Genomic DNA, 64,322 nt, shown 5'->3' on the forward strand with positions numbered 1-64,322 from the left:
AAACCTAGGGGCACTTTATCTCCAAGCTACATCCCTTCCCCTTATTCTTTATTTTTATCTTTTATGGTACTGAGGATGGAATCCAGGGGCCTTCTACCTCCAGGCTATACCCCTAGCCCTATTTTTTTTTTTTAAACAGGATCTGCTAAATAGCTAAGAGCCTTCACTAAATTGCCAAAGCTGGCCAAAGCTGGGCGTGGTGGTGAATCCTTGGCTGAGACAGGAGGATCAACAGATCGCAGACAGACTCAGCTACTTAGCGAGGCCCTTTGCAACTCAGTGAGACCCTGTTTCAAAATAAAGAATAAAAATGGGGCTGGGGGTGTCACTCAGAGATAGAATGCCCCTGGGTTCCATCCCCAATACTGCAAAATAAATAAATTAATAAAACAAATAAATGAATAAGTCGCCGAGGCTGGCTGCAAACCTGCGCTCCTCCTATCCCAGCCTCCCAAGACCTGGGATGGCGGCCCTGCACGCCATGCCCAGCGGTGCCAAGTTCGTTCATCTCCGTCTCCCGCATCTCTGTGGAATGCGCAGGCTGGCCCTGGCCTTCCTTCCCTTGGTGCTCCAGCGAGCCTCTCCGTAGCCTCCGACCTTCAGAATCTTCCGATTTCAGCCTTTCTGCAGCATCTCTGCCACACAACCTTGAAATAATATTTTTATCTTATCTGGCAGGGTTGATGATTTAGTGTGGCCAGGGGCTGGAGCCGAGTGAGGCTGCGGCCTGCATGGGGTCAGCCTGCCTCCCCCAGCTCTCTTCCCACAGTGCCCATCAGGTTGATTTGCATGCGTGTGTCTCAGGTAGAGTCCTCCCTCCTCTGGGAACTGACTTTCCCGCATCCGTTCCTCTGCTCCAGAAACCTCCAGGCCTCCGCAGTACCCTCTGAATTTCACAAGAATTAGAAGAATGTATTTGGCAGATTTCCTGGTCTCTTCAAGAGGGCTTTTAAATTCAAGGAGAAGAGAGAAAAATAGCAAATAAAATTATATAAGTAGATTCCACGAAGAATGCAATGCACCTGAGATGGAGCCATTAGCATGGTATGGGTTTTTAATTAATTAATTTATTTGTGTGGGAGGCTGGAGGGTATTGGGGATGGATCCAAGGGGCATTCTACCACTGGGCTATATTCCCAGCTTTATTTTATCTATTATTTATTTATTTTACGGTACTGGGGATGGAACCCAGGGGCATTCTACCTCCAAATGACATCCCCAGCCCAATTTTTTATTCTTTATTTTGAAACAACCACTGAGTTGCAAAGGGCCTCACTAAGTAGTAGCTCAGAGGCAGAATGTCCTAGATTCAACCCCCAGTACCACAGGGGTTAAAAAAAAAAAAAAATTCCAGTACTTGGGAGGTTGAGACAGGAGGATTGAAGGTTAAAGGCCAGCCTTAGCAAGCTGGTGAGGCCCTCTGCAACTTGGTGTGACACCATTTCACAGTAAAAGAGTAAGCCCAGCGTGGTGGCACACACTTGTAACCCCAGCATTTGGGAGGCGGAGACAGGAGGACCGCCGTTCACAGACAGTCTCAGCTACTTAGCCGCTTTGCAACTCAGTGAGACCCTGCTTCTAAATAATGAATAAAAAATAAGGCTGGGGGTGTTGCTCAGAGGTAGAATGCCCCTGGGTTTCATCCCCAGTGCCGAAAAAGGAAGGAAGGAAGGAAGGAAGGAAGGAAGGAAGGAGGCTGAGGGTGCAGCGCAGAGGACGAATACTCCTGGGCGCCATCCGCAGTATGGCACTCAGGCATGGCTGCACACACACACAAAACCAACAACAAAACGGCTAGAAGACGCGATTCTCCGCTTACTCAGGATGGGAGGTGTGCAAATCAGAGCCAAACTGCGCAGCCAGGCGGGCGCACAATTGGAATCCCAGCATTTGGGGAGCTGAGAAGCAGGATTGCGGTTTCATTGAGTGAGGCCCCTTGCAACTCAGGGAATACAGTGCTCCTGGGTTCCATGCCCAGTACTGCAAAACAAACAAACACAAACACAAACAAAAAACAACAAACAGATGTCAGTTTGACCTTATCAGGTCAGCAACAAATTTAAAGGTTCGAGAAAGGGATCTTCTGGCTCCTGGGGGAAAAAGGCTGGACCATGATTTATGCAAATACAAACTGACACGGCCCCTGGAGAGCAGCGCCTGTATCAGGGGTGCGTATCACCTAGTATACACTTCCCTGGGGCTTCTGCCTTCCCATTTCTGGAGATTAAGCCTACAAAAGAGCTACAGCCACCAGTGGGAAGGGAATTGACATCTTATGTGCTTATTCCCTACACTGTATTCATGAGAAATCAGAAGTCTTTTGGAGCCGGGCATGGTGGCACAACTTGGTGGCGCAGCTAGTAATCCCAGCATTCCGGAGGCTGAAACAGGAGGATCTCGGTTTGAGGACAGTTTCAGCTACTACTTAGTGAGGCCCTTTGCAACTCTGTGAGGCCCTGTTTCAAAATAAAGAATAAAAAATAGGGCTGGAAGTATAGCTCAGAGGTAGAATGCCCCCCTGGGTTCCATTCCTAGTACTGCAAAAAAGAAAAGAAAAAATTAATTTGGCGCGGAGTGCTGGGGCACGCCTGCAACCCCTGTACTTGGGAGGCTCAGCAAGGAGGGTGGTAAAGTTGAGAAGGGCCTCTGCAACAGGCGAGACTCTTAGCAATTTAGACAGAGCCTGTTTTCAAAGGAGAAAGCAAAATAGGAATGGGGCTAAGGCTCAGGGGTAGGATCAGGTTCAATCCCCAGTAACACACACACACACACACACACACACACACACACACACACACGCACACACCAAGTGTCAATAAATGAAAGCTGGTTAAATAAACCAGCATTCAAGCATACAGTAGAGTATTATGTGGCTCAAGGAATGAGGAAGCTTTTGGTATATCATGAAAGATCTCCAGGATGTTCTGTTAGGTGCAAAACAGCACACTACACTATATTTGTTTTTTTTTTTTTTAAATAAGATAACACAAATAGGTGCTTATAATTGTTTACCTGTTTACCTTAGGATCACAGGTTCAAGACCAGCCTCAGCAAACCCAGTGAGACCCAGTTTCAGGGAAAACATTTTAAAAAGGGGCTGGGCCTGGGTTCCATTCCCAGTATCTCTCTCTCTCTCTCTCTCTCTCTCTCTCTCTCTCTCTCTCTCTCACACACACACACACACACACACACACACACACACACACACGTGGGGGAAGGCTGGGGATGCAGATCAGAGGTAGAATGCATCCACATTTATCCCTAGTACCACCAAAAATTACAAAGTAAATGTTTAGCTTAGTAATAAAAATGCCTGAAAGGAGGGAATTAATAAGTCATTTTCATCTGGGGTGGAGGCACGTGCCTATAATCCCAGTACCTGGGAGGCTAAGGCAGGAAGATCAAAGGTTTGAGGACAAGGGCCAGGGCTGTCGCTCAGAGGTAGAATGGTCCTGGATTCTACCCACATTCCAAAGAAAAAGGAAAGAAAGAAAAACAGAAGCTAGTTGTACATAAAAGAGAATGATGGGTACTTGGGAGGCTATGACAGGAGGATTGCAGGTTCCACAGTCTCCACAACCTAGTGAGACAATGTTTCCAAATAATAGCAAAGCCTGTGGTTGTACCTTGGAGGTAGAATGTACTTGGGTTTTATTCCCAGTACCACAAAAGATAAATACATTCACACTACTACTACTACTGATTGTAGAAGGCAGAACAGGCTGCCTTGGGAATTTTTAGTTTTTTTTTTTTTTTTTTTTTTTTTGTGGGTCTGGGGATAGAACCCAGGGACATTTGACTCCTGAACTACACCCCCTGCCCTGTTCTTTGTTCTTTATTTTGAAACAGGGTCTCACTAAGTTGCAGAGGGCCTCACTAAGTAGCTGAGGCTGTCCACGAACCGTGATCCTCCTGTCTCAGCCTCCCAAATGCTGGGATTACAAGTTTATGCTGAATGTGTACAAACTATCAGTGGGTATATGGCCTTCCTCTGTGGGATGAAAAGTTGTCCTAAATAACTCGGTGTGTGTGTGTGTGTGTGTGTGTGTGTGTGTGTGTGTGTGTGTTACTGGGAATGGAACCCAGGGGCACTCTACCTCCGAGCTACACCCCCAGCCCCTATTTTTTTCTTCTTTCTTTCTTTTCTTCTTTCTATTTATTTATTTTTACGGTACTGGGGATGGAACCCAGGGACATTCTACCTCCAAGCTACACCCACAGCCCTATTTTTTTATTCTTTATTTTGAAACAAGGTCTCACTGAGTTACAAAGAGCCTCACCAAGTTGCAGAGGCTGGTTTTATTTTTTTATTTTTTATTTTTTTTAACTTCTTTATTTTTTTTATTGGTGCAATGTATTCATACATCATAATGGTATAAAGAAAATACTTTTGTAGACATACATGCACACATCGCCCAGTTAGCCCCTACCCGATCCCCACCCCGTTCCCTCCCCATTCCTCCTTCCCATGCTTGACTTAGTGGTTGACATCTAGTTTTATAGCAATTTATCCAATATTAAAGATGATAATCTCACATAACAGTTTCATTTGTCTGATACCAAGCTTTTTTTTTTTAATTAATTTATTTTTTAAATTGGTGCATTATAGTCATATATCAATCACATTGGAGTACAAGACTTGAGAGGATATACAAGCACACATCATCCAATTAGCCCTCCTCCAGCCCCCGTCCCATTCCCTCCCCCTCCCTCCATCCCACACTTCTTTGGTGATTTACTTTGATACATTTGTTTATGTACCTCCTGCATTTTAAAGAGGCTCCGTCCTCCAGTATTACATACCCTCTGATTGGTCACATTAGTTGCTTCACTATAGGGCCCTTTCTATAGCTCAACCTCTTCCTGTTGCCCTTTTCCTCCTAGTTATTGCTGATTAAGAGAAGCGTCTGATTTATATTTTCTGCGATATTTCTCTGTGCATGCTGCGTTGCAAGTACCAATCCCACTCTTGATGGTCCCAGTAGTGGCCTGGCTACTCAGTGGACTGATCCAGACCTCGCTGGCTCACGCAGCGGCCTTGCCTCATGGGAGGACCCAGTTCTGGTCTCGCTGGCCCCTGAACCGGTCAAACCCCTAAGCTGGCTTTGGTCCCGACCTTGGAGGCCGCAGGAGTGAACTTGCCTCACGCCAGGCTCCGATGCTGGCCATTGGCCCCTGCACCGGTCTAACCCCTTGGCAGGATTCCAATCCCGGCCTCGGAGGCCCCAACACTGGTAATGCCTCAAGGCAGGCTCCGATGCCGGCCTTGCTGGCCCCAGCACCGGCCTAACCCCTCGGCAGGCTCTTATCCTGGCCTCGGAGGCCCCAGTACCAGCCTTGCCTCACGGCAGGCTCCGATGCCGGCCTCGCTGGCCCCAGCACCGGCCTAACCCCTCGGCAGGCTCCGATCCCGGCCTCGGAGGCCCCAGCACTGGTCATGCCTCACGGCAGGCTCCGCTGCAAGCCTCGTTGGCCCCAGCACCGGCCTAACCTCTCGGCAAGCTCTTATCCTGGCCTCGGAGGCCCCAGTACCGGCCTTGCCTCACGGTAGGCTCCGATGCCGGCCTCGCTGGCCCCAGCACCGGCCTAACCCCTCGGCACGCTCTTATCCTGACCTCGAGGCCCCAGTACCGGCCTTGCCTCAAGGCAGGCTCCGATGCCGGCCTCGCTGGCCCCAGCACCGGCCTAACCCCTCAGCAGGCTCTTATCCTGGCCTCGGAGGCCCCAGTACCGGCCTTGCCTCACGGCAGGCTCCGATGCCGGCCTCACTGGCCCCAGCAGTGGCCTAACACCTCGGCAGGCTCTGATCCCGGCCTCAGAGGCCCCAGTACCGGCCTTGCCTCAAGGCAGGCTCCGATGCCGGCCTCGCTGGCCCCAGCACCGGCCTAACCCCTCGGCAGGCTCTTGTCCTGGCCTCGGAGGCCCCAGTACCGGCCTTGCCTCACGGCAGGCTCCGATGCCGGCCTCGCTGGCCCCAGCACCGGCCTAACCCCTCGGCAGGCTCTGATCCCGGCCTCGGAGGCCCCAGCACTGGTCATGCCTCAAGGCAGGCTCCGATGCCGGCCTCGCTGGCCCCAGCACCGGCCTAACCCCTTGGCAGGCTCTTATCCTGGCCTCGGAGGCCCCAGTACTGGCCTTGCCTCACGGCAGGCTCCGATGCCGGCCTCGCTGGCCCCAGCACCGGCCTAACCCCTCGGCATGCTCCGATCCCGGCCTCGGAGGCCCCAGCACTGGTCATGCCTCACGGCAGGCTCCACTGCCGGCCTTGTTGGCCCCAGCACCGGCCTAACCCCTCGGCAAGCTCTTATCCTGGCCTCGGAGGCCCCAGTACCGGCCTTGCCTCATGGCAGGCTCCGATGCCGGCCTCGCTGGCCCCAGCACCGGCCTAACCCCTCGGCAGGCTCTTATTCTGGCCTAGAGGCCCCAGTACCGGCCTTGCCTCAAGGCAGGCTCCGATGCCGGCCTCACTGGCCCCAGCACTGGCCTAACCCCTCGGCAGGCTCTTATCCTGGCCTCGGAGGCCCCAGTACCGGCCTTGCCTCACGGCAGGCTCCGATGCCGGCCTCGCTGGCCCCAGCACCGGCCTAACCCCTCGGCAGGCTCCGATCCCGGCCTCGGAGGCCCCAGCACTGGTCATGCCTCAAGGCAGGCTCTGATGCCGGCCTCGCTGGCCCCAGCACCGGCCTAGCCCCTTGGCAGGCTCTTATCCTGGCCTCGGAGGCCCCAGTACCGGCCTTGCCTCACGGCAGGCTCCGATGCCGGCCTCGCTGGCCCCAGCACCAGCCTAACCCCTCGTCATGCTCCGATCCCGGCCTCGGAGGCCCCAGCACTGGTCATGCCTCACGTTTGGCTCCGCTGCCGGCCTCGTTGGCCCCAGCACCGGCCTAACCCCTCGGCAAGCTCTTATCCTGGCCTCGGAGGCCCCAGTACCGGCCTTGCCTCACGGCAGGCTCCGATGCCGGCCTCGCTGGCCCCAGCACCGGCCTAACCCCTCGGCAGGCTCTTATCCTGGCCTCGAGGCCCCAGTACCGGCCTTGCCTCAAGGCAGGCTCCGATGCCGGCCTCGCTGGCCCCAGCACCGGCCTAACCCCTCGGCAGGCTCTTATCCTGGCCTCGAGGCCCCAGTACCGGCCTTGCCTCAAGGCAGGCTCTGATGCCGGCCTCGCTGGCCCCAGCACCGGCCTAACCCCTCGGCACGCTCTTATCCTGGCCTCGAGGCCCCAGTACCGGCCTTGCCTCAAGGCAGGCTCCGATGCCGGCCTCGCTGGCCCCAGCACCGGCCTAACCCCTCAGCAGGCTCTTATCCTGGCCTCGGAGGCCCCAGTACCGGCCTTGCCTCACGGCAGGCTCCGATGCTGGCCTCACTGGCCCCAGCAGCGGCCTAACCCCTCGGCAGGCTCCGATCCCGGCCTCAGAGGCCCCAGCACTGGTCATGCCTCACGGCAGGCTCCGATGCCGGCCTCGTTGGCCCCAGCACCGGCCTAACCCCTCGGCAGGCTCTTATCCTGGCCTCGGAGACCCCAGTACCGGCCTTGCCTCACGGCAGGCTCCGATGCCGGCCTCGCTGGCCCCAGCGCCTGCCTAACCCCTCGGCAGGCTCTTATCCTGGCCTAGAGGCCCCAGTACCGGCCTTGCCTCAAGGCAGGCTCCGATGCCGGCCTCACTGGCCCCAGCACTGGCCTAACCCCTCGGCAGGCTCTTATCCTGGCCTCGGAGGCCCCAGTACCGGCCTTGCCTCACGGCAGGCTCCGATGCCGGCCTCGCTGGCCCCAGCAGCGGCCTAACCCCTCGGCAGGCTCCGATCCCGGCCTCGGAGGCCCCAGCACTGGTCATGCCTCAAGGCAGGCTCCGATGCCGGCCTCGCTGGCCCCAGCACCGGCCTAGCCCCTTGGCAGGCTCTTATCCTGGCCTCGGAGGCCCCAGTACCGGCCTTGCCTCGCGGCAGGCTCCGATGCCGGCCTCGCTGGCCCCAGCACCGGCCGAACCCCTCGGCATGCTCCAATCCCGGCCTCGGAGGCCCCAGCACTGGTCATGCAGAGGCTGGTTTTAAACTGGCGACCCTCCTGTCTCAGCCATGGAGTACTGGAACTCCCAGGTGTGGTCCACCATGCCCAGCACCTGAAGTTTCTCTTGTCACAGACCCAAGTACCCAGTCCCTCCCTAAGCACCTCTCTCCTTGGCTCTTCAATCTGATACTTTGTGTATAACTCCCTCCCCAAGACTTAAATTCCTTTGAGAGTAAAGGACATAACTGCATTTGGCAGGCACCCAAATGTTTGTTTCAATACACCGATATCAGGTTTCTTTTGTGTTACAGATTGTCTTGCTTTCTGCACTAGTCTTGGAAGTAAATTGTAAACCATTAAGCTGGAAATTGTGATGATGTGCATTCTCTTAAGGCACCCAGCAGTTGCTTGTGTGATGGTGCCTACTGGTAATCTCAGTACTTGGGAGGCTGAGACAGGAGGATCACAGGTTCCAGGTCAGCCTCAGCAACTTACTGAGGAAGCCTGTTTCAAAACAAAAAATGAAAAGGGCTGGGGGTGTAGCTTGTTGATAGAACACCTGTGGGTTCAATTCCCAGTAAGGCCCCCACCCCACACCAATAAGCATCACCAAAGGCTTGTGGCCCACCCCAGCAACTTGTGAGGCCCTCGGCAACTTAGTGAGGCCCTGTTTCAAAATAAGGAATAAAATGGGGCTGGGGGTGTAGCTCGGAGGTAGAATGCCCCTGGGTTCCATCCCCAGTACTGCAAATAAATAAATAAATTAATTAATTAAATGAAATAAAAGGGAGGACTTTAGTCACAGCGAGCAGACAAATAGTTCTGGAACTTAAAGCTTTGCCAACAGATCAAAAATATGTCAAGGACCTCTCCGCGGTTACGCAGAAAAGTTGGGAGACAGGCGAGGCGGGTTTCTGTTCTCTGGGTGCGCTGAGCGCCCGCTGTCTAAAGTTCTCCCTGAGATAATGTTGTTTTCCCACGGCGGACTTCAGCCCTCGCTTCTCTTTTCTTTCGTGTTTTCCTTTTTCGGTTCTGGGGACTGAATCTAGGTCCGCCTCTCCTGCCCTCTTTGTTTTGGAACCAGGGTCTCAGTAAACCTCGACCCCGCGGCGCCAAGCCCCCGCAGTCCTTCTTCCTCTTCTCCGACAGCTCACCTCGCAAAGCTACTAGTGGGGTGAACAGACGAACCCGATTTGGGGGCGGTGTCAAGGCATCTTCCCATTTCGCTTTCAGCCTCCCCCTCCCACCCCATAAAGATGGAAGCTGGGCGCAGTCTACCTCTGAACTACACCCCCAGCCCTCGTGCATTTTTAAAAAAAAATTGTAATCAGGGCCTTCAACCTGCGATCCTCCAGTCTCAGCCTCCCAAGTAATTACAGAGGTGCTTCAGCGCGCCGCATATTACTACTGTGTTTTTCGCTTGCCAAGCGACGGGACGAAGGCTTCTTGCAGCTCCTGGAGACTTGCAGCCAAGCCAACCCCGAAACATCCCGACCCAAAGGCCAGCCCCCTTAGTGACCCTCCTTAGAGGCAAAGCTCAGTCTCGGCTCCAGCCAGTCAGAAAGTGCCTACGTCCGGAGCTCGTCCAATCGGCTGTCCTTACCTGCCCAGGTGAGGCCCTGGCTCCCAACCGGACGGTCTCCGCGGCCAATCAGGGGCTGCGGCGCCGGGGCCGGCGCCCGTCTCCCTGGCGCTGGGCTGGGCGTCTGCACCTGGCTGCGGTGAGTCACGCGGCGGAGTGGCGGCGGCGTCCTCCAATCAGAGCGCGCGGGCCCGGGCCGCCGACCAATCGGGCGTGGCGGGCGGGGCTCCACCTGGTGGCTGGGTTCTCCGGGCCGCGCAGTTGGCGCTGCTGACCGTCCGTCCCCGGGCGCTGGCGTCGGGATCGCGGGGACCATGGGGGCCGAGGCGCAAGTCGGGAGGACGCAGCTGCTCCTCTGGACCTCAGCGGTCCTGGGTGAGTTCCCGGGGCGTCGGGAGGAGTGGACGGGCGCGTCCAGGGGGGAGGCAGGCGCTCCCCAAAGCCGCCCTCGCCCGCGGCGCGGGTGGAGCCGAGACACCTGCCCGGCTCGCGCTCCTCGCCCTCGCCCTCCCCGGCCTGCGCCCGGGCTCCCCTCCCCCGCACCGGGAGCGTGGCCGGCTCCCCTCCCCCGCGCTGGCCACTGCTGACCCCCTCCCCCGGCTCCTGGCGGGAGGGAGCAGCCATTTCCGCACCCCCCCTAAGAAAGTAACTGGGAGGGCTGTGGCTTTATCCGAGCCCCCACGTCCATCTGGACCTCACCCTGCCCTCCAGGGGCCGCCAGCCCCTCGCCTGCCTCCTGATTCCTGGCTCTTTAGGGCCCCCGGAGGGAACCTAAGCTAGCGGGGTGGGGTGCAGACCGACCCCGTCCCCCGGGGCCTTGAGCGGCGGGGGTCTCAAGCTCTTGCCCAGTTTTTGTGGCCATAGTGGCCTTGCGCAAAGTGGGCGCAGAGTCTGCCCAAGAAATCAAGATCTGATATTTCCCAGTGCCCAGAGTGCCAGGTCCTTTTCTGGAGTAACTACCCAGGAGTCCTTGGTTTAAAAAAAAAAATGTTGGCCAAGTGGCTGTTCCTTCCCAAGGGGGAAGATGTCTGGCGGTTGGCTGGGCCCTGGTGGAGCCTGCCCTCCTCTGCCCGGGTCTGAGGCCCGGTTTCCTTTAGGAACTCCCTGTCCCGAGGAACAATGGGCTCGCTTGCTGGGACAGGCCCCCGTATCTGGGTGTGTTTATTGTGCACTTGTGGGCTTGTGACTTAGTCAACCCGTGTCAGCACCTGCGTGTTTATCTTTTCTTCTTTCCTTTTCTTTTCATTTAACTGCGGTCTGGGGAATCCACCCAGGGCCTTCCGCGTGCTGCGCCTGACTTAGGTGGAGCCGGTAGTGTGTCAGGATGCGCGCTGGTCGGGGTGAGCCTCTTCTCAAGACTCACGATTTAGGAAGTTTAGTAAAGAAGCCTCTGTTGCTCACGTTTTTGAAGAGCGGGACAGGGTTCCCGGGCTCTTATCACAAAAACATCAATCCTTGGGCTGGACTAGAGCTTAGGCGATTCTGTTCTCTTGGTTGTGCGGATGAGGAAACCTCAGGTCCGAGGGAGGAAATGGCTTCCAGGCTGGCCAGAGGGTGGGACCTGGGAGGGACCCAGGCGTCTGCTCCTGATTTCTCTCATGGAAACGGCAATTCCGTCTCCTGTTGGCACAAGAACTGTTTGGGATACTTCTACAGAGCTGGTTCACTGTGTGTGTGTGTGTGTGTGTGTGTGTGTGTGTGTGTGTGTGTGTGTGTCGGCACTGAGGATTGAGCTCAGGGGCCTTCTACCTCTGAGCTACACCCCTCACCCTGTTGTTTTTTTTTTTTTTTTTTCGTACTGGTGATGGAACCCAGGGGCATTCGACCTCCAAGCTACACCCCCTGCCCTATTTTTATTCTTTACTTTGAAACAAGGTCTCACTGAGTTGCAGAGGGCCTCACTAAGTAGCTGAGGCTGTGGGTGAACTTGAATCCTTCTGTCTCAGCCTCCCAAGTGCTGGGATGACAAGCGTGTGCCACCACCCCGGCTTCTTTTTATTTTGAAACAGGGTCTTCTTACTAGGTTGATGAGCTCTCCCTACTTGCTGAGGCTGCCCTTGGTCCTGCAGTCCTTCTGTCTCAGCCTCCCAAGTGCTGGGGTTACAGGTGGGCGCCTCCATGCCCGACTATTGGTGAATTATTATGATCTTAATAGTAGTGGGATTCCTTGTGACAAGCACACAATACAGTTTGGTCAATTTCATTCTCCAGTCCCTACCTTTTCCATCTTCCTCCCCCAACCCCTTCCTCTATTCCTCTGACCTGCCTTCTATTCCTATGAGATCGTCTTCCCGAAGAAAACATGCGAGCCTTGACTGTCTGAGTCTGATTTTGCTTAACATGAGTTCTCCTGATGGCTGAGAAAAACCCACTTGTGTGTATAGACCCCACATTTCCTTATTCACTCATCTGTTGATGGAGACCTAGGCTGGCTCCCTAGCTTAGCTCTTGGGAATCATACTGCTGTAAAGATGGGCGTGTATGTGTTTCCGAAGGATGCCCTTCATCATTTTTTTTTTTTTTTTTGGTAGCTCTTATACTGTGCAAATATGTCACCCTCCAAACCCAGATGTTTGCGGGTGTGGTGGCGCAAGCTTGTCATCCCAGCATTTGGGAAGCTGAGATGGGAGGATGGCGATTTGCGGCCAGCCTCAGCTGCTCAGTGAGGCCCTCTGCAACTCAGTGAGACCCTGTTTCAAAATAAAGAATAAAAAATAGGGCTGGGGGTGTAGTTTGGAGGTAGAATGGTCCTGGGTTTCATCCCCAGTACCACACAAAAACAAAACAAAAACAAAAACCCAAAAAGTTCTTCTGGGTCAGACACTTTTCGCGACAGGGTTGGTCAGTGATAGTATCAATATAGTGACCGCAGCTGTGAGGTTTATAAGCTTCCTTGAACATCATTTCTTTTCTCTTTCCCTAATTTTCTCCATGAAAAATCCATAACACATTGCTGGCACTGACAGGGTGGTGCTGGCACAATTTTGATTGTGTGTGTGTGACAGAGAGAGAGAGAGAGAGAGAGAGAGAGAGAGAGAGAGAGAGAGAGATGGGGGATGGAACCCAGGCATTCTACCTCCAAGCTCCCACCCCCAGCCCTATTTCTTTTTATTCTTTATTTAGAAATAGGGTCTTATTAAATAGCTGAGGCTAGATGGGAACCTGCGATCCTCCTGTCTCAGCCTCCCAAGTCCTGGGATTACAGCGTGTGCCACCATGCCTGGCCCTTAGATTGTCTTCTGAGAGCCAAGCAGCGGTGATCTGGAGCCTGTGGGATTAGCTTGGCAGGACAGCCGGCCTGGGAAGGGACGTGCCCACAGTATGGAGCACTGCGCCTTGCAACTCCAAGCTGACCTGGGTGAGGGAAGTGATTTTTTTTTAATTAATTAAGTAATTATTTTTGCAGTATTGGGGGTGGAACCCAGGGGCATTCTATCTCTGAGCTCCATCCCCAGTCCTATTTTTTATTCTTTATTTTTGAAACAGGGTCTCACTGAGTTGCAGAGGGCCTCACTAAGTAGCTGAGGCTGTCTGCAAACCAAGATCCTCCTGTCTCAGCCTCCCAAATGCTGGGGTCACAGGCGTGTGCCCCCACGCCCGGCAGAGGGGAGTGATTTGATCAGTGCACATGTGGATGGAAACGGAGGCCGGGCAGCCCCACCTGGGTGCTAGCCGGCTGGTCACAATCTCTGCTTTGTGGACGCAGGCCATAGCTCGGTCCTCGCATCTGTCACCGGGAGCACTTGGTCCTCCTGGTTATGAGGCCGCGGGAGTGAGAGCTAACTCCTGCTCCGGAGGTGGTTATTAAGGGGCAGGTCTTATGCCCTTTAGGCTTTGTGGGGATAAGGAATGTTGTCCCAGTAGTATAGGTCACAGGAGGCAGGGAGATTCCAAGGGGCAAAAAAGTAAAGTAGGGTGTATTCATTTTGAGTCACCCCCCCATGCCATTTTGGCATGGGGCTGTATTTCTATTTTCTGTATTTCTATCTTTATAATAAACCTCTTTAAATCTTCACACACAAAAGAAAAAGTAAAGTAGGGCTGCCTGGCACAGCGGCACACACTTGTAATCCCAGTCCTTGGGAGGCTGAGACAGGAGGGTGTAGCTTGGAGGTCGAATGCCCTTGTACCGCCAAAATAAAGAGGCTTGGGGGCTGTGGCTCCCAGGTACAGCACCCCTGGTGTGATCCCATCACCACACACATGCAGCAGGGCTCTTCCTGGGCACCTGTGTACTCTCCCAGGGCATCTGTGTACTCTCCCTGGCTCGCTCTCCTCCCTCTACGACTGCTCCCTGTGTCATCGGGGAAAAGATACGGCAAGCTGCCCAAAGCCAAAGGAAGCCCAGACGCCAGCCGGGGGCCCAGTGCATGGGAAGGTCCTGCTCTGGTGGACACGAGGGAGAGTCGGGCTGGTTCCCACGGAGCCAGCCTCCGTCTCTACAGAGGGCAATGGAGAAAAGGTTTAGCTGTCTCCTTGGTAGGAGAGGAATTCTTGTGGGCATGGTGGTGGTGCCTGTTGGGCTGGACGCAGGGGGGGAGGAAGGTGCGTCTGGGATGGCGCTGCCTCTTCTGGACCCCTTCATTTAGTCCAGCCTGGGGCCCGCGCCCAGCCGCTTCCCGCCGTCAGTGTCAGGGTGAGCCTTGGAGGCCGGGTGTTTCCTGCTGATGTTCTGACTCAAGTCCTATAACACTCGGTCCTCTCTCTGCTCTTGGGGCAGACCTGCCAGTGGATGGGTGAGTCACTTACTTTCCCTCCCAGCCGGCCCAGGAAATGATTGTTTTCTTCAAACCAGAAACTAGTGCGGAGCAAGGTTTGGAAGCAGGAAACAAGAGGATTCTAGCTTAATAGTTTTTGTTGTTGTTGTTTTTGCAGTCCTGGGACTTAAACCCAGGGGCTCTCTACCTCTGAGTTAAAGACTTTACATTCCCATCCTTTTTTTTTTTTGTACTGAGGATAGAACCCAGGGGCATTCTACCTCTGAGCTATACCTCCAGTCCTATTTTTTATTCGTTGTTTGTGTGTGTATGTGTGTGTGTGATACTAGGAGTGGAACCCAGGGTTTTTTTTCTACCTCTGGGTTATACTCTCAGACCTATTTTATAGTTTAATTGAAAACAGGGTTTCACTAAGTTGCTGAGAGCCTCGCTAAGTAGCTGAGGCTGGCTTCAAACCTGCGTGGTCCTACTGTCTCAGCCTCCCAAGCACTGGGATTACAAGTGTCCACCACCACGCCCTGCTTATTTTTTATTTTTAAACAGGGTCTCACTGAATTACAAAGGGCATAAGTAGCTGAGGCTGTCTGTGAACCGCAATCCTCCTGTCTCAGACTCCCAAATGCTGGGATTACAAGCGTGCGTGCACCACCACGCCTGGCTCCTCCCCAGCCCTTTTTATTTTTATTTTTTTGTACTGGGGATGGAACCTAGTGGTATTCTACCTTTGCTTTTGAAATCTGAAAGACCAGGGTGTGATGGTGCAAGCCTGTAACCCCAGTACTTTGGAGGCTGAGACAGAAGGGTCACAGGTTTGAGTATAGTCTCAGCAAGTAGTGAGACTCTCATCAACCTAGTGAGACCCTGTTTCCAAATAAAAAATGTAATTGGGCTGGGGGTGTAGCCCGAAGGTAGAATGGCTGTGTACTCAATCCTAGTACCACACACACACACAAAAAAAAGCAAGGCGGAGGGGGAGGATTGCAAATTCCAGGCCAGCCTCAGCAATTTACCCTGTTTCACAAGAAAAAAAAAAAAATAAAAAGGGCTGGAGGGGGGAGGTGTAGCTCAGAGGTAGAATTCCTGCTTTCTATTTCAAGAAGGAAGGAAGGAAAGGAGGGAGGGAGGTTGGGGGTGGGTTTTAGTAGGTCAGTAGGTTGCTGAGGCTGTCCTCCTGCCTTAGCCTCTTGAGTACTGAGATTAGTTTCTTAGTATTTTTTGTGTTTCTGCTACACATATATAGATGTATCTATCCAGGTTCTACTTGTATTGCTAATTTGTTAATCTAGCAAGCCTCGGTGGTTACTGTTTCATGAGCCCTCTTTTGGAGACTGGAGGGTGGGGTGGTCAATAGCACCCCTGCTGTCAGGAAGCTCAGAGGGGGCTGGAGGCTGCTTAACAATTAGCAGCTAGTGGGTGCCACATTGTAGCGGGGGCTTCCAGAGGCTCCAGCCCCTACCAGCTAGAGGCTCCTCTGCTCAGGTGGGAAATTTGGAGCAATTCTTTCTTACATATTCTTCCAGTGTTTTTGTTATAGAGGAACAAATATATATGAATATATGTAGTTTTTTTAAAAAAATATCTATTACAACTTGCTTATTTTTTGTGGTACCGGGGATGGAACCCAGAAGCATTCTACCTGTAAGGTACAACCCCAGCCTTATTATTATTATTTTTTTAATCCCTATTTTGAAACAGGGTCTCACTGAGTTGCAAAGGGCCTCACTAAGTAGTAGCTGAGGCTGGCTGCGAGCCCTGATCCTCCTGTCTCAGCCTCCCAAATGCTGAGGTTACAAGCGTGCGCCACAAAGCTCCGGCCATCTTGCGTATTTTAATGTGTTCCGAGGTCTGTCTTCCAGATGTTACAGGAATTGTGGCTTTGGCCATTAGTATCCATTCTGTCCCCCTCCCAAAGGTATCCTGAAATGTTGCACAATTTGTATGAGGTAGGTTAGTAATAAGGGAGCTGCTGTTTTGTTGAACTAGGGATTTAACCCAGGGGTGTTTTACCTCTGAGCGGATCTGCAAGCCTCCTGCCTCAGCCTCCCTAGTCCCAGGACTACAGGTGTGCCCCACCACGCCCGCTGTGGGTCTTGTCTTTCTGCATCTGTGGGTTTTGAAAACAGACCCCAGGGCTCCCTCAGCTCAAACCCGCCTTCGATTCCGAGGCTCAAGAGAGACCTGGGTGACCCAGGCACCTGTCATGGAGGAAGAGGAGGTTCCGTGTAGTGAGGAGGTCCTGGGAAGGGCTCAGGCGCAGCAGAGTGGGGTTTTCCAAGCACTGAGTTCATCTGCCTGGAGTTCTTTGATAAGCAGAGTTTCTGTCCAGAGTCCAGCTGGGTCATTTGTTTCTGGCAACATAGGGGCGGAGCCCGAGGAAGCAGCTGGCTTGCAGGAAGTTGGATGCCTGGCCTCTGTCTCCCCTGCACCGGGACCTGGAAAGGCCCCAGAGAGGAGGGAGGTGTGAAACTCCCTGGTCTTTGCCCGCCATTACCTCTTTCTGCCATCCTCAGAGGGCACAGTGGGCCGCAGCTCAGCCGCAGTGGGGGGGACAGCGCCCCAGGCTCAGCCCACCTCGCCTCACCTGCATTTGCTGTCCATCCATAGCTGCAGCCTCCCGACAGAGCCTGCCAGCCAAGGTCCCTGCGCCATTTTTCTCATCTGTAAATGGGATAGCAATAGGACTTGTAGCATTTGTGTGAGAAATGTTTTTTGTACTTGAGATTGAACCCAGGGGCTTCTACCTTTTCTATTCCTTCCTTCCTTCCTTCTTCTCTTTCTTTCTCTCTTTCTTTCTTTCTTTCTTTCTCTCTTTTTATTTTTGCAGTACTGGGGATGGAACACAGGGGCATTCTACCATTGAGCTACCCAGCATATTTTTTATTCTTTATTTAGAAACATGATCTCACTGAGTTGCAAAGGGCCTCACCAAGTAGCTGAGGCTGTCCACGAACTGCAATCCTCTTGTCTCAGCCTCCTGAATGCTGGGATTACAAGAGTGTGCCACCACACCCAGCTTTTTTTTTTTTTTTTTTTTTTTTGGTGGCACTGGGGGTGGAACCCAGAGGCATTTCTATCTCTAGGCTATACTCCCAGACCTATTTTATACTTTATTTGGAAACAGGGTCTCACTAAGCTGAGGCTGGCTTCAAACCTGTGCAATCCTGTCTCACCCTTCCAAGCGCTGGGATTACAAGTGTGTGCCACCATGCCCGGCTCTTCCACCTTTTTCTGCCCCCAGTCCTCTCTTTTTTTTTTTTTTTTTTTTTGAGATAAGGCACCCCGAGTTCCTTATGCTGACCTTGAGCCCCCATCCTGCCTCCACTGCCCATTCCCAAGGTCAAGGCTGCAGTCTTGGGGCTCCACAGGAAACTCCTTCCCTGTCCAGTGCACAGCGTAGGCCATTGTGTCAGTGTGCTGGGAACTGGAACAATACCGCAGAGTGTATTTTCTCATAGTCCTGGAGGCTGGACAGCTATCACTGAGTTACCAGCAGGATTGGTTTCCTCTGGGACCTCTGTCCTTGATTGCGGATGGCCTGTCTCTGGCCGCTGTCCACCTGGTCCTGCCTCTTGGCACCCCTATTGGCTCCCCCTCTGTCCTAACACCTCCTTTTTCCCTTCCTTCCTTCCTTCCTTCCTTTCTTCCTTTTTTCTTTTCCTTTTTTCTTTTTTTTTTTTTTTTTGTGGTACTGGGGATGGAACCCAGGGGCGTTCTACATCCAAGTTGACACCCCCAGCCCTATTTTTTATTCTTTATTTTGAAACAGGGTTTCACTTCATTGTAGAAAGCCTCTCCAAGTACCTGAGGCTGGCCTTTAACCTGTGATTCTCCTGTCTCAGCCTCCCAAGTGCTGGGATTATAAGCATGAGCCACCATGCCCGGCTCCTAGTACATGGAACTCACGTGTGTGTGTGTGTGTGTGTGTGTGTGTGTGTGTGTGTGTGGTGGAGATTGAACCCAGAGGCATTCTACCTCTGAGCTATACCCCCAGCCTAATTTTATTATTCTTTATTTTGAAACAGGGTCTCACTGAGTTGCAGAGGGCTTCACTAAGTATTAGCTGATGCGAACTACAATCCTCCTCTCTCAGCCTCCCATAAATGCTGGGATTACAAGTGTGTGCCACCACGCCCAGCTGTTAATGAACGGAACTTACTTTTTAAATGGTGAAGACATGCACTTGGGATAGGAGGGCAATTCTCATTTGTTTTAAAATCCCAAATTAATGAGCATGAGGAATGAACTGTCCTTGTGGGCACTGGCTTGCCCCAGGTGGCCTCTGCCCTGTCTGACTCCACCCGCCCTCAGTGGTTCCCCAGGCCTCCCCTAGCTCCTCCTGCTCTCTCCAGCCACTTTGGAGGCCCATTGGCTTGGCAGTCGCTGGCTCTTCCAGCCCTCGCTGCTGTGTGCACCTTGCAGGAGGAGGCCTCCTGGCGCCCCTTTCACCTCTGGCTCCACTCCCTTTCCCTGGAGGGTCTGCAGGTGTCTGCTCCCCCAGCCAGTTCAGACGCAGCAAGTGGCCTTTAAGGTGCTCCGCGGGACGCCTGTCCTGGGCGGAAATCAGCCCCACTGCAAACCAGCAAGCGAGAACTGCCCAAGCAGTTCACCTCTTGGTGCTGGGGTGGAGCCCTCCTCCTTTATCACTGAGCTATATACCTGCAGGCCTTTTTATTTTATTTTATTTATTTATTTAGATGGTACTGGGGGTGGAACTCAGGGGTTTTCTACCTCCGGGTTATACTCCCAGACCTATTTTATATTTTATTTGGAAACAGGGTCTCACTAAGTTTCTGAGAGCCTAAGTAGCTGAGACTGGCTTTGAACCTGTGCGTTCTCCTGTCTCTGCCTCCCAAGCATGGGGCTTAGAAGCACCACCATGTCTAGCTAGGCCATTTTATTTTGAGACAGAGTCTTGCTAAGTTGCTCCAGCATTTTGTGTGTGTGTGTGTGTGTGTGTGTGTGTGTGTGTGTGTGTGTGTGATCCTAGGGATGGATCCCAAGGGTATTCTACCTCCAAGCTATACTTTCAGCCCTATTTTTAATTTTCTTTCTTTCTGTCTGTCTGTCTGTCTGTCTCTCTTTTTTTCTTGTGGTACTGGAGGTAGAACACAGGGACATTCTACCTCCAAGCTACACCCCTAGCCCTATTATTTATTTATTTATTTATTTATTTATTTATTTTTGCAGGTCTGGGGATGGAACCCAGGGGCATTCAAACTCTGACCTACAACCCATGTTGCAAGGGGCCTCACTAAGTAGCTGGGGCTGACTGTTAACCACCATCCTCCAGTCTCAGCCTCCTGAATGCTGGGATGACAAGTGTGTACCACTACGCCTGGCCCCAGCCCTAATCTTTATCCTTTATTTTGAAACTTGATCTCACTGAGTTGGAAAGGACCTCACAAAGTCACTGAGGCTGTCTGCAAACCGTGATCCTCCAGTCTTAGCCTCTCGAATGCTGGGATTACAAGCATGCGCCACCATGCCCAGCCTATTTTTAATTTTCAAACAGGGTCTCACTAAGTTGCAGAGAACCTCAGGAGGTTGCTGAGGCTGGCTCTGAATTTGTGATCCTCCTGTCTCAGCCTCCCAAGTACTGGGGTTACAGGCATGTGCCACTGCGCCTGTCTGTGAGACCCTGTTTCAAAGCAAAAAATAAGAAAGGCTGAGGGTGTAGTACTGAGGTGGAATGGCACTGGCTTCAACCCCCAATACCATTAAAACAAACAAACAAACAAACAAAAAAAAGCCGAGTGTGGTGGCGTACTTATAATCCCAGTACTTGGGAAGCTGAGACAGCAGGATTGAAGTTCTTGGCCAGCCTTAGCAATTTATTGAGGCCCTTTGCAACTTAGTGAGACCCTGTTTCAAAATAAAAGAATAAAATAGGGCTGGGGGTGTCGCTCAGAGGTAGAGTGGCCCTGGGTTCCATTTCCAGCAACACACACACACATGCACACACACAGACAGCAATGCTGCCCTGTCTCTGAAGGTTGTCACACAGCCTGAACGAGGTTCGTGTCCTGTGCTTACAGCGGAGCCTGGTATATGCTGCGTGCACAACACCCGATAGTTCTTCACCTGGCCAGGGCCGGGGGCCGGGCTTTCTGCACTTGGACCCCAAACCTGAGCAGGCCAGGAGCCTGCTGATGCCTTTACCTTTGTAACTTTTCTCATTTGGTATTTAAGAGTAAATCAAACTTCTCAATGGAAAGGATGAAAGCTCCTCCTTTTTTTAATTTATTTTTTGGCAGTACTGGGGAGGAAGCCCAGGGGGCATTCTCCCTCCGAGCTACACCCCCAGCACTATTTTTTTTTAATTATTTATTTTGAAACAGGGTCTCACTGAGCTGCAAAGGGCCTCACTAAGTAGCTGAGGCTGTCTGCAAAGCACTATCCTCCTGTCTCAGCCTCCCAAATGTGGGGATTACAAGGTTTAATAGAAGAAGAGAAACCCCGGTTAGGTAATGATAGTCAGGATCAAACAGAAGAGGAATGTGTCGTGCCCAGTGTGTTTGTGCAGGTGTGTGGCGTAACTCCTGAATGTGTCTTGGGTCTGAGGATCCTTGAGGATTCAAAACAGAACACCTCAGCCGGGCGTGGTAGGCATGCTTGTCATCCCAGCGTCTGGGAGGCTGAGACAGGAGGTTTGCGGTTCAAAGACAGCCTCAGCTACTACTTAGTGAGGCCCTTTGCAACTTAGTGAGACACGGTTTCAAAATAAAGAATAAAAAATAGGGCTGCGGGTATAGCTCAGAGGTAGAATGCCCTCGGGTTCCATCCTCAGTACCACAAAACAAAACAAAGAAAACAATACCTAGAATCACATTACTTGGGAGACTGAGACCAGGTTGGAGGCCAGTCTCAGTAACTTAGTGAGACTCTGTTTCAAAATAAAAAAATAAAGCCGGGTGTGGTAGCGTAAGCTTGTAATCTCAGTACTTGGGAGTCTGAGACGGGAGTGTCACAGGTTTGTGGCCAGCCTCAGCTACTTAGTGAGGCCCTCTGCTATTTAGTGAGACCCTGTTTCAAAATAAGGAATAAAAAATAGGGCTAGGGTTGTAGCATGGAGGTAGAATGCCCCTGGGTTCAAGCCGTATTACCGCAAAACAAAACAAAATAAAAAATAAAAAAGCCTACGGGTTTAGCCGGAAAGCAGAATGCTCCTGGGTTCAATCTCCAGTAACACCAAAAAAAAAAAAAAAAAGAAAGAAAGAAAGAAAAAGAAGAACTTCAATCAGAGTTGGAGCATTAGAGGAATAACCAGAAAGTAGCTGAGTGTGATGGTGCAAATCCCAGAGTTTGGGAGGCTGAGACAGGAGAATCGCAGTTCAAGGCCAGCCTCAGCTACTTAGTGAGGTCCTTTGCAACTCAGTGAGACTAAAAGGCAGAAAGCCCCCAGGAATAATCCCTATAACACACACTGGCAAAGAAATGGCTGTGTGTGTGACTTGCTGGCCGGAGTGTGGGCACCTCCCTGCAGAGGTTGGTTTTGATTTGATTGGATGCTGCTGGCTGATTGGGTGGAGTATGGGTTCTTTGGGAGAGGACTTAAGATGTCAATTATCATGCATGGTATTTATTAGGGTGTGGTCTGGGAAGGAGGAGGAGGGCCGGCCGCTGGTGCTGGGGAGGGAGAGCTGCAGTTACACCCGACCGCCCTGCGGGGAGCAAGCGCCCTTGCTCCTGTCCCACATTGGGGAATTGGTAGAGCTTTTCCTCCCACTCTGTCCACACATGGGCTCTGGCTGCCCTGCCCTGGCAGGAGGCAGGTGCTTGGTAACATCTGGCCTGTCTTCCTTGCTGCTTCTCCCAGCAACTAGCCAGACCCTGTTTCAAAGTAAAACAAGATGGGCTGAGGGTTTAGCTCACAGGTAGAATGCCCCTGGGTTCAATTCCCACTGCCATGCATAAGCACAAAAAGAATCTGAAGCTGGGCACACTGGCCCACACCTGTAATCCCAGGATTTGGGAAGCTGAGACCTCAGGTTGAGGCCAGCCTCAGCAGTTTAGCAAGATCCCACCCCCCAGCATATTGGTGAGATCCTGTTTCAAAATAAAATATAAAGCCGGGCGTGGTGGCACATGCTTGTAATCCTAGCATCTGGGAGGTTGAGACAGGAGGGTCACAGTTTGAGGACAGTCTCAGCTACTTAGTGAGGCCCTTTGCAGCTCAGTGAGAACCTGTTTCAAAATAAAGAATAAAAAAGAGGGGTAGGGGTGTAGCTCAGAGGTAGAGTGTCCCTGGGTTCCAGCCCCAGATCAGCAAAAATAAATAAATGAATAAATAAAATAGGACTGGGGACTGGGGGTGTAGCTAAGAGGTAAAATGCCCTTAAGTTCCATTCTCAGTACCACAGAGAGAGAGAGAGACAGAGAGAGAGAGAGAGAGAGAGAGAGAGAGAGAGAGAGAGTCCTGAGGCTGGGTGTGGTGATACATACTTGTACTCCCAGTATTTAAGAGGTTGAGAGATAGGAGGATCTGCATTCCTAATTCCAGTACTTAGGGGGCTGAGATAGGAGGATCTGGGTTCTGGTTAGCCTCAGCTACTTAGTGGGCCTTCTGCAATTTAGTAAAACCCTATTTCAAAATAAAGAATAAAAATGGGCTAGGGGTGGAGCTCAGAGGTAGAAAACTCCTGGGTTCAATCCTTCCCCAGAGGAAGGAAAGCCGGGTGTGGTGGCCTATGCTTGTAATTCCAGCATTTGGGAGGCTGAGACTGGAGGATCATGGTTTGCGACAGCCTCAGCTACTTAGTGAGGCCCTTTGCAAATCAATGAGACCCTGTTTCCAAATAAAGAATAAAAAATAGGGATGGGTGTAGCTCAAAGGTAGAATGCCCCCTGGGTTCCATCCCAGTACTGGAAAAAAAAAAAAAAAAGAAAGAGGAAGGAAGAGATTAAAGGAGGGGAGCGAGGGAGGGAAAGGAAAGCGGCACAGTGGCACAGGCCTGTGCTAGAAGCCAGGCATGCTGCTGTATGCCTGTAATTTCAGTACCTGGGAGACTGAGACAGGAAGCTCTCAGGTTTGAGGCCAGCTTCAGCCATGCCGCCAGACCGTCAGCAATTTAGTGAGTCTCTGTTTCAAAATAAAATAAAATTGGGCTAAGGGTGTAGCTCAGAGGTAGAATGCCTTACGGTTCAATCCCCAGCACCAAAATGAGTCAAAGAAATCGTGTTTGAGAGAGAGTTTGTATCTCCATTGATAGAATGGGTATTGGTCCGCAGTTGTAAACAAACACCCAGGGCCTCAGGTGCTCACCCCACTTATAGATGTGTGGGCTTTTGGGCCAAGTGGGAGGGCCGAGCTGGGAGCTGATGCCACTCTTCCCCAGCCCTGCCGGCTGGGCTGGGTGGTGATTTTTTCTTCACGACCACTTGGTTCATTCCTTCCTTCCTTTTTTCTTTTTTTTGCGGTACTGGGGATGGAACCCAGGGGCATTCGACCTCTGAGATCCACCCCCAGCCCTATTTTTTTATTCTTTTATTTTAAAACAGGGTCTCACTGAGTTGCAGAGAGCCTCACTAAGTAGCTGAGGCTGTCCGCGCAAACCACGATCCACCCTGTCTCAGCCTCCCGAATGCTGGTTTGACAAGCATGCGCCACCGCGCCCGGCTCTCCTCGGGTCCTTCCTGATGGGGCCCCTCTCTTTCCTTCTCAGCCTCCCTGGTGCTGGGCAAGGGCTCCGTCTACACAGCGAACTCTAAGGTGGATGTTCCTGAGAACAGCCGTGAGTGGGGCGGCCGGGCGGGGGGCAGGGTGGCAGGCGCCCGCACCCTCTCACGCTGACCCTCCGCAGGCGCCACGCTGTCCTGCGTCTACTCTGGCTTCTCTTCTCCCCGAGTGGAGTGGAAGTTTGTCCAGGGCGACACCACCAGTCTCGTGTGTCATAACAACAAGATCACGGGTGAGCGGCCCCTGCTTCCTTCCGTGGGGTGAGGGGGCTGCACCCCGCGCTCCTGTGGCCTCGCCGGCCCTCGGGTGCCCAGCGGGCGGCTCCTCTCACTCCTGTTGCTGTCTCTGCCCCGCAGCTTCCTACAAGGACCGCGTCACCTTCTCCACGAGTGGCATCACCTTTCAGTCTGTGACCCGGCAGGACACGGGAACATACACCTGCATGGTCACCGATGAGGAAGGCAGCAACTATGGGGAGGTCAGCATTCAGCTCACCGTGCTCGGTAAGCCCCTTGCCTGCAGTGCCCGGGACCCCTGCCTTGACCTGCCAAGCCTGAGAGCAGAGCGCCCGTGGCCGGTGCAGTCACACACTCCCGTGACCCCAGAACGTGGGGGCTGAGACGGGAGGATCCCAAGTCCTCGGCCAGCCTCAGCAGCTCAGTGAGACCCTGTTCAAAAAAATGAAGAATAAGCCGGGCTTGGTGGCGCATGCTTGTAATCCCAGCACTTGGGAGGCTGAGACAGGAGGATCGCACAGGTTCAAAGTCAGCCTCAGCTACTTAGTGGGGCCCTATTTTCAAAGTAAAAGATAAAAGAATAGGGCCAGGGTGTAGCTCAGAGGTAGAATGCCCCTGGGTTCAATCCCCAGAATCACAAACACGCTATAAATAAATAAATAAAATCCCCAGAATCACAAACATACAATAAATAAATAAATAAATAGCTGGGCAAGGTAGTACACGCTTGTAATTCCAGTACTTGGGAGGCTGAGACAGGAGTATGACAAGTTCGCATTCAGCCTCAGCTACTTAGTGAGGATCTCTGCAATTTAGTAAGCCCCTGCTCCAAAATAAAGAATAAAAAATAGGGCTGGGGGTGTAGCTCAGAGGTTGAATGCCCTAGGTTCAATGCTCAGTACTAAAAACCAAAGCAAAACAAAGGCCGGGCCTGGTGGCACGCGATTGTAATCCCAGCATTTGGAAGGCAAAGATCAGAGGATGGTGGTTTGTAGCCAGCCTCAGCTACTTAGTGAGGCCCTTCACAACTCAGTGAGACCCAGTTTCAAAAAAATAAAGAATAAAAAATAGGTCTGGGACATGTAGCTCGGAGGTACAATACCCCTGGGTTCTATCCCTGGTACCACACACACACAAAAACCCAAAGAACAAAAAAACACTTGTGGCCCAGGTTTGTAATCCCAGCATTCAGGAGGCTGAGACAGGAGGATCACGGTTCGCGGGCAGTGAGACCCTGTTTCAAAATAAAGAATAAAAATATAGGGCTGGGGGCAGAGCTTGGAGGTAGAATGGCCCTGGGTGGGGAGGGAGAGAGGAGAGAGGAGAGAGGGAGAGAGGGAGGGAGGGAGGGAGGATGGGAGGGAGGGAGAGAGAGAGAGAGAGGGAGGGAGGGAGAGGGGCAGGCAGTGTACAGGCCTTTGAGACACATTCTCCCAGAGCAGCGGGGAGCCCTGGCAGGCGGGAACTCTGGACACAGGGCAGCCAGAGCCCGCCCTCCCACTCAGGACATGGGGTGGGGGGCAGCCGGAGCCGCCCTTCCACTCAGGAGCACCTCTTTTCCTTGTCCCTCCCCAGTGCCTCCATCCAAGCCCACCGTCACGGTCCCCTCCTCTGCCACCATCGGCAGCCGCGCCGTGCTGACCTGCTCGGAGCCCGATGGCTCCCCGCCCTCCAAGTACAGTTGGTTCAAGGGAGACACCATGCTGCCTCTGGACCCCAAGAGCAACCGCGCCTTCAGCAACTCCTCCTACACCCTGGATCAGAGTTCAGGGGAGCTGGTATGGATGGGGCGTGGTGGGGGAGGAAGGGTTGCAGCCACGGAACCCCTGGAGTTGGGGGAGGAGCAAGCAGCGTGGTGAACTCAGCTTACTCCCAGAGGCCGTGAAAGACAGGTCTGCTGGGCTTGGTGGCCACCTCTGTGATCCCAGAACTTGGGAGGCTGAGACAGGAGGATCCCAGGTTCGAGACTAGCCTCCGTAACTTGGTGAGCCCCTCGGCAATTTAGCCTGACCATACTTCAAAACAAACAATTAGGAGGATCACGGTTCGAGGTCAGCCTCAGCTACTTAGTAAGGCCTCTGCAACTCAGTGAGACCCTGTTTCAAAATAAAGATTAAAAAATAGGGTGGGTGTAGCTTGGGAGTAGAATGTCTCTGGGTTCTACCCCCAGTATTGCCAAAAGAAAAAAAAAAGCAAACAATTAAGTAAATAATAGTGCTGGGTAGCCGGGAGTGGTGGCACACATTTCTAATCCACCATCTGGGAGGCTGAGACTGGACATGGAGGATCGCCGTTCACGGGGAGTCTCGGCTACTACTTAGTGAGGGCCTTTGCAACTCAGTGAGACCCTGTTTCAAAATAAAGGTAAAACATCAGGCTGGGGGCGTAGCTCAGAGGTAGACCGCCCTGGGTTCCATCCCCAGTAATGCCCAAAAAAAAAAAAATAAGATAGTCCTGGGTAGCCTAAAGGTGGAGCCTCCGGGTTCAGTTCCCAGGTCCTTGGTTTCTCTAGGCCGTGTTCCAGTGTTTCTGCCCTTCCCTGCAGATCTTTGATCCTGTGACAGCCTCCGATACCGGAGACTACAGCTGTGAAGCCGAGAACGGGTACGGAAGCCCCGCCAAGTCTGAGGCTGTGCGCATGGAAGCCGGTGAGCAGCGGGGGCGCAGACTCCGGTGGGGCCGGGGCGGCCTGTGCCCAGGGCCTGACCTGGGCTCTGTGTCTCACAGTGGAGCTGAACGTGGGGGGCATCGTGGCCGCTGTCCTCGTGGTGATTATTCTCCTTGGAGTCTTGGTTTTCGGCCTCTGGTTTGCCTACAGCAGAGGCTACTTTGACAGTAAGTCTGGGCCCCAGGGGCTGTCCTTGGTCTGTCCCCGGGGCCAAGGCCTGCTTGGTGGGGGCTTTCTGAGGACGGATCCGGGCACTGCACCCGCCACCCTCCCCAGGGTCCACAGACTTCTCCATCTAGCTACCTAGACTGTGTCTGTCCTGCTGTATATACTCAGAGACTTCTTTTTTCTCTTTCAGGGACAAAGAAAGGGTGAGTGAGAGGCCGTGCCGGGCTTCTCCAAGATCAAGAACAAGGGGCCGTGCGCTGGAAAGCTGAGATGGGCCCAAAGGGTGTGGTGGGATTCCAGGGGAGGCAGGCAGCCTGGGAAGACAGCTGGGCTTCTCCCCTACACCTGAGCCTGGCCTTTTCCCCTCTGCCCACATGCCGCTGCTGTGCACTCTTGCTCCTCACCAGCCCAAAGTTCTGGCCTCTTAAGTTGGCAAGGAGCCCGGTGTGGTGGCTCCCGCCTGTCCATCCTAGTACTTTGGAGGCTGAGACAAAGGGTTCCCAGGCTGGAGGCCAGCCTCGGCACTTAGCGAGAATCCTCAGCAAATGAGGGAGACCCTGTTTCAAAAGAATAAGAGCTGAGCCGGGCGTGGTGGGCACTCTTGTAATCCCAGTACTTGGGAGCTGAGACAGGAGGATCGCAGGTTCGCGGCCAGCCTCAGCTACTTAGTGAGGCCCTTTGCAACTCAGTGAGACCCTGTTTCAAAATAAAGAATCAAAAATAGGGCTGGGGTGCAGCTCAGAGGTAGAATGGCACTGGGTTCCATCCCCAGTACTACAAAAAAGAAAAAAAGAAGAAAAAGAGCTGAAGGTATACTACTTAGGCTGAGACAGAAGGATCACAGGTTCAAGGACAGCCTCAGCATTCAGTAGTGATCAGTAACCTAGTGAGACCCTGTTTCCGAATAAGAAAATCAGGCTGAGGGGTGGGTATAGCTTGAAGGTAGAATGCCTCTGGGTTCAATCTCCAGTACCACTAAATAAATAAATAAATAAATCTCCAGTACCATAAAGTAAATAAATAAATAAATCTCCAATGCCACAATGTAAATAAATAAATGAATGAATCTCCAATACCACAAAGTAAGTTAAATAAATAACTCTCCAGTACCCCAAAGTAAATAAATAAATAAACGAATCTCCAATACCACAAAGTAAGTAAATAAATATCCAGTACCACAAAGTAAATAAGTAAGTAAATAGAGCTGAGGGTGTAGAAGCCCCTGGGTTCAGTTCCCAGCACAATTATAATAACAGCAGGGAAGTTGGCAAGGGCCTGCGCCGGGCGCCTGGGGAACTGAGGCCGTCCACCCGGCTCACCCACAGGTCTTCAAGTAAGAAGGTGATTTACAGCCAGCCCGCGGCTCGGAGCGGAGTGAGTAAAGCCCCTGCGGAGGGCGGGTTTCCCCCGGGCCTGTGTGTGGGGTTATTGGCTCCAGAAGACTCAGCTGACCACGCTATTTGCTCCCCCAGGAGGAATTCAAACAGACGTCGTCCTTCCTGGTGTGACCTGGTCGCCTGCGTGGTCCTCTGGGCCTTATCAGGCCCTCCAGGCTCTGGGCCTAGTGTCTTAGCTTCACCGGAGGCCTTGCTTGTCTTCCAGGGCCCCCGCTCTTGCCTTAGGATGTGATTTTAATACCGTCAGTTACGGGTGCTCCGTCTTTCCTGCCCCGCTCCCTTCCTACCGCTGTTGAGTGGCCTGAAGTCTGGAATCCTTGTCCCCACGCGGGCTGGGGCAGGAATCCAGGCAGGCCTGCTCACCCTCCTCCTCAGCAGACAGCAGGGGTGGCGGGCGGGGTTCCCGGGAAGCCACAGCATTCTCTCCTCTAGTCTCTGCCCAAGAGGACCGACGCTGGCCCTTCAGAGTGGGCCAGCCTTGTGCTCCCTAGAGCCCACCCTCATACCTTCCCTGAAAAGTGCCCCTGGGACCCTCCTCGCCCTTCCTGAACACAAGCCAACCTGCTATGTGTCCAGGAAGGGGACTCTGACAGTGCCTTCAAACTGCTGAGGGGAAGAGCCAGGGCTGGATGCGCTCGCCCTTCTCCCAGCACCTGGACGGACCCTTTCAAGATGGCCGTGGGGATGTGTGTTTTGGCTGGGCTCTCGGCTGAGCCTGTGCGTGTGTGAGTGTGCGTGAATCTTTGCCGAATGCGGAAATCGGGTGGTGCGCTGGAGGGCTTCTTAGCTCTTTGGTGAGACTGTTTCTACATGTTTGTATAAGCCAGACATTGATTGCTGGAAATAAAAACTTGGTTTGTCAAAGTTTCTTTTTTTGTTGGGGGAATTGGGGGAAGCCCTGCTCCCCAGCACCTTGGGCTGGGCCCCAGGCTCTGTCTTGGTTCTTGGTACTGCCCCTTCTTGTTCAAGGTTTCAGCCTCTCATTCCAGAGGTACTGTAGAAGTACCCAGGGTGGAGCTGGGCAGGGTTGCACATGCTTCTAATCCCAGTACTTAGGAGGCTGAGACAAGAGGATTGCAGGTGTGAGCCCAGCCTCAGCAGTTTAGCAAGTATCCTGTTTCAAAATAAGAAATAAGCCAGCTGGGAGTGGTGACGCACACTTGTAATACCAGCATTCAGAAGGCTGAGACCGGAGGATCATGGTTTGCTGACAACCTCAGCTACTTAGTGAGGCCCTTTGCAACTCACTGAGACCCTATTTCAAAATAAAGAATAGAAAATAGGGCTGGGGGTTGTAGCTCTGGTGTAGAATGCCCCTGGCTTCCATCCCCAATACTGCAAAAAAAAAAAAAAAAAAAAAAAAAAAAAGCCAGAGGTGTTGGCTCACACATGTAACCCCAGTACTTTGGAGGCTAAGACAAGAGGATTGCGGGTTTGCGGCCAGCCTCAACAACTTAGTGAGGCCCCTGCAACTTAGTGAGACTTTTTCCAAGTAAAAATAGGGCCTGGTATATGCCTCTGGATTCAATTTCCAGCACTACAAGAAAGAAGGAAGGAAAAAAATCCTGGCTTGGAGGTGGAAAGACTCTGGATTGAATTTTTAGCAACACAGGAAGGAAGGAAAAAATCCAGGCATGATGGTACATGTCTATAGCTCCAGTACTTGGGAGGCTGAGACAGAATCACAGGTTCAAGACCAGCCTTAGCAGCTTAGCAAGCAAAACTCTGAGGAGCCTAGAAAGATCCTGTTTCAAAACAAGGGCTGGGTGGCCGGGCGTGGTGTCGCACGCTTGTAATCCCCGCACTTGGGAGGTGGAGACAGGAGGATCGCGCAGGTTCGAAGTCAGCTGAGCAGGCTTAAGAGACCCTGTTTCCAAATAAAAATATAAAATAGGTGTGGGAGTGTAGCCCGGAGGTAGAAGGGCTTCCAGGAACCCCAGTACCACCAAAAAAAAAAAAAAAAAAAAGGGCTAGGGTGGAGGGTGGAACTCAGAATATAGAATGTCCCTGGGTTCAAACTCCATACCAAGAAAATAAAAAGAATATTCAAGTCCCCACCCTCCTGCCTGCCGAGTATGTTCTTAGACTTTAAGTCGTCAGTGCCCTCTTCCTTTGGACCCCTTTCTGCCCTTAATTTCTCCTTACCCATATATCACAATCCTTCAATCTAATTATTAACTAACAACAGGGTAAACGAGGGTTTTGATTTTGCTTCTTTCTTTTTTCTTCAAGGAATTCAACACAGAAACGTGACATCCCCAGCCCTTTTATTCTTATCTTGAGCTGGTCTCTAGGTTTGCTGAGTCTCGCTAAATTGTTGAGGCTGGTCTTGAACTTGGGACCTCTCTCCCTCTGCCTCCCTTGTACCAGAACAACAGGTATGCACAACCATGCCAGACCCTGTGCCATATTCTGTTCTTTTACCTAAAATCCCTTACGAGAAACTGGGAGGCTGAGACAGGAGGATCAGGGTTCCCAGACAACCTCAGCTACTTAGTGAGGCCCTCTGCAACTCAGTGAGACCCTGTTTCAGAAAAAAAAAAAAAAAAGAATAAAAAATAGGGCTGGGGGTGTAGCTCCAGGGTAGAATGCCAGGCTGAGACAGAAGGGTTGCAGTTTTCAGGCCAACATCAGCAATTTTTTTTTTTGTGTGTGTGTGTGGTACTGGGGGTGGAACCCAGGGGTTTTCTACCTCTGGGGTGTATTTCCAGACCTATTTTCTATTTTATTTGGAAACAGGGTCTCACTAAGTAGCTGAAGCTGGCTTTGAACCTGTGTGATCCTCCTGTCTCCACCTCCCAAGCAGGGATTACAAGCGTGCGTCACCATGCCCAGCTTCAATCAGCAATCTATCAAGGTTCTCAGCAATTTTGTGAGACACCATTTCAGTATTAAAAAGGTCTGGGGTTGTAGGTTGTAGCTCAGATCTGTTTTTTTTTTTTTTTTTTTAATTCAAGATCTTACCAAGTTTCTGAAGCTGGCCTTGAACCTGTAATCCTATCTCAGCCTCCCAAGTACTGGGATTGCAGGCATGCACTATCCTGCCCAGACCTGGTTATTTACAAGATCACTAAGTTTGGAATGTGGCACATGCTTCAATTCAAACAAAAAGTGTCAGGAGACACATATATCAGGAACATATGCAGGTTTTTTTGTTTTTTGTTTTTTGTTTTTGTTTTTGTTTTTTCCTATTTAGAGAAAAGGAGGTAGGAAATTAGCCGGAAAGAAGTCAGCGCAAAGGCACAAACAGCTGGGAGAGAGTACTTTTCCTACAATGAGATGTGCTGCCACCAGGTGGAGCCCGCCCCGCCTGGCCGGGAACTTGGAATGGAGATGCTTGGTTACCTGCCTGATTCGCAGGAGATCTCGGAGGCAACGTGGGGGTGGAAAATAACACCACCTATCTGATTGGCAAAAAGTCTTGGCTGAGGTTATACAAAAGGCATGACTCCCACGGAGGGCAATGGGGCAATATCCCGACAAGTTACCTGAACCCTCTTGTTGGACGTGGCGAACATATCTAGGAATTTACCCTGGAGATCACGCCTCTACCAGTATGCGTATCGCTCTACACATGCGCAGGGTTCTTTGGCCGCAAACGGTCTCTACTTGCAACACACGAGACACAATGTAAAAATGCTCAAGGGGGAAATTTGCTTGAATAAACAATGGTGTATTTCCACAAGGAAACAGTGCCACTGCCAAAGTAACAAGGAGGGGGTGTGGTGGAGCGCTCTTGTAACATAGTATTAGAGAGGCTGAGATGTGAAGACCGCAGGTTCTAGGACCACCTCAGCAAGTCCTGAGACTCTCAGCAAACCAATAAGACCCTCTTTCTTTCTTTCTTTCTTTCTTTCTTTCTTTCTTTCTTTCTTTCTTTCTTTCTTTCTTTTCTTTCTTTCTTTCTTTTTTTTTTTTGTGGTACTGGGGGTGGAATTCAGGGCCTTTTCTACCTCCGGGGTATACTCCCAGACCTATTTTATATTTTATTTGGAAACTGGGTCTCACTAAGTTGCTGAGAGCCTCACTAAGTAGCTGAGGCTGGCTTTGAACCTGTGCGATCCTCCTGTCTCAGCCTCCCAAGCGCAGGGATTACAAGCGTGCACCACCACGCCGGGCATAAGACCCTATTTCAAAATAGCAATAAAAAGGGCTAGGGTGTAGCTTAGACCCTAGGTTCCATGCCCCTGGGTTCCATCCCCAGCACCTCAAAATAAAACAAAGATCTCTACAGACTAATTTGCAATGTTTTCCAGGATATATATATATATATATATATATATATATATATATATTATATATATTTATTATATATCAAATTTTATAAATATATATATTTTTGCAGTACTGAAGATAGAACCCAGGAGTGTTTACCTCTGAGCGACACCCTCAGCCCTAGTTTTTTATTCTTTATTTTGTAACAGGGTCTCACTGAGTTGCAAAGGGCCTCACTAGTTGAGGCTGTCCACAAACCTGTGATCCTCCTGTCTCAGCCTCCCAAATGCTGGGATTACAAGTATGCGCCACCCCACCCAGTGTGTGTGAGTATTTTACTGGTGATTGAACCCAGAGGTGTTCTGTCTAACTCCAAGTTACACCCTATCCCTTCTTATCTTCTGAAATAGTGTATCCCTAAGTAGCAGAAGCTGAAGCTAGTCTTGAACCTGAGATCCTCCTACCTCAAATATTGGGATTATAGGGGTCTGCCATCACACCTGGCTGTGTTTTTGTTGTTTGTTTGTTACAGTACTTGTGATTGAACTAGGGACATTCTACTTCCAAGCTATACCCCTAGTCCTTTTTGGTTTTGAGACAGGGTCTGACTAGGTTGCTGAGAGGCTCCAAACATTGCTGAGACTGGCCTTGAATCTGAGATCCTTCTGTCTCAGCCTCCTAAGTACTGGGACCTAAGCAGACACCACCACTCCCAGTTCCAGTTAGAAAAAAAAAATTTTTTTTATTAGTAAAATTGTTGCCTACAAGAGGTAGGCAAGAGCAGAGACATGATGGATTCTCTGTCTCCATACCATTTTGTCTAGTTTTGACTTTTGGAACCATGCTAATATTTTGCACATTAAAAAAATAAATACCAGCTGGGCGTGGTGGCGCACGCTTGTAATCCCAGCATTTGGGAGGCTGAGACTGGAGGATCGCAGTTTGTGGACAGCTTCAGCTACCTAGTGAGGCCCTCTGCAACTCAGTGAGACCCGGTTTTGAAATAAAGAGTAAAAAATAGGGCAGGGAGTGTAGCTTGGAGGTAGAATGTCCCTGGGTTCCACCCCCAGACCCGCAAAAATAAATAAATAAATAAATAAATAAATAAATAAATAAAATAAATACCAGGCATGGTGGTACATGCTTGTAATCCCAGTCCATGGAGGCTGAGACCCGAGGATCCCAGGTTCACAGCCTCAGTCACTTAAGCCCTAGACAAGTTAGTGATTCCCTGTTTCAAAAGAAAGAATAAGCTGGGCGTGGTGGTGCATGCTTGTAATCCCAGCATTCGGGAGGCTGAGACTGTGAGACTGGAGGATCGTGGTTCGCAGACAGCCTCAGCTACTTAGTGAGGCCCTTTGCAACTCAGTGAGACCCAGTTTCAAAATAAAGAATAAAAATAGGGCAGGGGCTGTAGCTCGGAGGTAGAATGCTTCTGGGTTCCATCCCCAGACCCACAAAAAAAAAAAAAAAAAAAAAAAAAGAAAGAAAAAAAAGAAAAAGGAAAAAGAAAAAAAGAAAGAAAGAATAAGCTGGGTGTGGGGGCATATGCATATAATCCCAGTACTTGGGAGGCTGAGACAGGAGGATCACAGGTTCAAAGCAAGTCTTGGCATGTTAGCAAGGCTCTCAGCAACCTAATGAGACCCTGTTTCTAAATAAGAAATAAAATCAGGTAGGGAGTGTAACACAGAGGTAGAATGCCTCTGGGTTCAATCATCAGTACTTCTAAAAAAAAAAAAAAAAAAAAAGCAATAAAATTGGGCTGGGGGTGTAGCTCAGATATACAATGCTCCTGAGTTCAATCCCCACGACCATATACATACACAAAATCAATAAAGCAGGGCATATACTCTTTTTTTTTTTTTTTTTTTTTTGGTGGTACTGGGGTTCCTGGAAGCCCTTCTACCTCTGGGCTACACTCCCAGACCTATCTTATACTTCCTATTTGGAAACAGGTTCTCTTAAGCGAACCTGTGCCATCCTCCTGTCTCCACCTCCCAAGAGCAGGGATTACAAGCGTGCCCACCTTGCCCGACGGCATATACTCTTAATCTCAGTGACTAAGAAGGCTGAGGAAGGAGGATCAAAAGTTTGAGGCCAGCCTCAGCACTTCAGTGAGACCTTTAGCAACTTAGCAAGACCCTGTTTCGAAATAAAAACAAAAGAGGGCTGTGGGTATATCTCAGAGGTAGAATGTCCCTGGGTTTAATCTCTAGTGCAGGGGTTGTGGCTCAGTGGTAGTGTTCTTGGTTAGCAAGTGAGAGGCCTTGACCAAGTACTGGGGGGAAAAATCAAAAGGAATAAAAAAATGTATGTGAGCCAGGTGTGGGGGTGCACACACGTGTAATCTCAGCATTCAGGAGGCTGAGACAGGAGGATCGCGGTTCATGAACAATCTCAGCTACTTAGTGAGGCTCTCAGCAACTTAGTGAGACCCTGTTTCCAAATAAAATATAAAATAGATCTGCAACTTAGTGATACCCTATTTCAAAAATAAAGAATAAAAAATAGGGCTGGGGGTGTAGTTTGGAGGTAGAATTCTCCTGGGTTCTATCCCCAGTACTGCAAATAAAATAGAATAAAATAAAGGATTAAAAAAATGGGCTGGGAGTGTAGCTTGGAGGTAGAATGCCCTTGGGTTCACTACTAAGCACCGAAAAAAAAAAAAAAAAAGTCTTTTCTCTCCGAATGGCAGCGTGTGCTTGAAGAACTAAGAAAGCATACTCAGAATCTGAATATACATCAATTGTTATCTTTTGCAAAGCTCGGGTGAGGGCAACTATTTCAGCCTCTTGTGCTGAGGTGATCGGAGGAAGTGGCTTTGCCGCCTTACCCCTGAAGGCTCAGTACTGCGCAGCCTGGTTTTCGAGCTCCATCCCTCACGTAGCTGCCCCAGCCGTCAGCCATCGCACGCCAGGGTCACTTAGAGGCTGGTCCTTCAGCTCATTCCTGCTGGCACACACCTGTCCTGTAGTCTCTACCAAGAGTGCACTGACTTATTTATTTATTTATTTTTCCTGGGATAGGAATTAAAGTTGCTGGATTGAAGGTTTGGCAGATCTTGAGAATAACCTCTGGAGACTCTAACAAGAGGGCTTGATATTTAGCCGTCCTCCAGTTAGCCGTTGGTGCCCTTTCATGTCAAGAACACTCTAGCCGGGAGTGGTGGCGCACGCTTGTAATCCCCGCGCTTGGGAGGCTGAGACAGGAGGATCGCACGGGTTCGAAGCCAGCCTCAGCTACTTAGTGAGGCTCTCGGCAACCTAGTGAGACCCTGTTTCCAAATAAAATATACAAAAGGTCTGGGAGTATAGCCCGGAGTTAGAAAGCCTCTGGGTTCCACCCCCAGTACCACAAAAAAAAAAAAAAAAAAAAAAAAAATTAATGTCAAGAATACTCTGAACCTGGTAGGGTGTTTGGACCTCTACTGGTTTGGACCTCCTGAAATTAATTTAGCAACTTCTCCCATCAGGAGGGCTGTGGCAGCCACAGCTCGCGGGCAAGCTGTGTGACACTGAATCTAATTGCTTAGGAAAATAAGCCACAGGCCTCGGGATATCTCTCAGTTTTTTAACAAAAACTCCCAGTGCCATACTTTGCTTTTATGCTACATAGAGTGTAAATGGCTTACTTAGGTCAGAGATTCCCAGGGCTGGGGCAGACAGCAGTAGTGGTTTTGTGTGTGTGTGTGTGTGTGTGTGTGTGTGTGTGTGTGTGTGTGGTACTGGCGGTGGAACCCAGGGGCTTTTCTACCTCCGGGCTGCACTCCCAGACCTAATTTATACTTTATTTGGAAACAGGGTCTCACTAAGTTGCTGAGAGCCTCACTAAGTAGCTGAGGCTGGCTTCAAACCTGTGCGATCCTCCTGTCTCAGCCTCCCAAGCACTAGGATTACAAGTGTGCACCACCATGCCTGGCTAAGGTCTTAAGTTTTTGAAAAGACTCTTGCTGTTTTCCCAGCCACTCTAGGGGATCATAATTAGCGCCTTGGATGGTTTCCTAGAGTGATTTAGCTATAAGCCAAAAATTGAAAATTCAGATTCTGCAAGATCCAAGATCCAGCCATACCCAGGAAGGTTCTCAGCAATATATATATATATATATATATATATATATATATATATATATATATATATATATATATATTTTTTTTTTTTTTTTTTGTGGTACTGGGGGTGGAACCCAGAGGCTTTCTACCTCCAGGCTATACTCCCAGATCTTTTTTATATTTTATTTGGAAACAGCGTCTCACTAGGTTGCCGAGAGTCTCACTAAGTAGCTGAGGCTGGCTTTGAACCCGTGCGATCCTCCTGTCTCAGCCTCTCAAGCGTGGGGATTACAAGCGTGCACCACCACACCCGGCTTCGGCAAAATATTTTTAAAAGGGTGTCTTTTCTCTCAGAGGTGAGACTTTGCTCCCCTGGAATTAAGAGATGGCCCATATATCTTACTCTTTGCTGTGAAATCTGAGCCTTTTGTGGAGGCACTCGGTATCCTGCAGCTCCCGGATGATTAAGTACTTTGGTGGTAGTCATCACAATCCTGTTTAGTATTGAGGAGGTAGAAAGAAAATAGGCAGATAGGGAAAAGGCCTTGGTAGAAAAAAGCTAATTTCCTGAGTTTCCTGAGGGGGACAAATGCCTGAAACTCCAAAGGCTCAGAGATAAGAAGGCAAGAGCTTCACAAAGCCATCCTGAGTTTCCTAATCAACAAACCCACCGAGCAAGTCTGGCATTCCTGAAAGGAGACCCTTCAAAGGACTTGCAAATGCCCTATGCAAATTCTCCTTGGAATCCCAAAAGTCACCCTAACCAAAAACGGACTTGCAAGCAGTCAGGCATCGGCCAGTCGGATATCAAAAGGGGGGACTTTCCCGCTCAGGACCCCCTCCCCTTTTGGGGAGCTGTTTTCTCTCTCTCTCTCTCTCTCTCTCTCTCTCTCTCTCTCGCAGGTCAGGTCGTGTTGGCCCTGAGAGAAGGCAAAGTGCACCTGAGGGCACGTGGCTCGGGTGACTCTCGAGTAGTGACCTGAAGGCCTCTGCTGGACATCATGGCTGGCCAGGCCCCTAGGGGTGACCTGCACCTCTTTTCTGGCAGATCGCGTGGACTCTGGGAGAAAGTAGTTTGCAACTGATAGGCACTTGGCTCAGGCGACACTCGGTAGTGACCCTGAAGGCAGCCTCTGGAGTTCCGACCGCCCCTGTGGGGTGTTCGGCCACTTTTCTCTATTCCCTTCTGGCAGATTGCCTGGACTCCGGAAGAAAGCAGCCTGCACCTGAAGGCAATTCGGCTTGGGCTACTCTCAAGTATTGTCCTAAAGGCAGCTGCTGGACCCAGAGTTCCAGCCCCTTTGGGGGTGTTCAGCCACCCTTGACCCCTTCCAATAAACCTTTTACTCCCCTTCCTGAGGTCTGCGGGTTTCATTCTTCGCTCTCCGTAGACAAGAACTCGTCGGGTTTTCTCTCAAGAAACCCCCGTTTCAGTATGATTGCATAAGAGATCACCTACGTACTAAAGCAGAGCTCCCCTCTTCAGAGTTAAAGGTCTTATTTCCTTTGCTAAGCATTTCCTAATAGATGGGGTGCTGTTTCTAAATCCCTAAGGCAGCAATGTCCAGTGTACTGGGAAGTTTACATGAGGTCAGGATCAATGCACGCAAAAGCAAACAGATACCGTGAATCTGGATATAACAGAACGCAGGAGGATATATCCTTAAGGTCTAGAACAGAAAACCATTTAAATCCATTTAGTATCCAAGTCAAAATAGTATGTGGATTAGGAACTATAGAATTAGGAACTACAGCCTCATTAAGTGCCCTTAGATCTTGAACTGATATTCCTCGTTTTTTTTTAACATTGGGAGAACAGGTGTGTTATACGTGAAGAAGTGGTGAACTACAAGACCATATTAAGACATTTATTGCGGGCATAGTGGCACATGCTTGTAATCCCAGCTCTTGGGAGGCTGAGACAGGAGGATCGCGGTTTGCAGACAGCCTCAGCTACTTAGTGAGGCTCTTTGCAACTCAGTGAGATGCTGTTTCAAGATAAACATAAAAAGTAGTGGTGTAGCTCAGAGGTGGAATGTCCTTGGGTTTCATCCCTCGTACCACAAAAGAAAAAAAGAAAGAAAAAAAAAAAGAAGAAAGAAATTTATTATTAAGAGGCTGAAGGTTTCAGCATGTCTCTGGCTTGATAGAATACTCCCACCTGTGGGAGTAAACTTCTGGGTTTTTTAATAAAATAGAAACAGGCTGAACATTATTTTTTTCCCCTTTTAGGATTTCTTTTTTTCTTTTTTCTTTTTCTGTGGTACTAGGGATGGAACTCAGGGGTATTCTACCTCCAAAATACACCTCCAGCCATATTTTTAATTTTTATTTATTTATTTATTTTTGGTGGTACTGGGGTTCCTGGAAGCCCTTCTACCTCTGGGCTACGCTCCCAGACCTATTTTTTATATTTTTATTTGGAAACAGGGTCTCTTAAGCCAGCACGGCTGGCTTCGAACCTGCACGATCTTCCTGTCTCGGCCTCCCAAGGGTGGGGATTACAAGTGTCCAAGGGTGGGGATTACAAGTGTGTGCCACTATGCCCAGCTCTTTTTGTTTTTCAGTATTGAGGTGGAACCCAGGGGCATTCTACCTCTGAGCTGCATCCCCAGCCGTATTTTTTATTCTTTATTTTGAAACCGGGCCCCACTGAATTGCAAAGGTCCTCACTAAGTGTCTGAGGCTGTCTGCGAACCACGATCCTCCTGTCTCAGCCTCCCATTTTCTTGGAATTTCAATGTCCCCGACTTGAGGATCTACCCAATATAAAATATCCTCAGATATATTTTTGTCTTTTATTGGCTCTCAGCAACTTAGTGAGACCCTGTTTCCAAATAAAATATAAAATAGGTCTGGAAGTATAGCCTAGAGGTAGAAAAGCCTCTGGGTTCCACCTGCAGTAACACACTCACTCTCACACACACACACACACACACACACACACACACACACAAAAAAAAAAAAAAAAACAAAAAAAAAAAAAAACAAAAAACCCAAAAAAAACAAAAAACCCAAAACCAAAACCCTAGTCTGTACAACAGGGGCCCCTGACTCACTTTTAGACTCTCTCCGGTCAGATGTTTCCTCCCAGGTTTATCCCCAAATAAATTTGTTCCTACTGTTGAGCTGTGCACTCCTTGTCCTGATATTTACCTACAATTTTACTTTATTTTCACTCTTTATTGAGAAACAGGGTCTTGCTAAGTTGCTGAGGCAGTCCTCAAACCTGCAATCTTCCAGCATCAAACTCAATAGAATGCCCATGGGTTCCATCCCCAGTAACACACACACACACACACACACACACACACACACACACACACGGGGAAAAAAAGATTTCTAAGCCCCAAACAGCAGCTCTGATCACTCTATCATTGAGAGACAGGCAGGTTATTCATGGGCTGCATTAAATCACAGCCTTTTCTGGAGCATGTTACGGCAGCATATTTTAGTAGCCATAAAGTTGTTCACACCCTGAATTTCAGTAATCCCTCTCATGGGAATAAGCCCTAAGGAGATAATTAAAAAAAAGCAAAAGGTCATAGGCACACAGACATGAAAGATGTGCATTGTGGGATGATTTATGAGAGTAAAAATTCTCAACAATAAGCAAATTGTTAAGCTTGGACACACAGGCCAGTGGAACAGAATGTGGCTATTAAAAATGATAATTACAGCTGGGCGTGGTGGCACATGCTTGTAATCCCACTACTTGGGAGGCTCAGACAGGAGAATCACGGGTTTGAGGCCAGGCTCACCAATTTAGTGAGACCTTACGCGACTTAGGTCCTGTATCAACATAAGAGTGAATTATGGCTAGGTATAGCTCAGCGGTAGAATGGCCCTGGGTTCAATCCCCAGCACCAAAACTAAATAAGTAGATAGCCGGGCATGGTGGCACACGCGTGCAATCCCAGCATTCTGGAGGCTGAGATAGGAGAATTGCTACTTAGTGATGTACCAGTATTGGGAATGGCCTAGGAAGATTTGAGAAAGCTCTGATTATTAATATATTCCAAAAATCGGGTGAGGGGCCAATCTGTGAAAGGACTTGGTTTCTGTCTAGAAGCAGGCAATTATTCCAATATAAATTAACCTAGCTAAAGTAATTAGCAAGTCTATAGGAGAGGGGAACTAGGACTTCCTCCTCCTCATTCTAAAGGAGACACCTTGCCACACCTTGCTGGGGGAGGAACCTTACAAGGACATTTACTATGCCAGAATTACGTAAACAAGATGGAGGTCATGGGTATAAAAAGTCCTTCCACGTGCTGTATCTTTGGTGGGGCATTCATTTGAAAACCCCCCCCCCCCATTCTGGCATGGGGCTGTAATTATTTTCCGTATTTTTTTTTTTTTTTTTTTTTTTTGCGGGTCTGGGGATGGAACTCAGGGCAGGGGCATTCTACCTCCGAGCTACACCCCCTGCCCTATTTTTTATTCTTTATTTTGAAACCGGGTCTCACTGAGTTGCAGAGGGCCTCACTACGTAGCTGAGGCTGTCTGCGAACCGCGATCCTCTGGTCTCAGCCTCCCGAATGCTGGGATTACAAGCATGCACCACCACGCCCGGCTCATCTTCCGTATTTCTCTTTTTAATAAACTTCTTTAAATCTTCAGCAAGAGTCTGGGCTAATGTGTATTTACCCTTAGCTCAGTACAAGAACCCATGCTTTTTTCTCTTTTTCTGTTTTTGTGTTTTTCTGTTTCTTTGGGGAGTCCCTCGGGACAGTTTTCCCCAAATGATAACTGTCACCCCTGAAACTGTAACAAGTGAGGCCCTTTGCAACTCAGTGAGACCCTGTTTCAAAATAAAGAATAAAAAATAGGGTTGGGAGTGTAGCTTGGAGGTATAATGCCCCTGTGTTACATTCCCATACCGCAGTGGGGGAAAAATAGTAAGTAGATAGATAAATAGAGCTGGATACGGTGGTGTAATCCCAGTTCTTCTTTTGTTTTGTGTTTTTGGGGTGGTATTCGGGATTAAACTCGGGCCATTCTACTTCTCCTACCCCTATTTTATTTTTCATTTGAAACTGGGTCTCACAAGGTTGGTGAGATTCTCAGTAGTTGCTGAGGCTGTCCTAGAACCTGCAATATTCCTGTCTCAGCCTCTCAAGTACTGAAATTACAAGTGTGCAGTACCACACACAGCAGTAATCTCAGTATTCAGAATGCTGAGACAGGAAGATCGCAGGTTTGAGGACAGCCTCAGCAAGTAGTGAAACTCACCAACCTAGCGAGACCTTGTTTCAAACGAAAAATAAAATAGGGCTGGAAGAGAGAGAATGTCTCTGGGTTCAGTCCTTAGTAACACACACACACACACACACACACACACACACACACACTAACAAAAATAAAAAATAAATAAGTCAATAAACAAATAATGTATTATAATGTTGGCAATAAAGGAGTTACCAGTTATAAAGTAGGACCATGCCAGTGGGCCTCTAACAGGGACTTAGACTCTTCACGTTTGCCTGCAGATGTCCCTGTGTGGCTAAAAGCTGGATAAAATATTGGCATCTCTGCCTCCTTTGCTGAGTTCCTAAGATTCCAGGAAGGACAGATCCGTCAACCACCTGGGGATGAGTCCAACAGCTCCAGGCAATAGAGCTTCTTATCAAACCCCTCGGGATGAGGATGAGTCAGATCTGACCTCACTAGGACCACCCTGGGGAAGTGTGCACTCACGGGCTGTGCAGCCTGCCTGCCCCTCCTAGACCTCAGTCACCCCCAGTGCCCCGAAGGCAGAGCGGAGGATGTGGGTGGGTCTCCGTGTCTTCCTACTGTGGCTAATGATTAAACTCTATTTTATTATTATTTTTTAATTGGTGCATTGTAATCATACATCTCAATAGGGTACAAGATGGTAGAGGCAAGCCGGGTGTGGTGGTGCACACTTGTAATCCCTGCGCTTGGGAGGCTGAGACAGGAGGATTGCACAGGTTCGAAGCCAGCCTCAGCTACTTAGTGAGGCTCTCAGCAACTTAGTGAGACCCTGTTTCCAAATAAAATATAAAATAGGTCTGGGAGTATAGTCTGGTGGTAGATGAGGTAGAAAGCTCCTGGGTTCCATCCCCAGTACCACACACACACACACACACACACACACACACACACACACCAAAAAAAAAAAAAAATCAGGGTTTCATTAAGTTGCTAAAGCTGGTCTCAAACCTACAGTTATTTATTTATTTATTTATTTTAAAACAAGGTCTCACTAAGTGGCTGAGGTTAACCTCAAATCTGTGATAACTTCTGTCTCAGTCTCCTAAGTACTGGGATTACAGGAATGTACCAATATGCCGGGATGTGTGTGTGTGCGTGTGTGTGTGCGTGTGTGTTGCTGGCAACGGCACCCACACCTTTCCAAATGCTAGGCAAGTGCTCTACCACTGAGCTACACCCCTAGTAGTCCAGGATATAATTCCTTAAATAGCGATAATCTTCAATTTTCTTTTAGGAAGAACTGCCAGACTCCACTCAAGGAAAGCTTGGTGCAGGCTTTTCAAGAAAGGACATGCCAGCCAAGGCAATTCAGCGAGACCCTATTTTTTTTTTTTGTTTTTTTTGGTTGAACTGGGGGTGGAACCCAGAGGCTTTCTTCTTCCGGGCTATACTCCCAGACCCATTTTATATTTTATTTGGAAACAGGGTCTCACTAAGTTGCTGAGAGCCTCACTAAGTAGCTGAGGCTGGCTTCGAACCTGCGCGATCCTCCTGTCTCAGCCTCCCAAGCACGGGGATTACAAGCGTGCACCACCACACCCAGCTGAGACTGTTTTAAAACAAAAATAGCCGGGCGTGGTGGTGCACGCTTGTAATCCTGCGCTTGGGAGGTGGAGACAGGAGGATCGCGCAGGTTCGGAGCCAGCCTCGCTGGCTTGAGACCCTGTTTCCAAATAAAAATATAAAAATAGGTCTCGGAGTGTAGCCCGAACATTTAAGGGCTTCCAGGAACCCCAGTACCACCAAAAAATAAAATAAAATAAAATAAAATAAAAGGGCTGAGGGTGTAGCTCAGCCCCAGCAATTTAGAGAGGACCTGTTCCTTTCTCTTTCTTTCTTTCTTTCTTTCTTTCTTTCTTTCTTTCTTTCTTTCTTTCTTTCTTTTTTCTTTCTTCCTTTCTTTCTTCTTTCTTTCTTTCTTTTTTCTTTCTTCCTTTCTTTCTTCTTTCTTTCTTTCTTTCTTTCTCTTTTGTTCTTTCTGTCTTTCTTTCTTTCTCTCTTTCTTTCTCTTTCATTTTTTATTTGGAAAGAGGGCTCAGTAAGTTGTGCAGAGCTTCACTAAGTTGCTGAGGCTGGCTTCAAACCTGCGATCCTTCTGTCTCGGCCTTTCAAGTACCAGAATCACAAGCATGTGCTGTTTACCTAGGCAATTTTAGATGGCTCCCAAGAGGTTGTGTTAGCTCCTCTAGATTGGCAAATGCAGCCGGGCGTGGTGGCACACGCTTGTAATCCCAGCGTTTGGGAGGCTGAGACCGGAAGATCGTGATTTGTGGCCAGCCTCAGCTACTTAGCGAGGCCCTCTGCAACTCAGTGAGACCCTGTTTTGAAATAAAGAATAAAAAGCAGGGCTGGGGGTGTGGCTTGGAGGAAGAGTGCCCCTGGCTTCCATCCTCTAGTACCGGGGAAAAAAAAAAATTGGTAAATTCTTCCTGAGGCTGCTCTATCTGGAGGGATATTTACATGAAAAACAGCCTGGGGGATTTTTTTTTTTATTAAGAGATAGCACAACAGAATTTTGCTGCTAACCCTCCCTTTCCCATTGACCTTGATACGTTGACTGGATTCAGAACATAAGGTTTATGGACCAGTATTGGGAATGGTCTAGGAAGATCTGAGAAAGCTCTGATTATTAATATATTTCAAAAATTGGGTGAGGGGCCAATCTGTGCAAGGACTTGGTTTCTGCCTAAAAGCAGGCAGCTATTCCAATGTAAATTAACATAGGGAAAAGCAATTAAGAAGTCAAAAGGAGAGGAGAACTAGGCCTTTCTCTATCTAAAGACAGATCTTAGGAAAGGAGAATTAGGCCTTTATTTAAACACAGATCTGCATGATTAGATAAGCTACCTAAGATGGTACCTTACAGGGATGTTCACTGTGTCAGAATTACGTAAACAAGATGGAGGTCATGGGTATAGAAAGTCCGGTCCATGTGTGATCCCTTTGGTGTATTCCTTCGAGTTACCCCTCCATGCCAGTCTGGTATGGAGCCGTACCTATCCTCTGTACTTCTATCTTTTAATAAACTTCTTTAAATCTTCAGCAACTGTCCAAGCTATGCATATTTATTCTTAGCTTAGGACAAGAACCCACGGTAATTTTCTGTTTTTGGTCGTCTTGGGTTTTGTTGTGGTTTGAGGGAAATTGTGTCTGGGATCTAACAGGGGTCCCTGGGAACAGTTTCCCCACACCATATTCTCCCCAATCCGTAACAGTTTAGATGTCCAAACTGCATTGCCCCAATAAGCTTATAAACAAAGCTCTCTAGCTGTTTGGAGAGCCTGGTAATTCTTGGTGAAGCCAGGTGAACCCGCTCAGTCATTTACTAAAATCAGGCAAGGACGCACAGAGTCTTTTATGGATTTTCTTAGATAGGTTAGCTAAAGTAGTTAAGTTGCAGGTTATCCATGCTCAAGCCACAGACATTTTAACTAAGCAACTGGTCTTTAAAAATGCTAATCAAGCCGGGCATGGTGGTACATGCTTGTAATCCCCGCGCTTGGGAGGCTGAGACAGGAGGATCACACAGGTTCGAAGCCAGCCTCAGCTACTTAGTGAGGCTCTCAGCAACTTAGTGAGACCATTTCCAAATAAAATATAAAATGGATCTGGGAGTATAGCCCAAAGGTAGAAAGCCCCTGAGTTCCACCCCCAGTACCACCAAAAATAAATAAATAAATAAATAAATAAATAAATAAAATGCTAATCAAGTTGTTAAAGATGCCCTTTCCTCTGTAAAAGGTGAATTCTTGGTGGTGAGTGGCTTGCCCTGTTGTACTACAGCAGCATAAACAATCTATTTGCTGCAGAATTAGGAGGTAGTGACACAACGTGCTGGGTCTAAAGTCCAGTTTCATAAATGCAAAACATATGGAATATTCAAAGACAATGTCCTCCCTTTTAATTCTCAGTCTGTGCCCCAGAGATTTGCCCTCGTTTATCTTTTTTTTTTTTTTTTTTTTTTTTTTTTTTTGCGGGTCTGGGGATGGAACCCAGGGGCATTTGACCTCCGAGCTACACCCCCTGCCCTATTTTTTATTCTTTATTTTGAAACCGGGTCTCACTGAGTTGCAGAGGGCCTCACTAAGTAGCTGAGGCTGTCTGCGAACTGCGATCCTCCGGTCTCAGCCTCCTGAATGCTGGGATTACAAGCGTGCGTCACCACGCCCGGCTCCTTTTTTATATTTTATTTGGAAACAGGGTCTCACTAAATTTTCGAACCCGTGCGATCCTCCTGTCTCAGCTTCCCAAGCACAGGGATTACAAGCGTGCCCACCACGCCCGGCTATTGCCCTCATTTAAAAAGGGAAAGCGCTGCCGGGCGTGGTGGGCACGCTTGTAATCCCTGTACCTGGGAGGCTGAGATAGGAGGATCGTGGTTCGCAGACAGCCTCAGCTACTCAGTGAGGCCCTCCACAACTCAGTGAGACCCTGTTTCAAAACAAAGACTAAAAATTAGGGCCGGGGGCATAGCTTGGAGGTAGAATACCCCTGGGTTCCATCCCCAGTACCTAAATAAATCTAAGTTTTTTTTTTTTTTTCTTTTCGGTAATGGGGATGGAATCCATGGGCATTCTACCTCCGAGCTACACCCCCAGTCCTGGTTTTTTTTTTTTTTTTTGGTGGTACTGGGGTTCCTGGAAGCCCTTCTACCTCCAGGCTACACTCCCAGACCTTATTTTTTTACATTTTTATTTGGAAACAGGGTCTCCTAAGCCAGCGCGGGCAGCTGGCTCCGAACCAGCGCTATCCCCGTCTCCGCCTCCCAAGTGCAGGGTTTACAAACGTGCGCCCCCACACCGGCTCCAGCCCTGTTTTTTATTTATTTTGAAACAGGGTCTTACTGAGTCGCAGAGGGCCTCACTAAGTAGCTGAGGTTGTCTGGGAACCCTGATCCTCCTATCTCAACCTTCCCAATGCTGAGATTATAAGGGTGTGCCACCACGCCCGATTCCTACTTTAAATAACATAGAATGAATACATCGTTCATCTCGAACTACAAAAACACTCGTTACTCGTGCCAGGATTGAAAAATTGCTCCAGTATTAAGTTCCAATAAAAATAAAAAAGCAGGCAGAGTCTAGGTGCTACACAGGCACCCTGGCAGGGAGAAACATAACACAGCCTGCTATGTGAACTCCAGGCCTCCTTCTCTGCTCTACCCCTCGTCCTGATGTTAACCCATATTGGGGATGTAGGGACAAAGCCTTTAGCCTTAGAAATATGTATGAGGCAATTAAAGCCTTTAGCCCTACAAATATATAAAAACAATTAAAAGCCTTTGTGCACCCAGAGGAGACAGTGATCCATCAGATGAGTTATTAAAAAGGTCTGGGTGTGCAACAGCCCATCCTTGAGAGTTGGAAAAGAGGTTATCGATTGGGGATCCCAAAGGGAGACTTTAAATGTTTTTTAAGAGAGCTGTAGGTCTAGATTTAAGAGTATAGGAGTAACTGGGGCTCTGCAGCATTTATTACTAAATTAAAAGAAAATGTCATTATGAGATGGGTCCAAGAAGGTTTGTCTCTGTTCATGCTGAGAGTGACTTTTGGCCCATTACACAACTCTGTGTAGAAAACTGGATTATTGTGTAACCAAGATGCCTTACAAGGATAATGATACAGAACGGTCTCATGTTAAAAATCATTTACTAGGATTAGATCCTTTTCATAATACTTTGTTAGATGTGCTAGATGATAGTCTCAGGTTCTGGCTGTGGCTAATGATAAAACTCCAAATTTTTTTTTTTTTTTTTTTTTTGCGTGTCTGAGGATGCAACCCAGAGGCATTTGACCTCCAAGCTACACCCTCTGCCCTATTTTTTTCTTTATTTTGAAACAGGGTTTCACTAAATTGTGGAGGGTCTCACTAAGTAGCTGAGGCTGGCTGTGAACCGCCATCCTCCAGTCTCAGCCTCCCGAATGGTGAGATTACAAGCTAATCATGCGCCATCACACCCTACAAAGTTGGAGTTTTAGCCGGGCGTGGTGGTGCACACTTGTCATCCCAGCGCTTGGGAGGATGAGACTGGAGGATCGCACAGGTTCAAAGCCAGCCTCAGCTACTTAGTGAGGCTCTCAGCAACTTAGTGAGACCCTGTTTCTTTTCTTTTCTTTCTTTCTTTCTTTTTTTTTTTTTTTGGTGGTACTGGGGTTCCTGGAAGCCCTTCTACCTCTGGGCTACACTCCCAGAGCTATTTTTACATTTTTTATTTGGAAATGGGGTCTTCTAAGTCAGTGAGGGCGGCTGGCTTCGAACCTGCGTGATCCTCCTGTCTCTGCCTCCCAAGTGCGGGGATTACAAGCGTGCGCCACCATGCCTGGCTGACCCTGTTTCTAAATAAATTATAAAATAGGGCTGGGGGTATAGCCTGGAGGTAGAAAGCCCCTGGGTGCCACCCCGTAGTACCACACACAGACACACAAATAAAAATAAAGAAAAAAAGACAAGATTCCTAGCTGGGCATGGTAGCACACACCTGTAATCCTAGTACTTGGGAGGCTGAGACAGGAGGATCACAAGATTTAAGAATAAGCCTCAACAGTGTAGCAAGATTCTCAGCAACCTAGCAAGACACTGTTTCTAAATGAAAAATAAAACAGGGCAGGGGTATAGCCCAGAAGTAGAATGGCCCTGAGCTCAATCCTGGGTATCACAAAACAAAACAGCCCACAACCAAAGTAAGAAAGCTCTCTAGGCGGGCGGGTAGGATCAGTGAGTCTTATAAGGAATAGAAGGGTGTGTGTGTGTGTGTGTGTGTGTGTGTGTGTGTGTGTGTGTGTTTCTGCGGGGGGGGGGGGACCTGACTGGTCGCTTTGGGTTACTTTGGGTTACTTTTTTGGTACAAATCAAAACAGAGGGTACCTTCTTCTGATGCTGACTCATGTGACTGGAATCCCCTGTTTTCAGGAAAAACCGGTCTGTTTTGGGATCTGCTTCCTTTGGATGAGGTGGTGCGGCTTCTTTTCAGTTTGGTCTGGTCCTTTGGTAACTACTAGAGCAGCTCAGTCCAAATAATAGCCTCCGAGTTTTTGTTTAATAAATCCTTATGTCTTTTAAAATTTTTTTCTTTTATAGTGCTAGGGATTGAACCCAGGGGTATACCTCTGAGCTGCACTCCCAGACCTTTTTTTTTTTTTTTTTTTAGTACTGGGGATGGAACCCAGGGGCATTCTATCTTGAAGCTATACCCTCAGCCCTATTTATTATTCTTTGGTTTTGAAACAGGGTCTCACTGGGTTGCAAAAGGCCTCACTAAGTAGCTGAGGCTGGCCATGAATCACAATCTTCCGTCTCAGCCTCCCAAATGCTGGGATTACAAGCATAAACCACCATCCTTGGCCTCTCCCAGTCCTACTTTATTTTTGTTTTGAAACAAGATCTCACTAAGTTAATGAGAGTCTCACTACTTCCTGAGGCTGTCCTTGAACCTTTGATCCTCCTGTCTCAGCCTGCCAAGTGCTGGAATTACAAGTCTGCGCCACCATGCCTGGCCCAATATAATTTTAAATGAATTTAAAATTTATTTATTTATTTATTTATGGCACCAGGATGCTATGATACACGGGTTCAGAAGCAGTGGGCGGCACCATGCCACAAGCTGAGAATACAAAGATGAAGGAGAGCCGGGCGTGGTGGCGCACCCTTGTAATCCCTGTGCTTGGGAGGTGGAGACAGGAGGATTGCGCAGGTTCGAAGCCAGCCGTGCTGGCTTAAGAAACCCTGTTTAAAAAAAAAAAAAATATATATATATATATATATATATATATATATATATATTTTATATTATAGGTCTGGGTGTGTAGCCCGGAGGTAGAAGGGTTTCCAGGAATCCCAGTACCACACACACACACACACACACACACACACACACACACACACAAACTAAACAAAAACAAAAACAAAACAAAAAAACAAAAACAAAAAAACCAAAGATGAAGGAGACAGTCCCTACCTACCATAATGAAGCCTGGTGGGCAAAAGACCTGTGAACAATGTTGTTTTGTTATTATTTGTGGTGCTGGAGACGAAGCCCAGGGCCTCGCACAGGTTAGGTGAGTGAGCGTCATCTCCACCCCCCCAAAAAATGATTAAAATGGAGCTCAAGCCGGGCAGAGTGGCGCACGTTTGTAATCCCAATACTTGGGAGGCTGAGACAGGAGGATTGCAGGTTCACAGCCTCAGCTATTAAGTGAAGCCTTCTGTAATTTAGTGAGACTCTGTCTCAAAATAGAAAATAAAATAGCGTTGAGAGTGTAGCTCAGAGGTTGAATGCCCCTGAGTTCAATCTTCAGTACTGCAAAACCAAACAGCTGGGCGTGGTGGGCACGCTTGTGATCCCAGCATCCGGGAGGCTGAGACGGGAGGATCATGGTTCGTGGACAGCCTCGGCTACTTAGTGAGGCCCTTTGCAACCCAGTGAGACCCTGTGTCAGAATAAAGAATAAAAAATAGGGCTGGGGGTGTAGCTCAGAGGTAAATGCCCAAGTTTCATCCCCAGTACCGAAAACAAACAAACAAAAAACCAAACAAATAAGCTAAATGGAATTCCATAAAGCTGAAGATCCATGTGCATGTGGGGCAATCGACTGGGTCTTAGCCCCTTCCTCTTTTAATGCGGCGCTGGGGATCAAATTAACCATTCATTGTCTTTTCTGATACGTTGACATCTTGGGTGAGCTCATATCTGAGACAATAAACAATTTGTCTGCGGACACACCTTTTGTTTTGTTTTGTTGTGTGTGCTAGGTTGCTGAGAGCCTCTGTAGGTTGCAGAGGCTGGCCTGGAACCTGCGGTCCTCCTGGCTCATCCTCCCAGCTACTGAGGCTCCATCACGCCTCAGTACTGGGGGTGGAACCCAGGGACCTCCGGGCTATACTTATATTTTATTTAGAAACAGGGCCTCACTAAGTTGCTGAGAGCCTCACTCAGTAGCCGAGGCTGGCTTCGAATCTGCGCGATCCTCCTGTCTCAGCCTCCCAAGCGTGGGGATGACAAGCGTGCGCCCCGCGCCACCACGCCAGGCTCCTATCAACATCTTTTACGCTTGCATTTTCAAGCATCTGTCTGGAGCAGTGTGCGGGGAGCTGGTGTTTTGGCGCCACCGCGTGGTAGCCTGGAGTTTGTGCAGCGGTCAGGCCCGTCACCGCTGTCTTCCTGAATATGAGGGGCTCCAGGTCTCAAAAGAGCAGTTGCAAGGCGTGGAAAAGATTAAACAGTGCACATGTAACCTAGGATCTTGGACTTGTGTGTAGGTCATACTGCCAACCGGACTGTTTATTATCATTTATTTTTTATTTTTTTGTGGTTCTGGAGGTGGGACCCAGGGTCTCACTAAGTTGCTGAGAGCCTCACTCAGTAGCCGAGGCTGGCTTCGAATCTGCGCGATCCTCCTGTCTCAGCCTCCCAAGCGCTGGGATTACAAGCCTGCGCCCTGCGCCACCACGCCAGGCCCCTATCAACATCTTTTACGCTTGCATTTTCAAGCATCTGTCTGGAGCAGTGTGCGGGGAGCTGGTGTTTTGGCGCCACCACGTGGTGGCCTGGAGTTTGTGCAGCGATCAGGCCCGTCACCGCTGTCTTCCTGAATATGAGGGGCTCCAGGTCTCAAAAGAGCAGTTGCAAGGCGTGGAAAAGATTAAACAGCTCACATGCAACCTAGGATCTTGGGCTTGTGTTTTGGTCATACTGCCAACTGGACTGTTTGTTATCATTTTTTTTTTTTTTGTGGTACTGGGGGTGGAACCCAGGGGCTTTCTACCTCCAGGCTATACTCCCAGACCTATTTTATACTTTATTTGGAAACAGGGCCTCACTAAGTTGCTGAGAGCCTCACTAAGCAGCTGAGGCTGGCTTCGAACCTGCGCGATCCTCCTGTCTCAGCCTCCCAAGCGCAGGGATTACAGATGCAGGTGTGCGGCATCGGGACTGACAGATTCCGTTTTCCAGAGCACTTCCAACAGCTCAGGAGCATGGACTTTTCTCAAATGTAAATTTGATCTGACCAGCCTGGAGAGCTTGATAGAGCACACAGCTAATCCTACCCCCAGAACTTTTGCTTTGGAAGGTGCGGGGTGGGGCCCTGGAGTCTGCATTTCTGGCCTCTTTCTAGGTGGGTCCTTCCGACACCCATACTTTGAGAATGGCTGTCCTGAGATCTCTTTAGCTGGAGTCCTTGTGGGTTTGCTAGGGCTGCTATAACATAGTGCCACAGATGAGAAGGCTGGGACGAGGACACGTGTGGCCTCGCAGATATAGGAGTCTGAGATGAAGGTGTGGCAGGGCTGATCCCATTGGAGGGCAGAGGGGAAGGTGTGTTCTAGGCCTCCTTCTGTGGTGTGTGTGTGTGTGTGTGTGTGTGTGTGTGTGTGTGTGTGTAGTGGGTGTTAAATCCTGGGGGCCTTCTAGCCAGGTATGGTGGCACACACTTGTAATCCCCGCGCTTGGGAGGCTGAGACAGGAGGACTGCACAGGTTCAAAGCCAGCCTCCACTACTTAGTGAGGCTCTCAGCAACTTAGTGAGACCCTGTTTCCAAATAAAATATAAAATGGGTCTGGGGAGTATAGCCCGGAGGTAGAAAGCCTCTGGGTCCCACCCCAGTGCTACCACCAAAAAAAAAAAAAAAAAATCCTGGGGGGCCTTCTACCTCCAAGCTACACCCCCAGCTCTATTTTGTTTATATTTTGAAACAGGGTCTTGCTAGCCTGGCGTGGTGGCGCACACTTATAATCCCAGCATTCGGGAGGCAGAGATAGGAGGATCGTGGTTCGCGGACAGCCTCAGCTACTTAGTGAGGCCCTCTGCAACTCAGTGAGACCCTGTTTCAAAATAAAGAACAAAAAATAGGGCTGGGTGTAGCTCGGAGGTCAGATGCCCCTGGGCTCCATCCCTAGACCTGCAAAAATAAAAACAAAAACAAAAACCCCCCAAAAACAAAAAACCCAGGATCTTGTAGGCTGATGAGAATCTCGCTACTTGCTGAGGCTGTCTTCAAGCCTGTGATCCTCTTGTCTCAGCCTCCCAAGTCCTGGGATTGCAGGCATGCCGCCGCTTCTGTGTCTGGTTCTAAGTCATCGGCCCTTGTCCATCAGACACGCTGTGCTTATTTCCACTTTCATATTCACACGGTGAGTTTGCTTCTGTGTCAAGATTTCCTCTTTATGTGACGATATTAGTCACATTGGCTTTGGGCCAACCTTAAGACATCATCACAAGCTCTTTGTCTGCAAAGATCTTACTTCCAAATAAGGCCACGTTCTGAGACAGTGGGGGCTGAGACTTCATCTTTTCGTTAAATTACAGCAGGGCCCATATATTTTTGGTCTACCAGCTGGCTGTAGGTTCTTGACCACTCAGAGATGTGCATGTGACCCAGGGCAGGCCTGCCACTGGGACTGTCAGCACGGCTGTGTTACATGGCTCCGCTCTATCGAGCTATGGTGGCTTCCAGGAAAGTGGCATAGCACCGAGCCCTTTCCTGGCCATAAAGAAAAATAGAACAACGAATCTGGTCATTGTTTTGAAAAAACAAAACCAAGACGCAGAAAGTCATTGTCCGCGGGCTGACTTTCTCCTTTCTAGGCATGGGACTTCAAAGGTGGAGGGCCGAGAGACCTCATCACTGGCTTGTAGCAGGCCCTGATGTCTCTGGACACAGGCCCCCATTTAGCAGACGGCTCACGGCTCTGCAAGCACCTGGGAGCCAATAGCTCTTTGCAGTGATGACTCTGAGCTTGGTTTGCAAAGCATTTATGATTTCTTTATAGCGATTCTTAGTAAAGAGTTGGTGATTTCCTGTTTTGTGAGCTGCTTCTTTCTATTTCAAGTGTTGTTGGAAGCCTTCTTAGCAGCTTTGAGGGCACCTCGGGCTGGCTTGGGAGGGGTACATACTGCCCACCCGAGTAGGAATTGTTTGCATGCAGACAAATCTCCAAGGACCATGAGACCAACAGTACAGACTCTAATGATAAGCAGGGAACCCGACAGCTTTCTTGTTTAACCTCTCCTTCCCTGATTCATCTGTGCCTACCTTGATGTTTTTCCCTGACTCACCCACGACTGCTTTGCTGTCTCCTGTGATTAATCACTGTTATATTGTTTTGTTTAAAATCCTCAATATAGCCAGGCGTGGTGGCGCACGCTTTTAATCCCAGCATTCGGGAGGCTGAGACCGGAGCATCAGTTTGCGGCCAGCCTCGGCTACTGAGTGAGGCCCTCCGCAACTTAGTGAGATACCGTTTCAAAATAAAGAATAAAAAATAGGACAGGGGGTGTAGCTAGGAGGTCGAATGCCCCTGGGTTCCATCCCCAGACCCGCAATAAATAAATAAATAAAACCCTCAATATAAGAAAGACACTGGTGAAAGGAGAATTAGGAGAGACCTCTCCTCCCCAGCCCCCTCAAGTGCCCTCTTTTTCTAAAAATAATACTTTTCTCTAAAAATAATTTGGACTCCACTGTCATTGATGTTAGACACCTCTAGCTAATCAGTCAACAACAGCACTGTCTGCTGCAATGGCACCCAGCGTGGGGAAGGAACCCTGAACAGCTTGGTGAGTCTCTCCACCCTTCAGCTGCCAAGGCCGAGACCAGCTTGGAAGTGGAATCTGTAGGGACGATTAGTCTCATAGGCTCTGTTTGCTTAGACAGGGGATGGAGGTTGCTATTTTCTCTGCTTGGGCTCTCATTGAAAAGGTTTGAAAACCTTGAAAAGGTTTGCTTAAAACCTTTTCAAGGAGCCGGGCGTGGTGGCGCACGCTTGTAATCCCCGCGCTTGGGAGGCAGAGACAGGAGGATTGCGCAGGTTCGAAGCCAGCCGCGCGTGCTGGCTTAGGAGACCCTTTTTCCAAATAAAAATGTAAAAATAGGTCTGGGAGTGTAGCCCAGAGGTAGGAGGGCTTCCAGGAACCCCAGTACCACCAAAAAACAAAAAAACCTTTTCAAAAAGTGCAGGCCTTTCTTGTGGTTGCTGGTGAGGCTGCCCAGCCTGTGATACTCTATGCTGCCGGGCAGCCTATGACTACCACTTATTGGCTAGAAGAAAAACCAGAAGTAAAAATAATTATGCCTTTCTCTCTCCATCAGCTAAATTGTCTCCCAACAGTCCTGTTAAAAAATAATTTAGCCGGGCGTGGTGGCGCACGCTTGTAATCCCCGCGCTTGGGAGGCAGAGACAGGAGGATCACGCAGGTTCGAAGCCAGCCGCGCGCGCTGGCTTAGGAGACCCTGTTTCCAAATGAAAATGTAAAAATAGGTCTGGGAGTGTAGCCCGGAGGTAGAAGGGCTTCCAGGAACCCCAGTACCACACACACACAAAAAAAATAAATAAATAAAAAAATAATTTAACCTGTACACCATCATATGTGGCTCTTAAAAAGGGTCTGGATAAGGGTTAAAGTAACAAAGATCCTATCTTTCCACAGATCATGTCTGCCGTACCCTATTAGTGCCCTATTAGTACCCTAAAGTCCTAATCCAAATAATCTACAGAATTTTTATTTTTTGGTGGTGCTGGGGGTGGAACCCAGGGCCCTCTACCTCCGGGCTACACTCCCAGACCTATTTTATATTTTATTTGGAAACAGGGTCTCTTAAGCCAGCTGAGGCTGGCTTCGAACCTGCGCGATCCTCCGGTCTCAGCCTCCCAAGCACGGGGATTACAAGCGTGCGCCACCACGAAAATTTTAAGAAAACATATCCATCTTGGTTTTAAATTGTTGAAAAGTCCTCACTCACCCTTTCCTAATTCCTGCTTAAAATAACATTTGGCTTTTAAAAATGCATAGAGAGAGCCAGCCATCATGGCGCACGCTTGTATTGCCCGTACTTGGGAGAGAGCCTGGCAGACATGCAAGGACCCTGACACCTTTCTCGTTTACCCTTTCCTCATCTGATTCACTCTGATGTTTCCCCCCAGTCACTGCTTTGTTGTCTCTTGTGATCAATCATTTTTACAATGTTTTGGTTAAGACTCAATAAAAACAAGATACTGGTAGAAGGACAATAGGAAAGATATCTCTCCCCTCTCCACTCCCCTCAACTGCCCTATTTCTCTAATAATAATTTTTTTCTAAAAATCATTCTGGCTTCACTGTCATTCACCTGAGAGACTTCTGATCAATTAGTCAACACCATCCGCAACAGAGTGTTAAGGAAAACCAAGTGGTGTCCTCCCCTGCCTGCCTGCTCTGCCTAGTGAAGACAAGGGCTCAGGTTTACCAGGGCAACTGGGCTGTGCACAGAGGCACCGCTGGTCATCCCAGTACCAGGGAGGCCGAGACAGGAGGATCACAGGTTTGAGGATAGCCTCAGCAACCTAGAGAGACTCTGTTTTAAATTAAAGAGAGAGAGAGAGAGAGAGAGAGAGAGAGAGAGAGAGAGAGAGAGAGAGAGAGAGACCTGTTTCCCTGGGCTTGCTTCCTTGCCTTTTCCACTTCGTGATAATGTCCAGTAGATTGAGATTTGCCACACAGGACGAAGCAAGATGCTCACGCTGTGGACTGGGAAGATTATGTGCAGTGAGAGAACTTAACCCCTTTGGGAGTGGGGATTCAGGAAATCTAATTGCATATGTTGGCAACAACCATGTGGTTATTGGCATGTGTACATTTCAAGAGGGAGAGCAGAAACCGGAGGAATTCAGTATAAAACATCTTGCTGTTTCACCATGGCATGGCTCAGAGCCCAGAAACTAGACTTGATTCATTGCTTATTACAGCTCCGGATAGGAAAACTAGATTATTTGCTTCAGGTTGTCAAGATAAAAAGAAATAGAAAAGAAATAGGTTTTAGAGGCCATTTAGATGATTTCATTGATTGGGTGTTTGACCCCAAAGAATGCCAAGAAATTGAAAGTGTGAGTGATGATCCTACCTGCAGGATTTGAAACTTGGAAGGAAAGCAGACAGCTGTTTTGTCCTTCATCCTCCAGGTGCTGCACCCTGAGGACAATGATAAGCTGATGCTGGGGAGCGGATGGAATGGTCCAGTTTCGTGATCTTTGAGCCCAACGGGCTATTTTCTTCCTTCCTTCCTTTCTTTTTCTTCCTTCCTTCCTTCCTTCCTTCCTTCCTTCCTTCCTTCCTTCCTCCCTTCCTCCCTTCCTTCCTCTCTCTTTCTTCTTTCTTTCTTTCTTTCTTTCTTTCTTTCTTTCTTTCTTTCTTTCTTTCTTCCTTTCTTTCTTTCTTTCCTTCTTGTACTAAGATTGGAACCCAGAGGCACTCTACCTCCGAGCTACACCCCAGCCCTATTTTTTATTCTTTATTTTGAAACAGGGTCTCACTGAGTTGCAAAGGGCCTCGCTCAGTAGCTGAGGCTGGCCGTGAACCTGCGATCCTCCTGTCTCAGCCTCCCGAGTGCTGGGATTACAAGCGTGTGCCACTACACCTGGCTCCTCTTTTGTTTCTTGAATTGGAACAGACACAATTCATGTCAGCACAATGGTGCTTGAAAAACACCCTCGATCCTGGAGCTGTTGCAGGAGATGAGTGGTTCATTTGGGCTATACCTTGAGCCAGGGGTCCTCCACAACAAAGCCTGTGAGTAAGGGTCAGGCCTTTGTGTTCCGGGTCCACAGTTAGTGGACTCTTGTTTGCGATCACGGGTCTTCCTGGCACAGTGGCAAGCCAGTTTCAGATTCACCATCCTGGACACCCTCAGCTTCTCCTCGCTGGTTCTCGAGCTGTTGAGTCCGGATTCTCCCACTGTGTGCAGCTGGAGGGGACCATACACTGTTATTTGGGGTGACTGAATCGTAAGTACATTTTCTCTGTGCTTTCTTTCTTTCTTTCTTTCTTTATTTATTTATTTATTTATTTATTTATTGTGGTATTGGGAATTAAACTGAAGGAATTCTACCTCTGAGCTATGCCCCTCCTCACATCCCTATTTTATTCTGAAACAGAGTCTCGCTAAGTTGCAGAGGGCCTCATAAAGTTGCTGAAGCTGGCCTAGAGCCTTTGATCCTCCTGTCTCAGCCTTCTAAGTACTGGAGTCACAGGGGTGTGCCCCCGTGCTCTGCTTTCTCTGTGTTTTAGATTTCTAAACGCCGTTATTTTTAGTACATATTTTGCAGAGCTTTATTTATTTATTTATTTATTTATTGCCATACTGGAGATGGAACCCAGGGACATTGTACCTCTGAGCTAAACACCCAGCCCTATATTTCAGCCTTTTTTATTTTTTTATTTTTATTTTTTTTTCTCAGCCTTTTTTATTTTTTTATTTTTATTTTATTTTGGTGGTACTGGGGGTAGAACCCAGAGGCTCTCTACCTCCGGGCTATACTCCCAGACCTATTTTATATTATAGTTGGAAACAGGGTCTCACTAAGTTGCTGAGAGCCTCACTAAGTAGCTGAGGCTGGCTTCGAACCCGTGCGATCCTCCTGTCTCAGCCTCCCAAGCGCGGGGATTACTAGCGTGCGCCACCACGCCCGGCTAACCTTTTTTATGTTTGAAACAGGGTTTCACTGAGTTGCAAAGGGCCTCGCTAAGTAGCTGAGGCTGTTCATGAACAGTCATCCTCCTGTCTCAGCCTCCCTAATGTTGGGATTACAATCATGTGCCGCCATACCCACCCAGCTTCGGAAGATTTAAAAAAAAATTTTTTTTATTGGTGCATTGTACTTATACATCTTAATGGGATAAAAGACTTGTGGAGACATACATGTACACATCACCCAATTAGCCCATACCCGATCCCCACCCCATTCTTTCCCCGTAGATTTTTTTTTAAATTCAGTGTGGGGAGCCATTAAGGTTTTCCCCTTTAAGAACACTTCTGACTGTCCTCTGCCCAGAGCCAATAAGGTTTGGGTCATGGAAAGTTCAACATCTGAGAGCAGCTCAGGTGGAATTGATTGCTTTGACCGTTAAGCGCACAGGTGGTGACGGCACAGGCTTGATTGGTTTGACAGTTACGTGCGTAGGTGGTGACATCACGAGGGTTGGTTGACCGGGAGCGGTATAAATAGGACGAGAGCGATAAAACAGGGATCGGTCAGTAGAGATATCGACCCGGGAGTGTACTGCCGATCCTTCCATGAGAGAATGAAGTATTCTATGCATAAAATTCATTGAATAAAATTCTTTTCATCCTCACTCCTCTCTTCAGAACCCGTACTTTGCCGGCAGGCTCCGGCAATTCAGCTGCATGCTGTGGTTCACCAGTGCTGCAGAACCCAGAGGGGCGGGCGTGCCCCTGGGCTCTCCCCCGCCCTGCTGGCTTCTGCCTGCACACCCACACTCAGAGAGCACGCGGGCAGCCTCGATGACTTCTGCTTCCCCTGTTCCTGGGAGAGTTCCCCTTCTTCCCCATCCCCGCCCCATCCCCCGTCCCCACCTACCTTGCTGTGATGTCCTTGCGGGTTTGGGGCACGCCTTTCCCTGGTCGCCTCTGGTCAGTGTGCTCCCTCCTTATGAGGACGCAGCCCTTGACAACAGCTTTGACCTCCTTCGGCTACACTTTCTTGACCAATATCCCTCCTGCTTCCACTCCAGCCAGAGCAATCCAGCAGCAGTGCAGGAACAGCTGGATGCAACTCACTGAGACCCTGTTTCCAAATAAAGAATAAAAAAAATAGGGCAGGGGGCATAGCTCAGAGGTAGAATGCCCCTGGGTTCCATCCCCAGTACTACAGGGGAAGAAAAAATCTTCCGGGATGAAGCTTGTTTTGTAAAAGCAGTTTACAGTTCACTGCAAATGTGCAGCACTACAAAGAAGATGTAACCTGATTGCTTTATCTGTTATGACACTGGACTGGCCTGTGGGCTTGTTTTGAGGGGCTCTGGTATAGGAGAGTGCAGAAATTAAAGGGAAGCGGGCTTGTACTAATTGTTCTTGGTGTAGCCCTCCTTTGGTTCATTGTATTTACAGTCCCCTTGGCAGGCATTATGTCTTCTTTTATTCTTTCTTTCTTTGACCAAAAACGTGGATGTATTAGCAAAACACTGACCTGTTGGTATGCCCCAACGCAGCAGCCTCACAGTATAATTTGGTACCAGGCTGGATTCTGGGTTCATGCAATATCATCAAGGTCAGTTCATCTCTAATGACCTCCACATCTGGTAAGGTCTTTCCCCTGCGACTGGGGGAACCCACTCATTTCTGATCTGGATGCGTCTCATTCCAAGGACTTTAGAGACCAGGCCAACAGGGTCAGGAGAAATCATGCCCATTCTCTGCCTTTTCAGGGTGGTTTCTTCACTCTGAAGCTGAGAGGAGCAAGCTCCTTGCTACACTGAGCGGCAAGATGAACAATTGTACGTTCTTTGGACCTTCTTCCTGGGTCAGGGGCTCAGAGGCAGGTTCGCCTTGTTATTTGATGTCCTATGTGTTATTTTAAGAGGCTCCATTTTTCTTCTTCTCATCCTCTTTCTTTTTCTTTGTAGTACTGGGGATTCAGCTCAGGAGTATTCTACCTCTGAGCAATACCCCCAGTTCTACATTATTTTTTACTTTGTGACAGGGTCTCAGTAAGTTGCTGAGGGTCTTGCTAAATTTTTGAGGCTATTTTTGAATCTGTGATCCTCCTGTCTCAGCCTTCTAAATAGGAAATACAAGCACTTAGCACCATATGTGGCTTCCATCGTCCTTATAAGAATATAGCGTCCTTAACCTTTAACCTAAACCTGAACGTCATCCATAGGCAATCAATACATTATTGACTAATTCTCTCCTCCTTTTTTCCCTCCTCCTCCTCCTCCTCCTCCTCCTCCTCCTCCTCCTCCTCCTCCTCCTCCTCTTCTTCTTCTTCTTCTTCTTCTTCTTCTTCTTCTTCTTCTTCTTCTTCTTCCTTCTCCTCCTCTTCCTTCTCTTCCTCCTCCTCCTCCTCCTCCTTCTTCTTCCTTCTCCTCCTCCTCTTCCTTTTCTTCCTCCTCCTTCTCCTTCTCCTTCTCCTTCTCCTTCTCCTCCCTCTCCCTCTTCCTCCTCCTCCGTCTTCTTCTTCTTCTTCTTCTTCTTCTTCTTCTTCTTCTTCTTCTTCTTCTTCTTCTTCTTCTTTCCTTCTCCTCCTCCTCTTCTCCCTTCTCTTCCTCCTCCTTCTTCTCCTCTTCCTCTTCCTCCTCCTCCTTCTTCTCCCCCTCCTCCTCTTCTTCCTTCTCTTCCTCCTCCTCCTCCTTCTCCCCTCCCCCTCCTTCTTCTCCTTCTCCTTTTTCTTCTTCATGGTACTGAGGGTTGAACCCAGGGGCATTCTACATCTGAGTTACACCCCTAGCCTTCTTTATTTTTGCTTTTTAAAAATTTTTAATTTTTTAATTTTTATTTTATTTTATTTTTTATTGGTGCAATGCATTCATACATCATAATGGTATAAAGAAAATACTTTTGTAGACATACATGCACACATCGCCCAGTTAGCCCCTACCCCATTCCCTCCCCATCCCTCCTTCCCATGCTTGACTTAGTGGTTGACATCTAGTTTTATAGCAATTTATCCAATATTAACGATGATAATCTCACAAAACAGTTTCATTTGTCTGATACCAAGCTTTTGATGACTAAAAGATAATAGTTCAATATTTCTTTTTGCTTTCTTTCTTACCAGAGAATATTTTTTTCTTTTCTTTTTTTTTAGGTGAAGCTATCATACATTTATTTATTTATTTTTCAGAAAAAATTTATCCTGATATGGAATATGGACTCTAGATACCCAAAACAATCTCGAAGAAGAACAAAGCTAGAAGATGTATATTTTCTGATTTCAAACCATATAAAGCTACAATAATTGAAAACAGTGTAGTACTGTTCTAGAGGCAGATATGTAAACCATTGGAGTTAAATAAAAGCCTAGAAATACATTCTTCCATATATTGTCAAGTTGTTTTTGACAAGGTTTCCACGAACATTTGGTGGAGGAAATACTAATCTTTTAACTAAATATTGTTGAAAAAGAATAATTACATGAAAAAGAATAAAATTGGACCCTTACCTAACACATATACAAATATTAACTCAAAATAGATAAAAGACCTAAGTATAAATCTTAATACTATAAGCTTTTAGAAGAAAATCTGGGTCATAAAACCTCACAACATTGAAATTGGCAGTGATTTCTTGGATATGATTTCAATGGCACAGGCAACAGAAGAGTAAATAAACTCCCTAAAAAATAAAAAAATATTGTATATCCAAAAACAATGTAAACAGAGTTAAAAGTTACTGATAGAATGGGATAAAATATTTCCAAATGCTATATCTGAAGCTATATTAATATTCCAACTAGAAATCCTAAAAATTAACAACAATAAAAGCAAACAATACCATTTAGAGATAGGTAAAAGACTAACATAAATAATGAATCTCCACAGATAGCCAATCTTAGTTGTCTGTTGGATGGAAAATCTTGTTTCTCTGGTTCTGGTGTGTGCTACCTATTTCTTCTTTGTAGTTAATCTCTTTCAGTATTTTCTCCAGCGCTGGTTTTGAAGACATAAATTCCTTCAGCTTCTGTTTGTCATGGAAGCTTCTTATTTCTCCATCTAATTTGATAGAAAGTTTTGCTGGGTAGGAAATTTTTGGCTGGAAGTTGTTTTCTTTCAGAGTTTGGAATATGTTACTCCAAGCCCTTCTGGCTCTCATGACTTGGTTTGGGAAGTCTGGAGTGATTCTAATTGGTTTGCCTCTGAATGTCACTTGGCCCTTTGTTTTTGTTGCCTTTAAGATTCTCTGCTTAGCCGGGCGTGGTGGCGCACGCTTGTAATCCCCGCGCTTGGGAGGCGGAGACAGGAGGATCACGCAGGTTCGAAGCCAGCCGTGCGCGCTGGCTTAAGAGACCCTGTTTCTAAGTAAAAATATAAAAAAATAGGTCTGGGAGTGTAGCCCGGAGGTAGAAGGGCTTCCAGGAACCCCAGTACCACCACAAAAAAAAAAAAAATAAATAAAAAAAATTAAAAAATAAAGATTCTCTGCTTGGCTTCCACATTGGTCATTTTGACAATTATGTGGCGTGGAGATCCTCTTCTCCGATCCTGTCTAAAGGGAGTTCTATAAGTTTCCTGGACCTGTGTATCGACCTCTTGCTCTATGTTTGGAAAATTTTCTGCTATTACTTCCTTGAAGAGATTGTTGATCCCTTTGGTTTCACCTTCTTTTCCCTCCTCTATTCCAATTATTCTTAGGTTAGCTCTCTTAAAATGGGCCCATATTTCTTCAATGTCAGATTCCTGCTGTCGGATATTTTTTTCTGGATTAGAAACTATGCGTTCATTTTTGGATTGCTCATCTTCTAAGAGCGAGATTCTATTCTCCATGTTGTCTAGTCGGTGGTTTGTACTTTGAATTGAGTCCTTTACTTCATTAATTGCATCCTTTATCTCTCTTTGGCTCTCTCTGAATTCTTTTCGAAACACCTCTATTATTTCTACAGTTATTTTCCTGATTTGATCTTCTAGAAATCTCTGAATTTCTGTTTTATCGGGTTCTGATGTTGTGGGGTTGTGGGCATTCATTGCTCCATTGTCATTCCTCTTTCCCATGATTTCGGAAGTTTGTGCCTTCTCTGGGTTCTTCCCTTGGGTCACTATGACTTCACTTAAGGTGCTCTGGATCTCGAGTCTGTGGTATCTCAGACCCCACTACTCCTTTACTGGGTTGTATCACAGAGTTTCAGACCCAGGGAGTTGATAGAGGCTGCTTTAGACCATGGGGGTTGCCAGGTTGGGCGTTCTCCTATGGTGTGATATCTCTGCCACCACCACTCCCCCACTGGGTCAAGTTCCTGGGAGTGCAGTACTGGGATTTCTCCTCTGGGGCCCACAATTTGACTCACTGTTGTTGAATACGCAGATCGAGCTGTAGTGGACTCGGTGAATTTGCTGCTGCTGCCGCAGGTGGCAATATGGCGCCGCTGCCACACTCTCGGCCGTGAGGCTGGAGTATTTGTTCTCTGTTTTTGAGCTCCGCTCTGAGTCCCTGCAGCGTGTTTTAAGCTCAGCCACTGGGAGCTTTAGATGGTCCTTGCGCCGAAATACCCCACCTGGCTATTCCGCAGCGGCTCACCTCGGCTCGCTGTAGCCGTCCGGTGAACTCGCCGCTGCCGCCAGCAGTAAGGCACAACTGCTGCGTCCTCGGGCGTGAGGCCGGTGTATCTTCTCTGTGGCTCTGAGCTTTGTTCTGAGTCCCCTTCCTCTCTGGAGCCTGGTGATTTTTTTTGTTTCTCTGGTGATGGTGTTTTCTGGCTATGAAAGGCGCTGATTTTGTGGTAATGGAGATTAGTTGTTAGCGGGGCTCTTAAGCCCCGCTTTTCTCGGTTGCCATCTTCCCGGAAGTCTCAAGAGTTATTATTATTTAAAAAATTTTTTTTTGCGGTACTGGGGATGGAACCCAGGGGCATTCTACGTCCAAGCTACACCCCCAGTCCTATTTT

The 64,322-nt window shown here is 48.7% G+C and overlaps 1 protein-coding gene across 1 annotated transcript; it reads left to right on the forward strand.

Moving 5' to 3' along the window:
- Window positions 1-14,090: 14,090 nt before the first annotated feature.
- On the forward strand, window positions 14,091-28,562 carry F11R (F11 receptor; the record flags this gene model as incomplete). Its single annotated transcript, XM_080691533.1, has 12 exons — window positions 14,091-14,133; window positions 14,178-14,224; window positions 14,350-14,401; window positions 23,969-24,037; window positions 24,107-24,214; window positions 24,339-24,485; window positions 25,794-25,996; window positions 26,764-26,866; window positions 26,946-27,053; window positions 27,245-27,257; window positions 28,380-28,428; window positions 28,527-28,562. The coding sequence occupies 12 exons, from the start codon at window positions 14,091-14,093 to the stop codon at window positions 28,560-28,562; spliced, it is 978 nt and encodes a 325-aa protein (XP_080547659.1).
- Between the last annotated feature and the right edge of the window lie 35,760 nt (window positions 28,563-64,322).

The sequence above is a fragment of the Muscardinus avellanarius genome (assembly GCF_963383645.1).
Source record: "Muscardinus avellanarius genome assembly, chromosome: 3".
Classification (NCBI taxonomy): Eukaryota; Metazoa; Chordata; class Mammalia; order Rodentia; family Gliridae; genus Muscardinus; species Muscardinus avellanarius.